Genomic DNA, 51,003 nt, shown 5'->3' with positions numbered 1-51,003 from the left:
CAAGATGTGCAATGTGCACCACCAGGAGAAACACAAGCCTAGCTGTGGGCGCTCTGCTCATCAGCTGAGCTGCATGAGAACCTCTCCCGAGTGGCCACACAAGCTCCGTAACTCTGTCCTTTCCCAGTTCTCAAGTACCAGCCACGTGGCCATTCCTCTCTGGTGTGCCAGCCCTGAAGGCCTGGAACCAGAGCCCCAGATACCAGCTGACTTTGCACACATAGTTTGCACACCAGAGGCCCGTTGGGGAGAAAAATAAGCAAAGTTTATTGAATGGAATAAAACTAGATTCAAAGATGCAATAGTAAGGGCAAGCTAACAGATACCAGCAACACAGAAACCTCAGGTGTTATACAGCCACACTGGATAAAATCCCTCTTCTAACACATTACCTATTCCTCTCGAACAGTTTCCCAGCATATGCCCTAGGATCAGGGAACCAGCAGTCACAGATAGCCTGTTGCCTCCAATCTGTCTGTTAAGTTCTGGCTACAAAGTCTCATTCCCAAGCCTGTTTCAAAAAGGCATTTTCCTTTTTATTTTTTCTCCTCTGTCTGCACAGTGACTCGTGATTTATGTAGAGTGGAGAAATTCCTTCTTGCCCGGGGAGCTGGGATGTCACAGTGTCTTCCCATGAACTCTAATGGTCAGTCATTGTTTTTCCTTGGGTTGGACCATGGGTGGTTTGTAACCCCAATCGGTACACATATCTCATCAGGATCATCTAGTTCTGAACACAGCAAGCTTTCATAGAAAAGTTCTCACTCAATATCTACTGTATTATTGTACTGTAAGAACCTTATCGGTTCAGCAGCTCTTTTGGGGGATTTAAACCTTCTGTTCTCCCCTTCAGGTGTCACATCCTCCTACTAAGATAGGCCAGGCTTCTGCCTTCAAGGAGCTCAGAGAGAGAAAATGAAAACAGGACCCTGGATAGATAGGCACTGAACTTTCATTTGGCGGGGGCTAGAGAAAATACTGAAAAGGGAAACTTGCCGGGGATTCAGCCTTTAGGCAGCTCCATGCTTCTCTTGTGCACTGTATCTAAATAGCAGGCAAACTCACGTGCCATGATTGGGGTTTGGAGCCAGAACAGATCTGTTGACCGGTGAAGCTGAATGTTTGGAGGCAAGTTTTGGAGGCAGTGTTGCCCTTTGGGAGCAAAAGACTAAGAGACAGGAGGCCTGGATTCTTTTCCTGGCTGTTAATGACCTGCTGTGCGACCTTCAGCACACGTCTCTGTCTCTGTGTTCCAATTTGTCCTTTTGTGAAATGAGGATAAAAATACCCATTGTACAGAAGAGGCTGTGAGGGCTGAGTGATCAGCTCTTGCAAGAGGGCTTTGAGATACTGGTATGGAAGGTGCAAAAATGCCATAGACAGTGATGACTGGTGAGGGAGGTGTGGGGGGGGACCCACTGGCCATGTACCTCCTTCCCACCCATGCCCTACCCCTCCCCTGCTCCACCCCCCATCTGCCTCTTCCTCTGGAAGCTATATGCTGCTTCCAGTGAGCATGGGGGCCATCCTGCCCCTCTCCTAGAAAGGCAGGACATTGACAATGAATGGGGAGCACACATACACACTTAGAGATGGTAGGGGTGAATGTGACCTTCTGTGCACCCCACATACCACACTCCTGACCATGTATATGCTAAATTCTATTCCGTAGCAATAACCTGCAGTTTAGAAACTTCTGGGCAAAGAAGAACCACAAAACCCTCATGTCCCAGAAGGAGTTTACTCCTCAGCTATTGCAGTTAACTAGATCCATATCCATGCCAGATTTAAATTCACAGATGTCACTGACCTCCACAAGCCAATGGATCCAGTGGGTCATTGCGGCCTTTCTGCTTGGTTACCAAGACTTAACGTGGTGGGTTCTGTTATCTGAAGAGCAAAAATGACCAATGGATGTTTCTTGGGCAGGGGATAACCCCTTTTCCTGAAGGACCTTGAAGAGGGGTAAATCCGGGAGCGGTGTTGGCTGCAAGAGAGCCAGCTCCTCCTGACGAGGCAAGAAGAGTTGAGTTGGTGTGGGCAGCAGCAAGCCACTGTCTCAGAGTTTGCTCGTTTGGAAACGGTGCTCTTTTCAACGGTTCTGTTATCAGATGGAGCATTTCCTTCATCAGTGTTAATATCCATGTAGTGAAACAATGAAAGGGCTTCCTATCAGTTCCAAATAGGACATGAAAAGCTCTCAGCGTTAAGAGTAGAGGATGCTGGAATAGGGCAATGGGAAACGCCTGAGTCACTGAAATGCCTCTTTGATTCCAGGAGTCTGATATGTTCAAAAGGAAAGAAAAAAAGAGAAAAAGAGAGAGAGCAGCTAATTAATGATCTGAGGGATGCAGGAGAGGAAAACCCAATGCCTGCAAAACAGACTCTGCAAAGAGAGAAAGGCAGAGAGGACCTGCAGGCTGGAGTCTTGAAAAGCAAAGGGAGCAGCTGGGAAGCTATAAAAGCAAGTTGCAGTATCATGCAGCTTGTTTTTGTAGTGTGAAGTGGTACTAGCTGGGTAGGGAACGGAGAAGGTCCAGGGACCAGCCACATCACACCAATACTGCCCCAAATTCAACCTTGTTGGGCAAAAGATGCAACCTCCACTGAAGTCAATTAAAACTGAGCCGCCTGACTACTCAGGGCTGAATTTTTTAATCCATTGACTTCTGTGGAGTTGCAGCGAGGCAGCAGGAACCAAAGTTTAGCTGGCAACTGACAGCAGTTGTTTGCGGGCACAAATCTGCTACCCACATTAATTAATTGGCAGGGTTCCCTTGTGAGGTGTTTACAGTATACCAGTATTAAGGCAGCTATTGGGGCAGGCTGGCTCACAGGGGAGTGTGGTACAGTGCCCTACAGCCCAGCACAGAGCAATACACCAGAGTACAATGTGCTGCTATATCACAAATTGCAATACAGTGCAGTGCCAACTCGGTGCAGTCCAACGCAATATCCGAGACTGCCATGCAGTGCTGGGAACGAATGCAAAATGAGGCAGTATGAGGATTCAGGACTGGACAATGCAGTGGTTCCATGAGCCAATTAGCCAAATTCTGCTTCCATTTAAGCCTGGGAGCTTTGCCATTGACTTCCATATTAGCGGAAGTGGAAACATTAATATTACAGATGGAACTAACCTGTTGGTCACTGAACAAGACATAGAAAAGATGTGAGCCCTGCCCCCCAAGCTCCTGTATGACCATAGGAAAAACTCTGTGCCTTTTATGGAGACCTGCATCATTGCACCTACTTTGTGAGCAGGGATGTCAGAGGTGGAGTGTCCCCAGGATCCCTGCTGTGTGCATTGCCTGTGGCACAAAGCCACCATATAGTTGGGAGGGTCCTAGAGGGCCGTGTTTCTTAAACGATGATCTGTGAAACACTGGTGTTCTATGACCAACTCACAGGCATGCTGCAAGCATGTGACACGTTTTTGATATCATACACTGATGGTGTATATTTTCTGTTATTAAAACCCGATACAGTGTTATTTCTTCATTGATGTGGTACCTGATTACATTGCTTCACTGTGGTTTTGCTGCGGATATTGCTGGGTTTTGTTGTTGTTTGTTGTTGTTGTTGGTTTTATTTTTTGTGGGCTGACAACAAATTTTTTGAAGAAAATTTTCATAGATGTTCTGCATAAAAAATATTATTGTTTGGTGTTCCATGGTCTCAAAATGTTTAAGAAACTGCTCTAGGGAACCCTCCAGGTGAATGGGACCCAGTCATTCCTGGGTAATTCCCCCCTAGTCAGTCAAACTATTCGAGGGATGAATGTGAGACAGTTGATTCAAGTCTCCAAATATGGGCCTGTCACTTCTCTGCACTTTCCTTTGCCTCCATTTTGTTGCCGCACATTTGACCCAGCCAGGGGCATGTGCTGGCTACAGAAGCTGCCATATGAGACAGAACACTGCTCCCTTTATTCTGGTACCATTCATCCAGCCCAGTCCCTGCAGGTTCAGAAAAGGAACCACCCATAATGCTCTTTTGGAGTGCCAGGCATAAGAACCACGTGGTGGTCTCTATAGGTCAGTCTGGTGGCATGATAGGAGGGAACAGTAAGTCAGGGGAAGCGTGCCTGATCACTGGGCTTGCTTCTAGATAAATAGGGGCCTTCAGAGCGGTCGGTCTAGCCCTTCTCTCAGCATGGTTTGTTTTGAACTAAAACTTTGAAATAATAACGATTTAAAAGCCCAGAGAGGCAAAAGTCTCTCTGTGAGTTGCACAGATACAACTGTGCTAGGGGAAAAATGTTCTTTGTATAGCATCCAAGGTCACAAGACCACAGAGTGGAGAGCTGACCCCTTTTATTGTCTATTGTCTTGGCTGGTGGCAGGAAGCACTTTCTGGGCAGTGAGTCCGATAGCTGTGGAGTATTGTTTAATGCCAGGAGTGAACAAATCACCAATGTTCACCAGCACCTGCTGTCCTAGCACAAAACGAGCTGGAGTCTAAAAGCCAGGAGAAATCCTCCTCTTGGATCAGGGCTGAGGGCCTAGAGGTATCTCAGCTGCTGGCTGTCCCTTCCACAGGATTTATAGGTCTCTGGCTCGACTTCTGGAACTTGTGTACTCGCTGCAGTTCCTGAGGCTAATGTACAAATGCCCATGTTCCAGTACGTGGGCTGGAAAGGGACATATTTTTCCCTCTAGTTGTAAATTGTCTGAAAGAAAAAACACAGCAAAACTTTCCACAAATGCTTGTACCTAACCCTTTTTATCTCCTATGCCCTTCCCTCCCCTGACTGAAATGAGACACCTGCGGGCCCCCCCTCCCTTGGTAGGAACAGGGGCTCTTTCACTTTTCCTCTGGGTGAATCCACTTGCTGAGTGGGAGAGTCTCATGTTGCTTGGGACAGGGAGACCAAAAAAAAGAGAGTCGAGAAGCAGCCAGAATTCTCTGCTTGCACTGCTGACAGCGCGAGACGCCTGCTTTGCACAACTGTAAACAACTTTGTGAGGAGCGAGGTAATGGAGAATCCAAGCTTCACTGAGAAATGGTTTGCTCTGGGTCCCAGGGAGAGTGAATGGCAGAGGTAGGGTTAAACTGAACGATTGCCCTGAACTTTGGCTGTACTGTGACCACCATAGCACACCTCCTTCTAAGGCAGAGATGCTGGCTGTCTGCTTGTGCTGGCAGAGGGGCAGAGAATCACCTCTTAACCTTTAAAGAGCAAGGAGGGTCAGTGGTTAAGGCATTGGATCAGGGTTCAGGACATCTAGGTTCCATTCCTGGCTCTGCTGCTTCCCAGCAAGTCAGCAACAGAGCCGGTCAACTTTTGGTTTCCCCTCCCATCTTTTATCTGCCTTGGGAACTCTTTAGGGCAGGAACCACCTCCAACCACGTGTCTGTACAGTGCTACCACGTGTGCCTATGATGTGTGATGAACAGTGACCATATCAACCTGAACAACTTCATAGGAGAGAATCACCTACAGGTGAGACAGTTGTGATGGGCACTTAAATTGTACAGGGAGGGTCCCTGCTGTTGAGGAGTCGTGCTCCCACTCCTGTTATTTCCCTCTTCTTTCTTTCGTTCTTTTTCCTCTTCTTGCTCTTCTGTTCCCTTCCTGGTGGAACATCGCTTGGCTGATGTTTTGGATGCCTGTCCTAACTCTTGGGCACTCTTGAACATCAGGCTGGTTTGTGGTTTAAGTTTATGGTGGCCCATGTGCAATTTCCAAGCAAACCAAAGCAAAAACAAGAACTCTTCCCTCCCCCACCCGACTGCCACACAGTAGTAAAGATACTTGCTATTATCCTTTCAGTCCCTTTTTAAAAAATCACTTTAATCAGACCACTCTCGCTGCTCCTAAAGCGTCCTTGTGAAGCAGCCTCTTGAAGGAATGGGAAGCACATTAGCGTCAGATAAACTTTTAGAATCAGATTTCTTCTCATCTGGCTTATTGCAACCATAGCTGTTAGGCTGTTTCTGGTTCCTCTCTAGACTTTCCCTGGGAGCCAACACAGCAGCGCTCCTTCTGGTATAGTCCCCAGCGGGATCTCCTTTCTTCCCTCTGTTTCTGCAACTGCCTGGAGAGGCTGAACACGCTGGGGTATGGGGCCAACAAGTTTTACTTGAACCTTCCCAGCTGAGCTGATCCCAGTTTAGCTCCTGACCTAGCTGAGAGTTTGCAGGCTCTGGTGACGCCTCTGGTTTGAGTCTGAACCATGGTAATACTCACAGTCTGTTTGTGCCATGTGTTGTGATGGCATGATGCCCAAAATGTCTGATTTGCTTCCTTTCTAGTGAAGTCCTCTCTATCGCCTGGCCGCTGCTGTCTGCCTGACCGATGTAGCGTTTATAAGGTGCCTGTCCCTGCAGTACATAAGCATTGTGTCAATCAAATTTCAGGCAGGAGGTGCCTCTCTAAGGGAGCTTCACTTTCCCCTCTGCCCCCTTCCTCCAACACTGCGTGGCTGCTGCTGGCAAGCGGCGACTACCAGCGGGGGAGAGAAAATGCTGGCAGAGGAGGCCTCAGGGGAGTTTGTCAGGTGAGATCAACACCTTCAAATAATTCCAGAGGAGCAGAGGGGAAAACAAATGCCAAGGAGCGCTGATAGCAAGGCTGTTCTCAAAATGCCACTGGGCGTTTGGCTGGCCTGTTCAGTGCTATTATGGTCTCTGGGCCAGCTGTGGAGGGATGCAGCCCACTAGAAGCCAATGGTGAGGCAAATAGCCAAGGGCCTGACAGGGGAAAGTGACTTTTCCCTGAGGTCACTGATGCTGGCAGGGATGAGGGCAGAGCAATGGGTGGCAGAGGTGGAAAAAGTACCCTGAAAATTACTTGAGTAAAAGTGCAGCTGCTGGGGGGCGGTACTTAAGTACATGTCACTGGTGACCCTCTGGAAAACTACTGGAGTAAAAGTACACACATGCACACAGCACATCTTTCTTGTACTCAAGTACGCTGCACTTTTACTCAAGTAACCTTTTGGGTACTTTCTGCTCCTCCGGTGGGTGGATGTGTTGGGTACTAGCCCCCTGCCTGGCAAAATAATTCCTGTACTTTCAGGAGAAGGCACAGATATAGGGCCGTCTTAATCCCTTACGCTGGCTTTACCCTGCCAATGTGCGGACCTGACACAAGCTGCCAGAGCTGGGAGTCGGAGGGAGAGCCAGGGTCTGAGGCCGTTCTCCCAAGGTGTGAGAGGGAGACTGTCATGTCCCCCACATGATCATCGGCCTTCATGTGATGCAATAGCTGCTGGCGGGAATGTGGCAGCAGGGGAAGGAAAGAGGAAGCTGCAGCACCAGGGCTGGCTGGGGTTCTTTGGGTTCCGATTTTGGGTCGGGTTGGCAGCCCTGGAGACGGCCATCCCGGCTCCTCCCTCAGGGCAGTTACCCAGGAGCCGCCACTCTGCAGACTTCCCAGCAGGTCCAGCGCTGGCCTGGGGGCCCTCCTGCAGGGCTGAGGGGGAATTGAACGTGGCTGGCCCAACCTTTCACTGCTGAGGCGGCCGGGGGTTGAGGGGGCGGGTAGGATTATTGCCAGTTGTAAAGGGAGCTGCTGTGAGGAGATTCACCTACCAAGACCACTGTGCCACCATCAGAAGGGCATAGGTGAGTCACCGCTGTCCAGGTGGGATTCAAAGGGCTGACGTGGGAGTGAAGGACTCTCTGCTCTCCTGATTCTTTGTGCTACCCCTCTACAGATGCCCTCCCGCAGCCCTTTCTCCTTGGTGCTGGTGGCCCCTCGTGCTAATGCGGGGCCTGGGAGAATGGAAGAGCAACTTCCAGCCTTGCCCAGCTATTCTGCAGCTGCTTCCCAGCCTTCATATCCCACTGGCAGGTTTGGGAAAAGCAGGAGCTTTCTCTGAGGATGGCGAGTTGATGCGAAGTTAAAGCAGAGCGCACCAGGCTCCTGCTTGTGCTATCAGCAGGATCCCCCTGGCTGCGACCAGCTTGGCTGTGTTATCAGCCGAGCCCTAAATCCAGGTATGTCTCTAATTCCCCAGAGTGACAGGGATGCCCTTTGTGGAAGGCGAGATTAGAGCAGGCGTGCGGCTGCACAGCCTCAGCCCAGGTGACAGGAGAAGCGAGCCCAGCGCTCTGTTGAAAAACAAGACGGAGGAGAGAGAGAAAAAAAGTGACAGCCCTGGAGGGAGTCCAGAGGGGGGAGGAAAGAGCTTCTGCACAAAGGGCCGGCCTGTCTTCACACCTGCTCGGACATACGGGGAGCATGGAGACCCGGGAGGGGGTGGGGGGGCACTGACAGATAGAAGCAGGGGGAAATAATTCTCACTGAAAGAAGCGTGTCAGCGGAAGATAGCTCAGTGAGACACTTCAAATAAAGGGAAGCAGCCGTGGTGACAGGATACATTCTTTGCCTCAAGCACACGGTAGACCAGGAGTGCCAGAGGCATCGGTGGGGAAGAAAGGCAACTCGAGTCACATCAAAGACAGCCACCCCCCGAGCACAATTGAAATCTGTCCTCGTAGCTGGCCTGAAAGCAGGTTTTGCACAGTCTGCTTTGTTCTCTGATCATCCCCGTCGCTTTGGTACTTCCCACCATCGGCAGGCAGGGCTCAGCTTCTCATCTCTGAGGGAACCACATTGCAGGGGATTCAGGTTTAGGGGGGATCTCTGCGCAAGCCTAGCAGGTGGTTTGGCGTTTGTATGGTATGTACTGGCTAAGCCATTGTCCTTAACCTGCAGCAACCCATCCCCAATTCCCCGCCACACCACCGCTGAATTCTCTGCCATTTCACACACAGCAGGCACAACTCACCTCTAGTATAGGTAAGCAGAGAGGCCCTAATGTAGCCCATAGTGAGCTGTCAGTATTACACAAAGCTCTAGGAGAGGCTTCCTATAAGGCTCGGCAAAGAATAACTTCTGCCCTAACATTCAAAACATTGAAACCTCTGCCAGGGCCAGGGCTCTCAAGGACATAGGACAATCATGAGCCTGAGGACCACCATGTTTCACAATGATACCACTGGCTGCTTTTGCTATTTATCAAGGACGGTTGTGTTTGGACAGGGCTGTCATGCTGTCCTAATACATCTGGTGCTCTACCTCCATCCCTGGCCTGCCAATATTCCTGCTTTAAACCCAGGATCATAGGCTATCCATATCCTTGTTTCCTAGCCTGGGGGCTTGAAAGATGGGGAGTTGGAATTCTCACGCAGGACAAGCGTGGGCACCATTGTCTTTTCTACTGCAGCTAGTTCTACAGCCATGCTGCAGGAGGTGTGTGTCAGGTATTTGGCAGGATCTGTGCCTGATTTGGGGGCCTTGTGGGGTTTCTTGTGCTTGATGTGTGAGAAGAGAAGAAGGGTCTTGGGACTGAACTCTGTAGCTTTCTGTTAGGCCTCACCTTGACTCCTGCAAAGGAGCATCCATGCCTGAATCCAGCAAGAATGAAGAATGTCAAAAGAATGAAGGCAGCATCCAGCTGCAGAGGGTATGGGAAACCAGCTGTCTGTACATGGAGAATTACGAACATCTGTCCAATGTGGGATCCTTAGGGAGCCTTTCTAACATCTCTGGAGGGATCCCACAGACCCTTCCACCACTGTGTTCCTGGTGGATGTTACTTCTGGGACCTCCTTTGCAGGCAGCATTGTGCTGTGGCCCAGGTTATCTTTCAGGTTGGCACCTCTCCCGTTCTCAAAGTTTCCCTTGTTTGGTATCAACCATGTTATTTCATTGCTAAGGTCATAGGGAGAGCAGGCAGCATGTGGACCTTACATTTTCAGTAGCAACTGGCTCCCTCTTGAACCTCACATCAACTTGGGGGATTTTTGGTGGCAAAGTTGGCTGCTTATCTGAATGTTGTGGATTGGCTTCTCGTCCAAGGTGACACCAGTTCTCCTGAATGCTGACTTTTGGAGGCAAGTTTCAAAGAGAATTTGGTCTTGGAAGCCAACAGGAGCTGCCCAGTCGTTTCCTTAGGCACATTAAGGTGGACTTAGGAACCTAACTTTACATGCCCATTGTTGTACTCCTTGGCTATGCTATCTTTTTCTTCCTTGTTCCAGCAAACAAGCAACATATTGGCTGGGAGGTGGTGTCACATGAGCTAGAGCCTGCCTTACCATGGGGGAAAGGGATAATCTTACAGGAAATATAGAAAGCATAGATAGCAAAGCCACATTTAAATATAAATTGCTACCTTGAAATGGACAGCCCCTTGCACAGGCATACACAACTGAAACTGCCCTGCTGCCATTATCAATATATCAGGAATCTTTTCTGACCAGCCAATTACCCAACTTCTTATATGGCTATTGAGTGACTGGTCATTCTGTATCTGTACAGCTCCCAGCACAAGGGAGCCCATGACTGGAATTCTGAGATGCTATATTCATACAATAATAAATAGTACTAGTGCATCGTCTACATGGGCAATTTGCTGCCTCCCCTCTTGAAGCAAAGAGAGCAAATGCTGTTGGCACAGGAACCTGGTTAACTAGGTGAGACTAATAGCTATAATAAATTGGCCAATTGTGCCCCCTTGTGGTATAGCGTGGTGCATGCACTGGTGATCTGAACACATCTGTCCATACTTAAATCCTTCTTTAAGACCTACTTCTGCTAGGGTTCCTACCATGAATCTAAGTCATTGGTATATAAATGTTTGATTTCCGTTGTTTTCCTTCCACTAATCTCTACCTATTTGTCCATCCTTAGGCTGGGTGGTTCTGGGGTAGGGACTGCACCAAGTTCAGTGCCTGCAAAACCCTCTACTACAGATTGAACTTCTCTCGTTTGGGACCTGACCAGAGCTAGACAAGAGAATTTGCTGGACGGGAGGTGAATATTGTCTAGCTGCATTACCACCACTTTCACTGCTTACAGGGCTCTTAGAAGACATTTAGCGGTAAAGTACAATTAAATAACAGCACAGAACGCGGAGAGCCAGGACTGGTGGCTGTAAACAAACTTTATGGGACCACAAGAAATTTGGGCATAGCCATGATAAGTAATCATCTGGCTAACTAAAATCATGCCAGATTAGAGAGATTACTGGATGGCTAGATTAGAGAGGTTCAACATGTACATCGATCATGAGTCTGGCTGTAAATGTTATGATAATAATAGGTATTCATGCAGGCATCTTCTCCTGAGTCCTCACCCTTTGATTCTGTGCTACAGTGACCCTGCTGCATGCTTTGCAGGTAGGCAGGCCTTTGGATCCAGGCTTTAGCATATGTTACATCAAAAAGAAATGCCTGGTGTGGTCTAGGTCTTTGCTGCCATGTGAGGGGGGTTATGCATACTTATTGCCAATGCTAAGAGTACAAAAAGCACAAGTCCAGCCCCACAACAGCCTGAGATTGCCTTAAAGGTCAAGAGAATTTTTTTTTCAAAATAATATTGGTGTCTTTACCTTTGTCTTGGTTTTTGAACTTTCAGAAGATCGCATTGTCAAGCTTTCCTCCTCAACCCTGAGGGCTAGGCACTGACGAGTATTTTACATGAAAGCTGAGATTTTCATGTATTCACATGCCTCCAGAACTTGGTGGGCTTTAGGGTGCACACCAGTATCACAAGACTAGTAATAAAATTGCCAGCATTGGCCACATGTCTCACACTGTCTGATCCTGAATCCATAGCAGTGGATATATCCTGACCTGGCTTGGCAAGGTCCTGGCTGGGATGACTTAGTTGGGGTTGATCCTGCTTGAAGCAGGGTGCTGGATTAGATGACCTCCTGAGGTCCCTTCCAGCCCTAGGATTCTATGATTCTATGACCCCTGGTGCTTGTCTACTCGGTCCCAGTGAGAAAGTGAAAACAATCTGCTATGTTTTTGAGGGTAGTGTGTCTCCCTCATCTCAGCGGGTCCTGAGACGCCCTCATTTTCCCTATCTTCCCACCCCCCCGAAGTCACACATCACAACCAGCTGATTGGATGGCTGTCTTTTTCCAGCTCCTGGATACTGCTCCTTACGTGGCCAGAGGCTTGTATGTTGAGCAGCAAAGCGGTATGCTTGTTGTTTCTGCAGCTTTCTCTGCCTTCATTGGCCAAAGAAGGAAGACGCTGTTTAAGCATAGGCCCTGCAGGCCTTTGTCTGGGGCCCCAGCTCCTGGAGTCAGGGAATTACAGCAGAATCTCAGGGGGTTTTGTTAACATTTGAAAGCCTTGTAGTTGCAAAGCAATGCTTGGAAATGTGAATGATGCCTAACCAGTGCAGGGACGTACCTCTGCTTGTGTCTGCAGAGAGCCTTAAACAGTAGCTGAGAGGGGGCTAATACTCTGTTCACATCCCCAGGGTGTTACTCTGAGACCTGTTGTTCGGGAGGCCTTGTCACTCCCAGTGTAATGGGGGATACTGGCTGCGCAGGAGGAGAGCCTGGCTGTGCCCATGGATACACCCCCTCTGCTGGGATAAGTACCACTCCCCCGTTGCTACTCGGGAGTGAGAGACAAGGTGAGTGGGTGCATGCGTGTGTGCCCCCCGGGCAGTCCTCCTTTGGAGAGGACTGCGAAGCCACGAGACAGGCAGCGCCATGAATTGGCAGTGGACTCACAAGGCTCCATATTGTAGTGTGTGTGTGGCCTCACACTGCCTCAGTCTGGCCTGAGTGGGCTTTCTTCCCCACTCCGCTGCCCCCTCAGCACCTCCATCCCTGTTAGCCTCTCACCCTCCTTCCCCAGCAGCTGGCTTTCTCTCTGTGCAGCCTCCCTAGGCCTAGGAGTGACCAGAGACAGGGGGAGTGCAGGCCGCTAGGCCCCAGAGAGCATGTCGGTGCTGCTTTCAATCCCGCTGAGGCACCTGGCCATGGAGCAGGTCTGCCTTTCTGCTGTCCTTGCTGTGGTTGTTCACAGCTGCAGCCTCAGAAGGGTCTCAGAAGGCACAAGTGCTGTGCTGGTGTTGGGCACCTCATCTCCTGGCCCCTCCCTTCCCCTGGCCCCTCCCCACGAGCCGTCATTCTTCCACTCTATTCTGCACTGGTTAGGCCTCAGCTGGAATGTTGTGTCCAGTTCTGGGCACCGCACTTCAAGAAATATGTGGAGAAATAGGAGAGGGTCCAGAAAAGAGCAACAAGAATGATCAAAGGTCTCGAGAACATGACCCTATGAAGAAAGGCTGAAGGAACTGGGCTTGTTTCGTTTGGAAAAGAGAAGATTGAGGGGGGACACAAAGGCTATTTTCAGGTATCTAAAAAGGTGTCATGAGGAGGAGGGAGAAAACTTGTTCTTTTTGGCCTCTGAGGATAGAACAAGAGGCAACGGGCTTAGACTGCAGCAAGGGAGGTTCAGGTTGGACATTAGGAAAAAGTTCCTAACTGTCAGGGTGGTCAAACAGTGGAATAAATTGCCTGGGGAGGTTGTGGAATCTCCATCTCTGGAGATATTTAAGAACAGGTTTGATAGATGTCAATCAGGGATGGTTTAGACAGTACTTGGTCCTGCCATGAGGGCAGGGGGCTGGACTCGATGACCTCTCGAGGTCCCTTCCAGCCCTAGTGTTCTATGATTCTAGTCTGAGAAGAGGGAGGCTCTCTGATGACTCTGGAAGAAGGCAGCAAAGCCGCAGGTTCACATGGCGCACAGACCGCTGTTGCCTGCCTGCCTCGTGGCTGGGCTCAAGTCCAGCTGGCGTGATTTCTGCCTGCAGGCGGGGCTGTCAGTGAGGCTGCTGGGCTGGGTGCTGCCTTCACTTGTGAGGACAATAGAGGAAGCACTGAGGTCTGTCCACTGGAGATACACATCTTCTAGTTGAGAGTGCTGGGGGAGACCCAGATAAGGAGACTCCCTGCAGGAGGGCGTCGGACTGCACTGGAGAGAGGCGCAGACAGGGAGAGCCCCCCCAAAGAGAGGCAGGAGAGATGGGGCCATGTTCATTCACCCCTGTGGTCACAGTTGGGTCAGCGCAGGGATGGAAGGGTGGGCTTGTGCCTCCCTGATTCTGGGACTGCTGGGGCCTTGGTTCTGCATGGCACCAGGGGATAATCAAGATGCAGGGTCATGCTTCTCCCATCCATGCCCTGTCCTCTGCACTGGAGGGTTCTGGACAGGGATGTCAAATGCTAGGTACAGGGTATTGCTTGGGCTGGGGGATGCTCATGACCCCTCTGCACTGGCACAGCCTGTGCAAAAGGGCTGCAGTGCACAGTGAATTCCTCCAAGAGAGGGAAGATGGGCCAGGTTCTGTGGCCAAGTGCTTTTCTGTGGTGCTTAGTGCTGAATAACGGCAGTGATACCTCAGGCACACGCTGAACACTGCCAGTGGTGGGGAGAAAAGCTGGCCCGTGTGTGGGACTGCATTAGGTCTCAGTAAATCTCCAACTGCAGAAGTCTACCCAGAACCTGGCAGCTCTGCCCCAGAGGGACTTGCACCCTGCCCAACTGTGGGGAAGAGCAGCTGGGTAATGTCCTGGGGATATCCACTCTGTGGTCCTGACCAGGCTGCTGGAGCAACCTGAGAACCAGCCCTGGTTCTGCACCCCAGGGAGGGGGCTGGGACGTTGGAGGTTTAATCAGTGCCCCTTAGCTACCTGTGGCTTGCAGACATCAGCAGTGGAGCTCAGTTAGAAACTCATCAGAGGCTGGAGCCGAGGAGTTCCCCGTAGGTGGGCGGCACAGCAGGAGCCAGACTGCCATTCGGGTACCTCTCTCTCTGCTGGGCCCATGCCTTCGTGTGGGCCTTTCCTCTCACACTCAGTTTGCTGCTGCTGCAGAGGAGGAAACGGGACACTAGCCCAGACATCAGTAGACCTATCCAGGGCCTGGGGTGGAAAGGGAGAGCCCTGAAGTGCAGTGGCAGGTCCAGGGGCCCAAAGGCTCTGGGAGCGTGGTGAGAGCCAGCTCAACACTCACTGTGTTGTCAGGAGCTGACAGCTCCCCCGACTGTGGATGAGCTGAGATAGGGCTGATATCAAAGCAGGGACCTCTCCTCCCGCCCAGGGGGATTAGATGAGTAAGGGCTTTTATTGTTGTTTTTCCAGGTTCCAGCGAAGGAGGATAGTTGGCAGGATTAGGCTGAAGAATATTCCCTGCCCCCATCACAGAGACAACAGTACCTCAGAGAGAAGAAGCTGCCAGATGACAGACAGAGCATGTCCCAGGAGAACCACCATCTCTCAGCAGCCTCTGCTGTCCCCTCCTCCTCCAGATACCACAGTGCACACCAGGACCCTGCATCTTTCTGAGCAGGTATTATTGCTTGGTGGTTCATCCTGCAGACCATCAGACATCAGCACAGCCACAAGGGAAGTCCCAGTCCCGGTCTGTTCTTGGTTGTATTTGTGGGTCCAACCAGGTGATTCCATGTCCGGGCCTGGGTGCAGCCAAGATTGTTCGTCCGTCTGTAGCTGTGCCTCCTGTTAAGACAAAGAAGCAGTTATGTAAACATGGCCTTTTCTTACTCAACACATGGCACAGGCCCCATGCATGGCCCTGAAGGAGGGAGGGAGGAAGGATGGCCTTGTGGTTAAGGCAGAGAGTTGGGTTCAGTTTCTGGCCCTGCCACGGGTTTCCCATGTAACCTTGGGCCAGTCACCTATTCCATAGGAGCTTCTGGTCCTCATGGATAAAGTAGGGATAGTGTTCCCTTCCTCCCACCCCTTGTCTAGTTGGACTATAACCTGGAGTATCTCCTACTGAGTGCAGTGCCCACTAAGTGACTCTTTTGTCCTCCCTTACTCCTGCCCTCTGCTGTATTAGTACAGACCAAGGTGCCATTGCCACTGTGCTCATGAAACACTTGGCACTTCATTATTGCCATTTGCAACAGCTTTGGCCATCCATGGGACAGTGGTACAGCCTGCCTTGCTTCAGCGCCCTCTCCTGGTGAGGGTGCTCAGGGCAGCGGAGACCTTCGGGGGCCATGCCTGGGCCGTGTGTCAGTGTGATCTGCCTTACCATGCCATGGGTCTTGCATGTGGTATTTGCTCTGGAGACAGCTCCTCTCTGGTTGCATCTTGTGAATCTGCCCTGGGCCCTACAGCACAGCAGGCCCAGTACAGCAATGCCCCAGGCAGGCGGTCGCTAGCTTTCCAGGAGTCAGTGGGATACACATGAGTAACCAGACACTGGATGGTGTTCTCACCCCACACAAAATGCCACCCACATGACATTTCACTGGCCTGCAAATGGAGCAGTGCCCTTGAATACACAGGGTGAACAGTGCCAGCAGGGTGACACTGACAGCTGTAGCAGGGCTGCAGTGCCCATTATGGAGAGACTATACCAAGCCTAGTAACAGTGCCAACAATTCAATGGCTACTGTATTCCAGACGGGTGAGGGGATGAACAGTCAGTCAGTCACAGCACCAGCAGGGGAACCATTTCCCAGGCTGGATAAGTTCACTTCCCTGTTTACAGCGCCACCTGTTGGAAAGCAGTACACAGCCAATAGCACTTGCCCTCTACCTGGCAGGCTGCAGCCAAGGATTTATCCACATGCATAAATTGCACAGGTTTAACTTCAATCAGGTTAGTTTGCACTAGCACATTTACTGAGCCACGGACCTGCTGTCAGCCGTGTTTAAACCACTAGGGTGTGTCCATGCACAAGTGTCACTTAATGGGTGCAAAATAATTCCTGTAGTTAAGTGGGCACAGATTTGAACTGGCTTTTACCGGGTTACATACAAACCAGCATCATGCTGAGATTCAAGGTGCTGCAACCCACCCTGAGAACTGGGGAAATTCAGGACATCTCACATTTTCTGGCAGTTCAGCTCCAGTGGCTACTGGCCTGGAAGGGCAGGGCTAGGACTATGTCAAAGCCCTCAAGCTGGATCAGCCTGGCAAGATGGGGGGACTTGTTTGCTTGAATCTAGTCAGTAGTTACTGCTTCTTAGCATCCGTTAAGTGCCAGCACCCAGGCCCCAGCCCTCCCCACACTGTAGTGATGCGTTTGTGAAACACACGGCGCTTGCGGTTGACCAGAGCTCTGAAATAAGTGAGGCCGGAATTCATGCACTGCTCTGTATCCTGATGTGGTAAGGAGCTCAGGCCTGCCTGAGGGAGGGCGGGGGGGATAACGGAGGCTGCTGGTGCTGTGAGGCCACTGCCAAGAGCCTGTGCAGGGGCCCAGCATGGCTCCAGACGGCTCAACCTGGCACCAGCGGAACTGTGATAAAAATGAACCTGTCCAGGACACCAGACGGGGGGAGATTAATGTCTGAATTGTCAAGGAGGAAACAAAGGGCTGACGAGAATCAAACAGATCCTTGGGGGGAGATGCTGCTTCCCCCAATGAGGGCTGTGCTTCATGGCCCCACTGCTCCTTTGCCTCTGAAGCCTGGCCCAGCCCTGCCAGCCATGAGAGGGCTGGAGAGGAGCCTGCAATCTCCCATGGGGTAGCCTTGTGGTGCACATTCAACAGGTCATAAAGGCACCTCTGAGGTTCCCAGGGTAGAGAATGTCCTGGCTCATCCATGGCTCTGTCCATGTGTGAGTGTTAGGAACCCTGACTCCTTGGCATGGTGCTACCATCTCCCAGGGTGGGAATCCAGGCTGACATGGTTCAATGCAAGTCAGATGTTCCCCATGTCAGTTGCCCAGCCGCATCCCTCTCCAGAAATGGCTGCGTTTCAGTGGTGAGTGGAATGCGTTCCTCTTGAAAGCCCTGGGAGTTCCATTCGGGTACCCCAGAGTCCTACTTTGTAATAAAACACTCCTTGCTTTCAGGGTGAAAGGTGTGAGACAGATGGGAAGTTATTACTGTCAGTCCCTCCTGCCTCTTCCGCACTGCCAGGCAGCGGGGTAGATGTGTTCTCCCAGTGAATTCACCCTTTAGCTCTGTCCAGTCAACTTCCAAAACTACTATTTTTAAAGCATTTTCCCCCCATTTCTTTGTCCTTTAACTACAGGGTTCTGGAACAGACACCACAGCTGCTGCTCAGTCTTCAGGCCTCACTTCTTGACTGCATAGTTTTCCTCCAAAGTTGTCTCCTTCCTCCCTTTTCAGTGAACTTTGGTCCAGTTGCAGCAGCTCTCCCTCGCTCCTCTTCCTTCCATGTCTACACTTGGGATGAGATCTGATTCAGAAGTTAGCAGTCAGCAGGTGAAGGAGCTGACCATGACGTGTAGACAGAAGTAAGCAGGGGTTGCACCACCAGAGCCAACTGGGCATTAGGTTTGAATCTTCACCAACTCAATCTGTTCAAGCCCCAGCTTGCCCTTGTCTGCACTTGGGGTACATCTATACTGCAAAGAAAAGCCCCTGGCGCCAAGACTCGGAATCCAGCTCAGTTGCCTGGGGTGGCAAAGCTAACGATTGCAGTGTAGACGATTGGGCTTGGACTGAAACCTGGGGAGGCTCTTGGAGCCCAGACTTTGGCCCAGACCTGAATATCTATGCTGCTGCTTTTAGTCCCACTGCCTCAACCTGCTGGCCTGAGTCAGTGGACTCAGTGCCGAGGATTTTCTTTGCAGTGTGGATGTGCTCATTGGGGTTAGCACTGAAGCTAGCCAGCCAGCAGCTACACCCATTGCTTGAGCTGTTCCCAAGCAGAGGCAAGGCCTTTATAAACAGTTAGGCAGCCAGTTACGTTAGTCTGGGCCCAGAGTGCAGGTTCTGCCAGCCATAAATTCTCCCTTTCCTTCTGTGTGGCAGTAGTGTCCACATGGTAACCTGCCGTAGCTCTGCCAGACACATCCCTGGGCCACGGTGGTCACCTCAGTGTATCTAGAGCTTCTGGGAGTCAGGAACAACCAAGTTGTGATTCTTCCTTTACCTGGTGAACTGTGGGGGACTTGGCACACCAGCTCCAGCCTGTTCTTAGCTCCAAAGCCTGACTTAGGGGGCCATCTAGTGGTTGCTGTGTCTCACTGCATTTATTAGGTGCAAAGAAAGGTGCAATTGTAGAGCTGGAGCAAATCTCATGACTGGGCTGACTGTGAAGGGGAAATGAGTCTGTCTGTTGTTCAGGGGGCAGAGGAGGGTGTGCCTTTCATTCAGAATGAGGCTTTTGGAGAGTTCAAGGAACCCACTTGCTGTCCTCCCCAAAACCTTTAGGCTACGGTCTCTTGCACTAGCATGCTTTTATTTTTTATAGTAGCCCCCAGAGCTGAGATCAGGTCCCATTGTGCTGGAGACTGTACATGCATCTATACACACAGCCCCTTCCCCAAAGTATTAACAGCCTAAGTAGACAGGACAAAGGAAATATTTTAACTCTCTCTTTACACATGGGAAATGGAGGCTGGGAGAGATGCAATGACCTCTAAAGGTCACACAGGAAGGCAGTGACAGAGCTGGGCAGTGACAAGAGAACTCCTGAATCCCGACCTGTGCTAAATCCACAAGACAAGGTGAGGGGACTGTCATAGGCTCCTTTTAATTTTCGTGCCATTCTTGGACTCCTGGCAGCATCCCCCGTTGGGTGCCCCACTCACTATCTTGAGATCACAGCTGTCTGTCTAGAAGAAAAGGCCTCCAGTGCCACTCAGACGAGAAAGCCATTGGTTATCTGACCAGTTTGTGTCCAGGTAACTGTCCCTATCTACTGATGCACAGCCTGAGGGGCTATGGCTGGTCCCTTTTATTCCTATACCACACGCTGCATTGCTGGTGTGCAGTGTTCACTGAAAAGTGACATGGACTCTGTTCTGGGTCTGCTCATGTACTGTGTGGGGGACCTATGAGATTTTTTGCATAGGCTGCATCTGTAGAAAAGGGATAGAGGAGATTAGTGTACATACCACTGTCACCAAGACCCTAAAGCCACTTGTCTGCTGTGCTTATAGAATAATATTGCAGGTGAGATTTAAACCGGAGCCCATCTTAGAACTACAGGCATTGGAGATGGAAAAGACTTATAAGACCCCCCGGAGTTCCTTTCCTGTGGCCTGTGAAGGAGTGTGCCCTACTGAATGCGTTGAGAGTGGTTGTATGTTTGGGAATGGCCAAGCACCTGCCTAGAGTCTGTAACAGAATGGTTATATTAAGCAAGAAAAACAGCTGCTTGTGTGAGCCCTGGCTTACCCCACATCCATGCAGAGTGCTGTAAGCACATCGCAGGAGGGTTGTACTGGTTATCACCTTAGTCGTCGTTTTAGCATATGTGAAAAATGCACATGACCAATATTTATCACTGAATTTGGTGCCAGGGTCGGATCTTTAGCTTCCCTGGCTTGGGCCAGATGCTGACAGGATGCAATATAACAATGGCGAACTGCTAATCCGTGAACTGTTCAGCCTAGCTTTCAGTCCCAATTACTCAGTTTCAAAGTGCTAAATACATGACTGAATCTGCAGTTAGGTTCAGGTATATATCCAAGGATGGCTGCACAAAGAGTTGAATATATTGTAAGGGCAGAGTTGTTGAGAGTAACATGTAGATATTTTGATGCAGGCAAGTTATGTGTCCATAGCTATACAAATCCACTGGGGGCCTGGCATGTGCTATGGGGAAGCAGTTAATGCTAGTGGATAATGCTCTGGACCAGGACTCAGGTGACTGGGTTCTAGTTGTAGCTTTGCCATTGACCCACTGGGTGACCATGGGCAAGTCACTTGGCCACTTGATCCCTTAGTTCCTCCATCTGTAAAATGGGTTTAATGATGCCTCCTTTGTAATGGGCCGTGAGATTTATTGATGAAAACTGCAATTATGTATTAATTATGATTCTGCTTCTCTAATTAGAGCTATTTGGAAAATCTGGGGTTTTATTGAAATGAAAAACAGGGTCACGTTTGTGAGAACGGTCAAAATACAGTTTCCTCCTTTCCACTCAGTCCTTACAGCTGGTCAAATAATCTTGTGTAAAAATGTTTTTGGCCAGGTCTAATCATTCTGTAGAGGAGAATGGTGAGGGTCAGTGGTGTGCATTTAAGCTCAAGGACATACAGAAATGTATGGAGTGTAGTTTCTATATACAAGCCCGGCCCTGGAGGATTGAGTGTTATAGTTTAGGCTCCTCAGGGTTTGCTTGTTTTTTACTCAGGTGCTATAAGGAGATCTGGGTGAACAATGTGGGAAATGAAGGGCAAATATTTACAGGAATTCTGCATTGTTTTTTTCGAGCAGCTGCCTCCATGCCGCTGTTTATTTACTGGTTCCCAGTTCCATCTCAACCTGTCTTTGTTCAAACAGACGTTAGGGGATGGCTCTTCTCTCCCTGAACACCTGGATTCACGTGCAAACAAGGGAACTCCTCACTTCTGAAGGAACTACTCACCTCCTCTTTTTAAAGTTAGAGTCATCCAATCTCAGAGCAGAAACTGAACTGGTCACAGCTCACAGTGAATTATCAAAGGCAGTCAAAAAGCAATGTGCTTGAAAAATACTTAGGTTAAAATCGCTTCCTGACTCTCTGAATTCAAATGTGGTACATCTGTTTGGCTAAAGCTGCTAAAGTATTTATTGAGCAATTAGGAATAAAAAAAATCAAAGCCCATTTGCAAATAATTTGCAAACAGAAGGCAGAGCTCTATTCACTGGCTAAACTGTTGTTACATAGTTTCCCATCCCTGCTTGTAAGGAGTAGGTCTGCAACAACCCAGTTCTCCTTGATTAGTGTGATTTGAACTGAAATTTGTTCCATATCCAGGAAGCATCACCTTCAAGGTATCTAATAGATGGACTAATGCGCCACATTGAAGATCATCATCCATAACTTCACTCCTCTGGCACAATGGAACTTTCCGCAATATGGGTAAAGTTCCTCTAGACAGAGCTTTCCCGGAGCCAGTCCAAGAATGTGGAATGAAGTTCCCCAGGAGCCACAGACCAGCACTACCCATGCTTACCCACAAGACAGGATGAAGGAACAAGCACAAGACAGATGCTGGGCCACATTGCTTAATGCACCAGAGGAAGAAACTCAGATACTATGATAATGAAATCAAAACAAAAAGCAGTCAAGTAGCACTTTAAAGACTAGCAAAATAGTTTATTAGGTGAGCTTTCGTGGGACAGACCCACTTCTTCAGACCTGTCCCATGAAAGCTCACCTAATAAACTATTTTGCTAGTCTTTAAAGTGCTACTTGACTGCTTTTTGTTTTGATAATGTGTAGACTAGCACGGCTTCCTCTCTGTTACTATGATGATGAGTGCAGCATAAGAACCTGTCCAGAATAGAATAGTTCTTGTATTTTAACTACCTGCAGCCAGAGACTAGGCTTTTCTTTCCACAGCAACTCACTTTGTGTGTTGAGGGAGGAGACCGGTATCTCCTGAAATACAGCGAGGTGCTTTTTGGTTACACTGCAGGCTGAAGGGGGTTTTCAGCTACTGTGTACATATCACACGGGATCTACCCTTGCCTCAGTGCATGCACATTTCACTAGTGCTAACACATGCATATCGCTTTCCTTTGGGCTTTGCTGGCTTGTGGAGGGGAGGTGGTGACAGTGATGATGCAAGCTGTGAGGAGTGGGTGCAGTGAGATTTCCCTGTTCTGTGCTGTGGGACCATCCATCTAGTCCAGGGTTTCCCAGCCTATAGGTCGGGACCCAAACATGGGTCATGATTACATTTCAAAAGGGTGGCTGGCTGGGCTGGGCAGCTCTACAGGTGGCTATTAAGAAGCCATTCACACTCTTGAAGTGGTTCTCAACTTCTTAACTAGATTAACAGCCATCAAGCAGTTACGCCAATCAATTAAATTGAGAACCATTTCAGCTGCAAGGCAGAGAACGGCATACCTGAGGAGCAGTGCCCAGCTCAGGTAAGGTGGAGGCCTGGTTCCAAGGCTGTGGGGGAGGGAGGGCAGAGCTGATCAGCTCCGTGGCTTCCAGCCTCTGCAGGCGATGGGGTTCCTGCAGACCCCAACAGGATTCCTGCAACTGACGCAGCCAGCCAGGGCTCTGTGCCCCAGCTGGCTTCCAGCCGCAGGGGTCCCTGTGCCTCCCCTAGTTCCCTCCAGCCTGTGAGTGGTTCCTAGCCCCTGCGTGTGACTCTCCTAGCCCCTGAGTGAGACATTCTTAGCCCCCTTCAGCCCGAGTGACTCCCAGCCTCTGAGTGTGACTCCCCTACCCCCTCTAGCCTCTCAGTGTGACTCCCCTAGCCGCCTCTAGCCCTGAGTGTGACTCCCCAAGTTCCTGACTGTGGGGTTTAAGCTGGGGGGGAGCAGTTTGGAGATGAGTGTCTTTCTACCACCATAGCTCTGCCTAACTATAGTAAATGCAGTGTTATTATTTCATTAATACATTTCCTCTTTTCTGTGAAATAACTACTATGACTATATAAACATGAGGGGGTGCAATTTTATATTCTTGCCTCAGGTGCAAAATTAGCTAGTTACGGCTCTGCTCTCCCCTGCTCCCCCCTGTTTTTGAATTGCCTTGGATCACCAAGTCTTCCTGAATTGTCAGAATGGTCCCCAACTGGAAAAGGTTGGGAACCACTGATCTAGTCAGTGATGAGTCCTTTGGTTCTGCTCAGCTCTGTCCTTTCAGCTCCTTTCTAAATGAACCAAGTTTTTCCAATCTAGTTCTAAACAACCCCAGCAATGCGTCATTGTGGGGGGGTGTTGTCGGGGTGTTTTCCCTGATGGCCAGCCTCAATTTCCCCTCTTTTAGCTTCACCCTCTGACACTCATCTAAATAATTCCCCCTCCTTCCTTAGCCTGGGCTCTCCAGTTAGGCTTGTGGGGGGTTATCGTGCCCCCTAGCTCATGCTATGTACATTTAGTTCTTTTCCATCTTTTCTTATGAATCACATCTTCCAACTCTCCAATCTGTCAGTCCCCCTCTGGTCTGATGCTGCTGTGAATACAGTATGCCAGAGCTGCCACATAGAGGATCTCCGTTCCCTACTCCAGAGGTAGCAGCTCCAGCAGATAAGGGACATGGAAGTCTCTCCGCTGGTCAAACCATGAGTTTCACTCAGCTCAGAGCCCTTTTTTGATCTCAGCTGGTGTGCAGAGGACAACAGTTGAGGGACAAAGGATCAATCAACTCAGACTGAGTGGAGTTTGGAAAAGAGGAATTTCATGTTCGTCAAAAGGAATGTGGGGTCACACGTGAACTCCTCAGTCTTAGCCTTTGCCGTGTACTACCTTCTGTGTAGCAAAGAACTACCACTGTCAGGGGCCCTGCACAGTCAGAACCTCGGTTGGGCAGGTGCATGCAGGTTAAAGGTGAGGAAAGTGTAATGGTCCTAATCTCCCACTGCTCGTGCTAGAGAAACAGGAGAGCTCCCTTGCTCAGGGCAACAGCTCTTCCCCCAAGGGGAGACAGGCCCCCAATACAGCCTGGGTCTGCCTTCTGCAGTGATGTTTATCCCCTCACTGAACTCTCACTGATTCCTGGCATTCCATCAGCTAAACCCATTCATTATTACAGGGCTCTCAGCCACGCTCCAGACAGGGTACCAGACTAGAGTGCCTCTAACCCCTCATGCTGCAGGGTATCAGCCCTGATTGCTGCTTGGGAGATGAGCGGAAGGGGTGTCATTTCCCTGGTGGAATAGGAATGCACATTTCTGGAGCCCGAAGTATATGGGGGAGGGTCACATCTTCCTCTAGAGCACCTGGCTTCAACTCCTCTCAGAGATGCAATGCAACCGCTCACCTCTTCCAGCGCAGTGATGCCCGTGCTGCAGACTTGGCATGGCAATGCAGACAGAGCTGGACCCTGACACCAACATCCTGCCACTGAATTTCCTCCTGATCCCAGTCAATTCCACCCCCTCCCCCACACCCCACTGCTCAATTCTCCAGGACACGACAATGGGGGCTGCATGGTTACAGGCGATGCCCTCTCAGTAATGCATTAAAGAGGGGTGTGTTCAGCCAAGCACCCCAGGGCACAATGAACAGGCAGGGGATAGCCCAGACGTCATCACCAGCGGGTCCACTCTCTGTAAAGTGGCTGTGATGTATCAGGCTGGGTGAGAGCTAACACGCTCTGCAGAATGACTCCTGTAGCAGCCTCTATGGCCCCTGCTCTTCTGCCACTTTCGTCCGCTTTGGGAAGCCCTGGGGCTCACTGCAGTTGAAATGTGCTACCAGAAAGCACATGCTAATCTTGGGTTATTCTTATGTCTGTTGTTTTTTTTCTGCTTCCCACTGCTGCAGCCACGGCCCTGCTAGGGGCTGCCCTGTGAGCCACGCAGCACCCGCTGATGGAGCTCTCTGCCTGGGTGATTCAGCGCCCTCATGCAGTGCTCTGAAGCTAGGGTGACGCAAACATCCCACCAAGCTCTGCTGTGCACACGTTGCAGCTCTCTGCCTTTGGCTGGAGTTTTTCTGTGTTGGTGAATAAGCAGGGGGAGATGTGGAACCAGATGGTCTCACAGGGAAAAGGCATTTTCTAGTCAGATCTGTGTCCTCCGAGGTCCCCTTGAGGTATCCTTCCCCATGGGTTCTAGCAACTCAGCAGCTGTGATTGCAGGAAGGCCTAGAATGTCACAACGCACCGGTGACATTTCACCCAAACTCAGAGGCCTCTTCCTACAGGCCAGTTCCCAGGCACTCAAGGAAAGGGCCATTTAGTCTTCAAAATGTAACCCTGGAGGTACTGAGACCACACACTAGGGAGAGTGAAGTCTCTTCTCTACAGCCTTGGCTGGGAGCCAGCTGACCTATAGCTCATGGGGTGAGCCCAGGGTTTTAGCTCCTCAGGGAGCAGGTTCAGTCCGTTCTGCTGACAACCTTAGTCTGTTGGTGTTACCAGTGGGGGCTTGTCTGAGATTTCAGCGGGGTCCCCAAAGCTCAGGATGTGCTTCCTCAGTAAGGGGAAGTATGTAACCCATGCCGCTAGGCGTGGTTCACTATCCTCGGTAGTGGCACCAAGACCACCTCACAGAGGAAAGAATGAGCGTCCTTGAGAGCCAGCTGGCCTTTAGCTCAAACTGCAGAGGTGCCTGACCAAAGCGCCCCGGGTTCCAGACTGCCTGTGGGCAAATACAAGAGCATGGCAGCAAGTGCCTTAGAGTGACCACAATATCTCAAGTGGCATGCAGGCCCCCTCTGCTGAGGGCCTCATACAAAATGGCACCCGTGCCTTGACGAACGTCACTGGCTGAAAGCCCCAGAGCCATTGGAACTACTGATGCCCCAGCAGGGGGGTTGCGGGCCTGCCCCTCTCTCTCTGCAATGACAGTGGCAGGAGCCCGGGGAACTCTCAGAACCTACAGGAAGTTTCCTGTCTGACATCCTAGCAGAAGCATTGGGTCTTCAACCGCTGCCAGTCCTGAGCTTCCGGTAGGGGCTCCAGCCCGGAGCCCCCCTCCACTATCAGCTCACCAGATGCTTTTGCAGGATACTGTGGTAAAACTGTGCAGGGCACGAGCTGCAATTTGGGGTTTTCTCTGGTGTCAGCCTTGAAGACAAATTGGATGGGAAAAAAAATGATGCCCCGTCAATGCCCATTAGTCACTCTTGTTTTCCTTCTGTGTGTGCACAGGAGAAGCAACGGGTCCCTCAAGCGGCCAAAAGCGGGTGGACAGTGGGAAGTTGAAGGTCTAGAGGAGCTTGGTCAACAGCTGCACTGGCCCAAAAGGGGTAAGATGTTCCCAACCTGCTGTCATTATTAGCTTCTTCAGCCAGATCTATTGTTTTGCCCCCTAGTGGTAAGAGAGGATGTACTGCAGCCTGTGACACCCATCTCGGATGCCGTTCCGAGCGTCTGGGAGATGAGCCGCTGGGCGTACCTTTTAGCACAGCAGGCCGCGATATGCTTCACAGAGGTGGCTCACGGATGTACCGGGAAGTACTCATCGCATTCCTCTGACTCCAGGTGTGCTAGTCCCTGGGGCAGGCCAGGAACCACTGTGACAGCGTGCAGACCTGCTGGGCCCTGGCAGGAATTCAGCGCTCATCCAGTGTTAAGGGCTGCTCACAGCAAAGAGCACTAGTGCTATCGGGAAGGCAAGGGCAGCCAGTGTTTCTATAGCACCTTCCACCAGGGAGCTCCTTACGTGCCCAGGCTATGGCCACACTTCAAGTTTGCAGGGTGATTCCTACTGCGCACAGACACACTTGCGCTAGCACAGGCAGGGAGGAGAGGAGGTATGGGCGAGCCACGCAGAGCACAAGCCCACCTGCACCAGCGCTGCTTGTGCAACCGCAGCTACGCTCCGGTTTCAGTGCTCTCGCTCTCACGGTGTGTGTCTGTGGGAGCTAGGCCTTAGCTCCACCCACCCCCTAGCTCCCAAGCATAGACATAGCCTGAGGTCTGTGGGCTGTGACCACCCCTGACAGCGCAGCTCTCCTGGGGTGGCCGTACTGCAGTGTGGGGTATACCAAGGCAGAACCCGGTACCCATTTGAAACTGGAGGAGCAAGTTAGGGCAGTGGAACAGGATCGCCCTGCAAGGAATGGCTGCTTGCTCTGGAATGGCGCGGTCTCAGAGCTGCCAACCCACCTCAGCCAGCGAGCGACACTGAACAAAGCTGCAAAGTCACAAGGGCTCATTCCCAGTCCTTGCCCCCGCCCAGTCAGCAGAGACGTGGAAGGGTCTCTTGTCTTGCCCACATGCTGAATCCTGCTCACACCAGCGGGGGCTTTGTGCCTACTAGTGGGGATGGGCCTAGAGCCCTGCAAATGCCTCATCCTGTTCACTGAGCCACAGGAGGGATCTGCTAACCGGCAGGGGCTGCAGCATTGCCCTGTGTCAGCTAGCTGAAGCCCAAGGCATTTGAATGATTTCTGGGGAGGCTGTGCAAGCATGCAGCTCATTGGCTGGCTGTTTCTCTGGGGGGGTGGGAGGTGGAGCCAGTGTGGGAGGCAATCCATGGCCCGCTCCACAACTTAACTCCACCAGCTGGGACCCTACACAGCACAAGGCTGGCCCTGAGGTCATGCATGCTGCAGAATGGCCGGGGGGGGGCGGGTAGAAAAGCTCCTTCTGTCACAGACCAGTGAGGAATGGAATAGGGTGGGGAGCAGAGAGAGGTGGGAACCGACCCCAACACCCATCAGACACTGTCCAAAATACAAACAAAGGCAAAGTCTGAATAGCAGGAGAACCTGTCAGAGCTGGTGGCCCCCGACCCACATTGCAGCTTTTGCTCTGCGCTGGGGCTTTCTGCAGTCTGGAATCTAATTGGTGTTTGCTATTTAACTCCCTGTTAGTTGGGATGAGCAGTCTCTCAGGGGGAGCTCCTGGTTTCATTTGAAAGGGGAGAGGAACTGACGTGGTAAATGCAACGGGGCAAAAATAACTCAGCAGTGGCCCATGCCTTTCTCTGAATCACCTGGCTAAAGTGGGGTTACTTGTGGAGTCTCCGCATGCAGAGCCGTGCACTTCACGCAACATTCACATATGGGGTGAGTGACCCCTGCCTGCCCAGGGGTCTGGTGTGTGCACCCAGCATTGCTCTGCCTGGACTGGGGCATCTCCTTCAGCAGCTATAGCTCTGAAATCCGATTGCTTGGTGGAAGGTCAGAGTGAGTGACAAGCTCAGGTGGGACTGCCAAGATCCGAAAATACTTGCCGACATCTCCCCCACTCTCTCCCTTCCCAGCCATTCTGTCTTGCACTGGGAACCTGTCGGATCTGACCAGAGTAGGTCTGAGTCACCACGTAGATGAGAGACCACCAGGGATCCTGCTGTTTCACAGGGTGGTGGTCTTGAGTCTCCAGCAGTGCCCTGGGGCTAAGGGGCAGTACTTCCTTTCAGAGCTGTAAGCTCTCCTACCATTGGTGGTCTTTAAAGATCCTGTGGCACATTTCCCAAAAATGACAATCATAACCTGACTGTCCTGTTCCAAGTGCTACCTGGGCTAAACACCTGATGCCCCTTGCAATTCCCAGGGGAAAATGGTGGTTTTCATTTCCTTGTCCATATCCTAATGTTCCTTTCTGGTGTCAGACGGCTGCTGTGGTTGGCCTTGGGGTGGCTGCATGAGTTGGGTGAATGATCCCGCTGCATAGTTTAGTGTCAAGGGAAGTTTGGATTGAAATGGTTCAACACGTGTCAAATGTGTGATGAAAGTTAGACTGTCTCACCAGCTCTGGAAAGGCAATCACAAGGATTACTGCTCCCCTATCTTCTAACAGGCAGCACTGTCATACCGTGTGCAAATTTGGCTTCTACAAGCCAATGTTTCTACCCAATGGATTCCTCTCCGTGTCACTGCTAAGGCTGCATTTGCTGGCGTTGTGTTAAGAGCAGCACTTATTAATGTTACTAACATTTCTCTCTCTGTATCCACACTACATACAAGAATCCCCTGAGTCCTGGAGAATAACCTAAAGGGAACCCAAAGGATTAGCCATCACCCAATGCGTTTACTCAGTGCAAATCAGTCATTTTCTGCCCACTAGATGGTGCCATGCAACTGTTCTTTGCAATTCACAGCTGGAAAGGGAGCTCAGTGGGAGGAGCTGGGTAGTGTCAAACTGCAAAGACACTTGGGCTCTGCATAGCCATCATGCACATGCTAAGATCCTCTTACGTGAGAGGGAGGGAAACCTTTCTTGCCTGTGCAAGGTGGAGAGACACACAAGCCAGAGATGTGATAGGAAGGTGTTGGGCTCCTCTGCTGTGTAGCCTGCCATCCTCTCAGCACTCTGTACCTTGGTGACCAATGAAGATGGCTAGATTTGTTTCAGTGCTGCCAGGAGGGCTCCCCGCATTTTACCTGCAACTGGCTAGAGGACAGGCTGGGATTCAGTAGCCTACGGGGGGAGTCCTGACTGGCCAACAAGCATTTGCACAAACTGACCCAGCTGGATCGATCTGCCCTGTGCATGGAGCTGAAGGGCTGGTACGCCACCCAGTGCCACACCACCTGCCACAAGTTCAGGGGCACTAACGAGGCAAATGAGTACCTGCTGATGGTCTGGGAATGCCAAGGCAAGGCTGGCAACACCCTGAGCTACAGTCACAGCTACAACCATAACCACTACCTGGAACAGCAACAAGGACAACTATAGGCCACTGCAGCACCTAGTGTGGGGCCTGCTGGTGGGTTGACGCCTGTCTAACAACCAGTCTTAATGGGAAGTACCACTGGGGATGGTGCAGCGGGGTGACCAGAGGCATCTACAAGGGCACATAGTATACTCTGACCAACAAGAGGGCCAATCAGCAATACTGGCTGTAGAAGGCAGAGATGAAGACATGGCCAGTCCACTTTTAAATGGCACCTACAGCCAAAGCAGGTGAACTCCTGGAGGAAGCAGTTGCTGAGCTGGGAGAGGCAGGAAACTAAGAGAATGGGATCAAACAGGGTAAAGAGCAATGTCAGAGCTATCAGGGAAAGTTCATGCTGCTGAGACGCGCTGACTCCATGACCCAGGAAAATGGTAGAAATCCTGCGGCTTAAATTGTTTCAAGGAGAAGCAGTCTTGGAGAACACAACTTTGGGAACTGTCCCACATGCTGTCTCTCAGGGCATTTCCAGCTCTGAGAGACAGCATACACAGCCCTTCTGCAAGGCTGGCTTCCTCAGTGCTTACCCAGTTCTTACTACCCTTCTCCCAGGCCAGAGCTGCTTTCTTATACAAACTTTCCCACAGCATTCCTTCCTGCGGCTGGCCCTTTAAATCTGGCAGTAAGCGAGAGCTGCAGCCCCAAAGGAGCCATTTTGCAACTTCTAGTTGGTGAGGCTCCAGAACTCCTGGTAGGCTTGTTTTCCTCTCCTCATTTCTGGCTAGTTCTTACGTTTACATGGTTTTGGTGGGAGCCAGGTGCTGTGCTGGACTCTAATGTGTAAGGGGTCTTTAAAGTTTTGTGAAGTCTTTATAGTCATGAGCTATTGTCAAAAGTCCAAGGAACCCAGTCATGGCCTTTCCCTAGGACTTAGCAGAGAGGGTATTCTGCCTTGGGGATTGTTCAAGACCCTTATGTTTTGCTTATCATAGCCTCTCTGAGACTCACAGGCCTAGAGTGCTCAGCTCTGTTTTCCTTGGGACTGGCTAGGAAGCCATTTTTATTACTCCACTCTGGATAAGACACTCTGGGAGGATATGAATCAAGGTGTATGTAGAGTCTATTTCAGTAGTTGTCAATCAGTGTGCTGTGAAAACTGTCCAAGCTTGCTATGAAATTTTGTCAATTTCCCCTTGCTGTGGCTGTTTGCACAGGCCCCATGGGTGGAGGGGAGAGAAATTGATGACCCTGTGCCAGATGGGGGCTAAAGTAGTCCCAGTTGGCATGGGATTTGCCAATTTCCCCTCCCGTGCTGTGGCTTTGTGCTGAGCCACCATGAGGGGTAATGCTGATACCACAGGACCCCATTCATGCTGTGAAGCAGCTGAAATGCTGCTTCCTAGACTGAACAAGGTGTGCAAAAATACTTTGGCCTTCACAAAAGGGAAGGGAGGGAGGGTGGTAGCCTGCTGGAGCTGTGATGGGGTTTAAATGCCGTGTCCTGGCTCCAGTGGGCTGGCAGGGAGGGGACCGGCTTTCAGTGGTTATTTGTTTACTCAACATGTCGAGCATGGCCTTACGCAGATTTTGAAAATGTGTCTGTGCTCACTGTCTAAGATGGAGTATTCTGTGATGGATTTCAAACATTAATACATTTGGTCCTTGTTTAGTTTGTTGTATGCACTGCTATGTTGCAAACTGCTCTAGTAAGACTGTCACTGTAATCAGTGTAAGTAAATGTGATGCTTCTGAGCATTCGATTCAGCTGAAGAAAGTGGGCGTGTTGTGGAACTGTTTGTCTCATGGAACTGTGCTGTGTTACTGAAAAGGTTGGAAACCACTGGTCTATTTTATAGATGAATTTAAACCTTTGTTTACTTCAATAACAGTACTTGCAGGAGTACCAGATGGAGCTACCAAGCTTCCTTTCTGCTCTGTATGGGCAATCAGAGGGTCCAAAAGCACTTTTCTTAAGAGTTAGGATTTCCATGACCTGCTCAGCCAAAGTTTTCCCCTCTCCCCACTAACTTGACGTGCTCCATTCTGCGGATGGCTTCATTTTATGTGGATGATGTAACTCTTGAATGTGCTTAGTTTATAAAGTGCATTGTATTTTAACACCCTGATTGGGGTGTGATTTGGGTAGTAGGAAGAGAAAGAGGTTCCTGTTGTAGTCACTAATCACCACTCTGTGTTAAAAGGTCGGCTTCCCCCAGGGGATTGTTACTTACTGCTACCACCCTGCAATCAGCTTGATATTCTGCTGCAGAAGCCCAAGAGACAGGGGAACATCTCCAAGGAGCAGTATTACAAACCCTTCACCTGGGGGGCAGGGCTGGGGGGAAGCTTTCTCCATTGCAAAATCTGCCTGCCTTGTATTCCTGGTGACATGCCTGTCAGATTCAGTTCCTACCTTGTGCCCCTCCAGATCTGGTATCTAGAGTATCCTGAACCATGGCACTGAAAATGCCCTGTCACCTGCTTTCCTTCCAACGCTGGTTGCCTGGGGGATGTGAGTACAGAATTCTTTACAGTACATGTGATTTTTTTTTTTTAAATTTTTACTCTTTGTAACAGTCCAGTGTGGCATTATTCAACAGTGTCTTAAAAATAGTATCTAAACTTGACTTATTAGGGCCAGGAACTTATATGGGAGCAGGGAGTATGGGAGAGAGTTGCTCATTCTTCCATTCATGGACTAGCTGATATAGGAAGGAAGTCAGTCCTTCTGAGATCATGTGAACTAACTGGTTTTGTACTGGCCTGGGAACCAGGCAAGTCCTGGGTGACAAGCCCATCTGCCCCATTCGGTGCCTGTCCCCTCTGCAAGAGGAGAAAAGCTGCCTGCCTTCCAGGTTTGTGAGGAATTTTTGTGACAACCAAAGTAATAATGTATTTTTGCACAGACAAAGCAGTATGAGGCCATCACACTCTATGGGGTCTCCAGCTTCTGTTGTGCTGTAAACAGATGCTTGATTGTCTCAAATATCTTTCCTTCCCCTGGGAGATCTGCATTCTGCAGTGGTGGTTGAAACCTAAGAGCTCCCCTATTTCTCAGAGGCCGTGTCTACACTAGCCCCAAACTTCGAAATGGCCATTTTGAAGTTTACTAATGAAGTGCTAAAATACATATTCAGCACCTCATTAGCATGCAGGCGGCCACGGCACTTTGAAATTGACGTGGCTCGCAGCCGTGCGGCTCGTCCCGACGGGGCTCCTTTTCGAAAGGACCCCGCCTACTTCGAAGTCCCCTTATTCCCATCTGCTCATAGGAATAAGGGGACTTCGAAGTAGCCAGGGTCCTTTAGAAAAGGAGCCCCGACGGGATGAGCTGCGCAGCGGCGAGCCGCGTCAATTTCGAAGTGCTGTGGCTGCCCACTTGCTAATGAGGCACTGAATATGTATTTCAGCGCTTCATTAGTAAACTTCAAAATGGCCATTTCAAAGTTTGGGCCTAGTGTAGACATGGCCAGACAGAGCCCAGCTAACAGTGGAGGTAAGAGCAAGGGCTTCTCAGGGAGACCCTTCTTTCTGTCATGTTCACTGGCTTGATCCTCTCTAGTGGGGGCCAGAAATAAACCCTCCCCATGGCACCCGTGCACATATACACTGTATTGCTGATGGGTGGCCTGCCAGAAGGTTCAATGCTGAGCACGGGGGTGGTTTCACACCCTTGTGTGGAGGTTGGACTAGGAGGGATGACACTGCAGATCCTTCCGATAAATGAGTCTGGGAGTTGGCCTAAACCAGCAACCCATCTTCCCTTTCCCCTCTCAAGGACTGTGGCTCTGAGGAGGCTGACCTGTGAGTCTATTTCCCCATTCCCTTTTACCTGTCTGGGAAGGGCCGTGCTTTGTCCATCACTGCTAGCCAGGCAATCTGAAGAGCACTCCACATGGGGCAAAGTGAGTGGGGCCCTGCTCAGAATCAAAGAATCCGAGAATAGGGCTGTGGTGTTGGGTTCTAGAACTGGAACAGCTGGTGGCCTTCAGAGTAGAGGGACTGCAGCTCACCTTTGTGCAGGCTGGGATCAAGCGCCACAGAAGAGATCTGACAATCTGTGAGCAGGCTGCTGTGTAGTCTGTTTGTCCAGAAGATTTTTGGATACAGACCGTTTGGGAAGACCCCAGGCTATGGCTGCATGAGGGAATGCGGGGCATTATTTGTCAGATTAGGCTCCATGAGATAATGCGGGGCATTATTTGTCAGATTAGGCTCCATGAGATGTCAAACTGCATGGAGATGATGATTTATAAATACAGTTTCTATTTCCCTGATGCTAATAAATGGACAAATGACTGCACAGAAACATATCCAATCACCCTGTGTTGTGAATGAATAGCACTCTACCCTCTGGGGTTTTCCTGAGGTGCATGCAGACAAGGGGGCACCAGCTTGAAGCACTTTGGTATGGCACTGACCCAGCATATTGTTTGCAGTCAACAGTTTTGTGCCTTCCAATGCTGGCTTGTTGCATGGAGCAGAGGAAAATGTGCACAGAGGAGGGTCTCAAAGTGCAACATAAGAGAAGTGCCTGCAGAAAGGAGAGACCTAGGAATGGGGACCAGAGCTGTAACACAGACAAAGTGCACAGGAAATGCTTTGCATCTACCAAAGCAGGCTGGTGTGGGGAAGGTGTATGTGTAAGGGGGGACACCTCAGGCAATTCAAACACACACAGGGCGTGTATTCCTTTATTAAGGAAAAGCCTGTGACCGGTGGGAGAATCAGAAAGCTGACCAAAACCAATGTGCTTTTATAGAGCATCTTTGCAGACCATCTGAGTGCTGGTGCTAAGTGAGGCAGTTGATATGGCAATGGACATGTGGGAGGGAAGTTCCAGAGCAGGGTTAGGAACCTATGACCCAGGGGCCCAATTCAATCTGCAGCTTGCTTGATCAGGTCTTGCCCCTTTCGCTACCTCACCCCTGAGCCCCAGCAACCCCCTCCCACACAGAAGCCCTCATTTTTGGTCCCACCCCAGACCTGGGGGGAGCTACAAAATCCACTAGCTCAGGGCCCCCAGAAGAGTTAATGTGGCCCTTGGGGATAAACCCTGAGCCCAAAACAATGGCACCATCATATAGAACCAAACCAGCGTGTTAGGCTGCCCCATCCATTTGCACCCCAACCTCCCAGCCCAGCCGTTCCTGGGGCTCAGCCTCCCCCAACCCCTTGCAGCAGGCACAGTAGTGAGCCACAGCTGATGGGGTGTCAGGGGAAGCAGAAAGTTTAGGGATGCCAGGGTAGGAGCTGGACTGTCCCTAGCAGGGGGGAGGGCCCCGCCCCCACCCCTCAAAGGCACCTCCTTTCCCTCCAGAGCACAGCTAAGTAGTTCCAGCTACTGTACCGTTGGTCAGCACTGTTATGAACAGCTGTACTAAGTCAGACCAAAGGTCCATCTAGCACTGTATCCTGTCTTCCAACAGCAGCCAATGCAAGATGCCCCAGAGAGAACAAACAAGGGTGAATTACCAAGCGATCCACCCCCTGCCACCAACACCCAGGCCCTGGAGGAAAGGGACATCATACCTGCCCATTCTGGCTAATAATCATCAATGGGCATATCCTCTGTAAATGCATCTAGGTTTTTTGTATCCCTGTTAATCTTAGCCTTCAGAACACCCTATCTCAAGAGGTTCTACTGCTTGACTGTGCATTATGTGAAGAAATACAGCCTTTTGTTTGTTTGAAGCCTGTCTATTAATGTCATTTGGTTCCCAATAGTTTGTGTTATGGAGAGTAAATAACTCTCTTCCTTATTTACTTTTTCTGCACCACATGTGGTTTTACAGACCCTCAATCATATCTCCCCCCCTTAGCCATTTCTTTTCCCAGTGGAAGACTTAGTCTTATTCCTTCCTTCCCCTATCTGCCTCTCTTCCACAGTATGGCTCTTCTTGAGCCTGCCTCACTTAATCACTGTGAGGCAGGGGGCGCAAGAAAAGGGAGCAGGGGAGAACACTTCCAATCTGCATGTTAACTGGGCAGTCCCCTAGGTTAGCACAGGAGCCAGCAAAGACCTTCGGAAATAGAGAAACCACTGAACATCCACCCTCCCTTGTTTATTGCAATGGTGTCTTCTCTGCACATTAAAAAAAAACAAACCAAAACAGAACAAAAAAAACGAAACAAAACAAAACAAAAAAAAACACAACATAACAAGAACAAGTACAGGCTTTGAGGGGATGAAATCCTCTCAGTTGCACTGGATTCCAGCCACTGCTTTATTTTAAACAGGCTCAGAACATTGCCAGCTAAAAAACCTCATTTTTGGGACTAAAAACAGTACAAAACTCCTTTGCTCAAGCTCCTTATTCTCCAAAATACAAAAGTATAAATTCAAGGGGAAAGTGGATTTATTTTAAAGCCTTCAGAAGAACAAAAGTTGCTTTTATTCTCTTTGTCTTCAACATTCAGATCTGCCATGAGCACAGCTACACCCAGACTGTCTGGCTACTTGTACAGGGACAGTTAAGGGCCCTATTACACAGCAAAATACAGAGTTTGAGACTGTTTTATAATCTGGTTTTGCCTTGCCTGTGTGGAAGGAACCCTGTTACAACCAAACCCAAATCTTATTATACCATGATCCCTTCCACAGCTGATGCTACTAGGCAAAGAGGCCCTTAAAAAGACTAACACACAAAAAAATATTTCCAGACAGTTCCATTTCAAATTTTCTCCCTTCCCCGATTTTGCTGATCAAAAAGCATCACTGGTTTGGCTCACAGTATGTCCACTGAACAGCCTTTAATCTCAACTCACTTTTCTCCTCCCTCCCACTCCTTTAATTCTGAAGTTATAGCGCATCAAGGATGTTGTCAATTTTGGCAACCAGCTCCTGGCGCTTGTTGGAATGCAGCTTCTCATTCTCAATGTACGTGTCCTTCTTAAGTTTGCCGGCCACCAGCCGCTCTGCCTCAACAGATGATTTGAGAACCAGCTCCTTCACTTGGCTGTCAAGCTTCTGAATCTCGCTCACCTGGTAGGAGTTCAGAATAAAGCAATATTAGAGGACAGAACACAAATGGCTCTATGACACAGTTGCACAGAAAAGCTGGTGGAGCTGGGACCAAGGAAGGCACAGCACAGGGCATGGCATTTGGAGAATTCCTCAGGGGGGTGAGACAGGGAAGGGAAGGGGCAAAGAGGATCTCAGAAGACAGATACTAGCATTGAGATGATATAAATTCTTACTTTCAGTAATAATGTTTAATGATATGTTAGAGACTTTCACATAGAGGTCACCAGTACAAGTCCAACTCAGGAGCAAGGGAACCAAAAGTAGTAGTTTTCCGATAATTACTGTGGTTGCTAGTGCAAAATGAATTTGGTGGGTCTCGGTCCAGTTTGCATGGGATCAATACTGACAGCACAAAAACCATTACTGTGGTTGGTACCAATTGGGCCCCTTCTCTGCAGGCCAAGTGCTGAAAGAGCGCTGGATGCTCAGCTGAGTACCCCCCACATCAAGGTTTAGAACATCCAAGTTTTCATTCCATTTGCCATTAGTAGGAACGTAATAGTAAAACACAAGCAGGATTGTATGTTATAACGGCATTAAATAATATGCACCCAGGCAGGTATTCTAGGGCTTCTTTCTGAGACAGGCAGTAATAGTGGCAAGAAGCTTTTCACCTCACATTGTTTACAGCAATAAAAACAGCAGCAGAGTTCCACCATTTTCACCCCCCCCACCCACCCAAATAAAAACATCCCCTACATCTTTCTGACAAGAAGCAATTACTTTGGAACAGATGAAAGAGAACAGGAGGCAGCAGTTAGCTAAGCATCAGAGGACATCTAGAATGTAAGAAGAGGGGTTTTTGAGGCCAGGAACAGAGCACAGCTAAGACAGGAGAGAGATCTTACCTTATCACACAGGTCAGAGCCTTCTGTCTTCAGCTTGGACTGCAGAGAGGCTACTTCATTGGTCAGGGCCTTGTGCTCTGTCTCCAAGGTCTTCTTGCCACTGTTCAGAGTGGAGATGTCTCGTGACTGTTTGTACTTATTCACCGCCTCGTCAAAGTGGCGGTACAGCCCCAGTCTCTTGTTCACCAAGGTGAGAACTTGCTCAGTTATACAGGCCACCTTCATCCTAGCTTCAGCAGCTGGATCCTACAAGTAGTGATAAAGTACATAGAAAGCACATGCAATAACCCTTACCTGAGGCAATATCTTTCTAGCCACATGTGCTATGCAAAAACATCACACATCTTAAATGTCACAATTTAAAGCCAACAGCTGTGAAAAGAATGCCAAAAATAGCTTGACTCAAGCATAGAGCCTCTGGCTGCCTCTAATCAGCCAGGCTACCTCTGGGCCAAACAAAAAAAAATCAAGGGAAAATTTGGAGGAAAGGACTTCCACAGGAAAGAAACAAACCAATTAGATTTCAATGGACTTCTTGTCCCATGGCTGGAATGTCACACATGGAAGCTAAACATGGAGTATTCATCACATACCAAAACAAAACATAGGTCTTGAGGTTTTCAGACGCTATGGTGAGGAGAGACCATGTAAGTACCCAAACAGGAATTTTCCACTAGAAAGAAGATTGAAGGACGGGAACTATTTATACAGGCAATTTCCAACTATCAGGGGAATAAAATTTCCCTTTCAGTCCCAAGGCTGCACCTTGTCATATAGTACCTTGGTGATGGAGAAGTCAAGCCTCACATAGATGATCACTGTGAAGAACAAGATGTAAAAGGCTCCAACCACCAACAGTGGTTCCTGCAGCATCAGGATCTTGTTGAAGGTGTAGTGTACCTGCAAACCAGAATTCAGAGACTGAGCAAAGACTTGCTGTTCATCAAGGGAGAAACTTCTAGTTCTTTAATGTTCCTAAAATCCAAGAAAGCACATGACTGATCCAGCTCATATAATCAGCAATGTTACACGGTTCTTGTCTACACAGTTTACATTTTCTAGATCTCTTGAGCAGCAGCTGCCCCAAGCTGGCTGGGTCTGTGATATGCTGGCTTTCTTTTAGGGACTGCAAGCCACTGTCTGCATTACAGTTTCTCATATCTTCTAGCAGAGAGAACTTCACATAGCAAAAAGAAAAATGTAAAGCTACAGAATTTTCATATAATTTTTCAGGAACACCTCAGCTCCAGACCTGATATTGTTATGATTGCAAAAGTGAGTGTGGAGGAGGCTTGGCTGCTCATTTAAATTATTCAAAGGAACCAAGCCTACCACAATGTCCTGGATGTGCTGCTCTACAAGATTGTTCTTGTGTGCCACAATAACCGGGCGTCCAAATGTGTCCAGGTAGGTGTAGTGAAGCTCATCAGTAGCTCGGTTGATTTCATAGGGGCTGTCCACATGAATATTCCTGTAGAAATAAAAAGATGTTCCCACATGATTCCATCACGTCTGAGATGGTATGATTTAAGATTTGGTTGGCCAGTTGTGACCCAATGCAAACTACTCATTTGCACATTGAAAACAAGTTCTCTGCTGTTTAAGCAGCAATTTATAATGTGAGACAGATTGTGTTCTCTGCTCACGTCCGCTGTTTTCATCGCATGATACTCTAACCCCAAGAGCAGACAGAAGCCTAGGCCATAAATGCACAGGTGAAGCATTTTCAGCAGCAACAGCGTAAGGGCAGTGTCACTTACTTGGCACCTTCTGGAAGGATTATCTTTACAGTCACAGAGTCCGCAACTTGCTCATCAAACACATGGTCAATGAATCTCATCTTAAGTGCATACTGGTCACCTGGAGAGGGCAGAAAAGACTGAAATCAAACAGGTTTCCATGGGAAGGCTTTCCCACAATCTGTGAATCTCAGCCTGCTCAAGGACTGGGCCTTCATGCCCCCCTCAGAAGAGGATCATTTGGCTCCCTGAAAATGAGTTATTAACAAGAGGCCTAAGGATACGGGAAGAGGAGCAGACAATCAGAGGAATGGATTGAAAGTTAGAAAAGTAATAGCTAGCAACAAATAGATAGGTAAAAGTCTACCATGGCCCCATACTGTAAAAATGTCATTTTCAACATAGTAAGCCTGGACTTTTGCTACCTCAACTCTGTGACACGCACCAAGGTTATAAAGGTATTCATAGCTCGGCAGGTTGTAGCCAATGATGTAATGGGTCTTCCAGCCTCCAAAGAGAGGGAAGCGGGGGCGGATCTCCATCTCCACAGAGTCATCCAGGACGAGAAGGTGGCTGGTAGAAATGTTTCCAATTTCATCCCGGTAATATACGTCCTGAGCCGCGGCAGGAAGAATCGTCTGCGTGGGGGAGAGAAGCAGCACTCTGTACATGTGCTAAAGAGACAATTTCCACTAAAATAGGCAAAGCAGCCATGGATGACACTTGGCTCAGCTTCCATCAGGCACAGAACTAAGTCTTGCGGGAAGCAACAAAATGACTATGTGGAAGCAGCATGTGGCAAAATGGCATTAATGTACGTGATCGGTCACAACGTGCTCAGCCAAAGTTACTGCACATATTCAGAGGAGTTATGGATTACAAAGATCTATTGGATCTTTCAGGCTACAGCCTTGAAGTCAATGTAGAATTGTTTCCTACAGAACAGTCTGACTCAGTACTTTGTACAGTTCAGCTTCACATGTCCCAAGCTATGAGGGACACACCTAACAAAACGGCCAGGGCACACTACTCTACTGCTTCCTTCAGGGTTCTATTTTACATCCTATCTGATCTGCCTAAATTCCCATTTTATTCTATCCCATTGCTCCTCATGGGCTGAGCTTGCAAGTTCATACTCAGTAGCTTCTCTCTGTCGGTCTTGAGGTAACATGACAATTTTTGAACATGGCATGCAATCAATCCCAATATTTCAGGGAATACGCTTGGCATCAGTGCACAGAACCCCACAGATTCTGGTGAAAAAATCAGAAAGCCAGAGGAGGAAATGGAGGACAAGTAGGTAATTAAGGAAGTAAAGAAACAGATTCACAGAGCCAGAGGAGTACCCAGAAGACAGGCCCAACAAGGCAAATAAGACCACCACATGTCATCACCTACAGCCCCCAGCTTAAACCCCTACTGCGCATCATTCACAATCTACAACCTAACATGGAAAATGATCCCTCACTCTCACAGACCTTGGGTGACATGCCAGTCCTTGCCCAACCTCAAGAAAATATCACCACCAGCCACACATCACACCACAGGAACACTAACTCAGGAGCCTATACCTGCAACAAACCCTACTGCCAACTCTGTCCACATATTTGTACAAGTAACAGAAAGCCATGCTAGTCTATATACTATCAAAACAAAAAAGCAGTAAAGTAGCACTTTAAAGGCTAACAAAGCTCACCTAATAAATTATTTTGTTAGTCTTTAAAGTGCTACTTTACTGCTTTTTTGTTTTGATATTTCTACAAGGGACACCACTACAGGACCTAACAATATCAGACGTGATCGGGGCTCTGACACCTGCACATCCAGTAATGTGATATATGCCATCACGAGCCTGCAATGCTCCTCTGCCATGTACACTGGAAAAACGGGACGGTCCCTGTGCCAAAGATATATGGACATAAATCTGACACCAGGAATGGCTACACGCAGAGACCTGTAAGTGATCATTTTAACCTCCCTGGACATTTAATAATGAATTTAAAAGTAGCTATTCTTCTATAAAAGAATTTTATCACAAAGATTACAAAGGGAGACATCTAAATTGAAATTCATTTACAAGTTTCACACATTTAATCTGGGCCCAAATAGAGATCTTAACTGTTATGCATTACAAGGGCAATTTCCCCATCTTTGCAGGAATGAAACACATCCAACTTAATTTGCTTCATTAACTGGTCATAATAGTGACAGGTACCTTCCTCTGCTCCCCCACCTCCACCCCCGCCTCCTTGCTATATAAACCCTGGATTCCTTTTTCCCTTCCATTTTCATCTGAAGAAGTGGGTCATGCTCATGACCTAATAAATTTGTCACTCTCTAAGGTGCCACAGGACTTATTTGTGAAGCTACAGACTAACATGGCTACCCCTCAGACTTTGCACTACAGGTTGAACCTCTCTAATCTGGAATTCTCTTGGCTGGTAAACTTTAATCCAGCATGAGTTTAGTTTAGTTAGCTGGATGACCACTTCTCATGGGTATGGCTGAGGTCCCTGTTGTCCCATAACGTTTGTCTACAATCACCAGTCCTGGCTCTCTGTCTTCTATGCTGTTATTTAGCTGTAATCTACCCCTAAGTGTCTTCAAGAGACCAGTGAGCAGTGGAAGTGTTGGTAATGTGCTAGACAATAATATTGACCTCCCATTGTCCAGCAAATTCTCTTGTCTGGCACTGGTACCTGACAAGAGAGGTTTAGCTTGTACCGTGAGTAATTCCTCTTTTCTAATAACATCTTGTAAATATTTGAAAACTTTTTATGTTTCCTCCTTATCCCTTGTGTGCTCTTGCCAATAAGAGACAAAAGAAAGGGCAACAGGATTTTCAATAGAAAGGTGGTAAAAAAGAGGGCACAAAATGCAAACCTTAAAAGACTTGACAGATGATATTCCGCTGTCTGGCTGCCTTTGGTAGTCATATCTGGAGAAAGGTCCTTTGAGCATAGCTCCTGTGTGTTTTAAGTCAACAGTCTCTTCTACAGCAATATTTCCCCAGTGAGACACTTCAATGACCCTTGTCATACTGGTAATGGTCAGGAACGGGTTGTTATTTTCATAGTGTATCTTAAGAGTATCCTGAAAATGAAAGAAAATAAGATACAAATCCCAGGCAAGGAAATAACTGAAACCCAGAGGGAAGGATTCCACCTCCATCAAATCCCAGAGTAAATCATTCCACTGTAATGCAGCCCATTAGCAAAGGCCATCTCTGGACCCCCTTTTTTGATTTATAACAGCTGGTCACACAGTACAAGGTGAAAAATGCACACCACTGGAAACTAAAACTCCTAAGGCCAAGTCCACATTAGCCTAGAAGATCAACCCCGTCTGGTAGGGATGAGCAAAATCAAACTCTCAAGGGTTGCAGTCAACCCCTCTACTCCTCACGAGTTTCTCCCATCAACCTTCTTCAGCAGGGAAAGCCAAGGAAGCCAAGTACAGATACACAGTTGCCATAGCTAGAACTGCCTATTTGCAGTCAACTTGCTTTGCCTAGCGTATACACAGCCTTAGTTGAAGCTCAGCACTGACACTCTGGAGACATCACTGAAGGCACTTCAGCACAATTTCAACTTCGGTCTGGCTGTTTCAACTGATCGAGTGGAAGGCGTTTCATGGATTTGCTAGGTTTGACAAGTGAGTACATGGAACAAAGGAAGTTGGCGTGGGCCAATTGGAAGCCCCTAAATACTGAGATTCCCTCTGCCATTAATACAACTGACTTTGGGTAACAGAATTCACTGAGCTCACTGATGGACGTTGTTTGGACTGGAGGGAATCACAGCTCCGGGGCACAGAAGTCACCTAAGAGGCAAGCAGTGTTCCCTCTAATTTTTATGTCCATGTGGTGAATGAATTTTATTATGTGCACCACTATGGAGATGACGAGACACATTGGCTGCATGTTGGTGGACATAAAATTAGTTGTGCACATGGACTATCTGTTACAGGGGTGTGGCCAAGGGGCTTGGATTGTGGGAGGGGGCTCAGGGCTGGGGGGTACGAGGGCTTTGGCTAGGGTACGGGTTATGGAGTGGGGCTGGGAATGAGGTGTTTGGGATGCAGGCTGAGGCCAAGGGGTTTGGAGTACAGAAACGGGCTCAAGGCAGGAGGCTGAGGTGGGAAGGTGGGGTCTGGGCAGGAGGCTGTGGAGGAAGATGGGGTTTAGAGCCAGTGTTCCCTCATTGTTTCCACCCCTGGGCGGGATAAATTTTGTTATGTGCACTAATATAAGTATGGATGTGTACCGCCAACAGGAACACATGCTGTCCACTGGGGGTGGTTGTAGGTACTCTGCGAATCAGCAGGGCGGCATCTGGATCTCTCTTGGATGGCTACTCAACACTCAGCTTACAGGGAACACTCCTCAGGGTTGGTGACTGGTTTGTGGGGCATTTACCTGGAGCAGCTTCCATTGGGGGTAGAGATAGCGCTGTACTGCCCATGCTTACCTGCAGGCACTACCTCCTGCTGCTGCAATTCCCAAGGAACTGCAGGGACTGGGCTTCCAAGCATGGTGATGCAGTTCCAGCTGGGAAAGGAATGGCAGCACAGAGCTGTTTACCCACTCCACAGCCAGGAAGGGCTGGCCCACATCACAGGGAGTTTAGGGGCTGTAGCCCCTACAGCCCCCTTTTTATCCCAGCCCTTCTGCTTGGGCTAGAAAAGCACATCTCTCTCCCCATCACAGCCTAGGGAGAGAAATGCTCCTCCAGCTCCATCAGGGAGCTGCCACAGTGGCCAAGGGAAAGGCACATTCCTCCAACTACCAGTGGCTGTGGAACTCCCTCCCAGCTGCAGCAGCCCTGAGCCCCTGCACACAGATAATAAGGCAGCTGCACAGCCTTAGAGGGAACCTTGGAGACTAGTAATAATTACATCCCCTACATTACAGTGACAATTGAACAACGTGATTTTTGTTGTTCAGAGGTGCCAACGTCCCTCCCATTCAAGGACAAAAGCTTAGCTGCAGCAAGTGCTAATGTAAACAGCACACGGCAGGCAGGGCTCCTCTCCTGTCAACGTGAACCCCACTTGTTGAGAGTGCAAGTATTTTGCTGGCAAAAGTGCTATCATGGGAGTAGCTGAGTTTCTGACGTAAATACTGCTGGAACAACTAGTCACAGGTAGGTGAAACTTGAGAGGAAAAACAGCCAAATAGTCAAGTGCTTGACTGAACACTTGAGTGGTGCTAAATCAAACTTTGAATCATGCAGCGAGAATACTGATGCTGCAATATTTATTAAGAATAATATGTACAAAGCAACTATGTTATAGATCAACAGGAAGTCTCTTCTCTATACTAGCCCATGAGCTGCCTAAAGTATTAGAAGGCCCCTCAGCCTGCTACAACTATTTCCTTTAAAAATTTTTGAGTGAATTTAGTGCTGCTGAATTGACACCCTCAGATGGAAGTCCTCTCTGTGTACTCAGAACAGCAACGGCAGCTGCAGGTCAAGTTCTTCCCATATCATCCCAGGAGATCTGTGCCCTGGCAGCCTTAGCAGAGAGGCCAAGTCCACAGACAGTTAATGCTAACTGTGGTCTGTTTGTGCTCAGACACTTACCCATTAGGAAGTGGACTGAGAAATATTAGCTCTATTCATGTAGAACACGTGTTTTCAGATGCTTGCCACCATCCGAATTCAGGGTGAATCTGTGACCTAGAAGCAAATCTCTCTATGGTTCGTTCTCAACTCCGAGAGCCATAGACACATTTATGTAGTGCACTTTGCAAGCCAACAATTGGCTACAATTTATTTTCAAGAACCTTTCACTACCCACAAGCGTTTACCTGGCTGTATGGTGGGATGTCCTTGAAGGGCCCATATTCAATCATGTCCTCTGACCGGGTGGGATTGCCCAGCTTGGTGTAGCTCTCTACATTCCTGGAGGCCAGTTTCACACGCGTGGTTTGGGTCTTGGTTGGGTACGGCGAGTAGAAATAATGATTTCCTTCAAAGACCACAAACTGTTTCTCTGCCTGTGAGATATGCGTGGGGTACGGCTGCAGGACATGTGTGAAAACTGTTTCGATGGATAAACGGATCTTGGCACCTGGCGCTAGAGGAGATGGCAACTTCACAGTGAAGAATTTGCCACTGAAAGGGAGAACAGCAGGAAAGCCATAAATACGAAGACTACTGCTGGCCTGACCTGCATTTGTAAGTCCCTGCAACATACACTGGTGTAGGGAGGACCTTGTAAGTTTTCTATTTGCTTTTAAAAGGCTCCTTCTTGCACAAATGGCAGTACTGTATTAAGAGCCTTGCAGGATCTGGCCCAAAATATATTTCTGCCAGTTGCCTGGTGTGTTCCTCAGGAGATTTCTGTTTCACTGTGTGGGCACATTTACATATAAATGGTGATGGGGTAGTCAATAACTGGTTATCATTTGGCACAGGCATGAATGACTGCTCAAAGGGAATCTTGCCATCAGGACTGAAATATCATCTGTGTATTGTTTCTGAGGTGGAGATCCTGGTGTGTTTTTCTCCATTTCTCTATCTTAAGTACCAGGAGATTGGTGCACTTCACTGTGGATTCTCCTTTATTGTCTAAGTGGAGGGAATAATGTAACACAGAGGGAGCGTGGGCAATGGTCTGAAAGGAAAACAAACATTTTAAGTCCCTGCTCCTAGGCGTCTGTTGTATTTCAGTATCTATCGCCAATATAACTGCTCCTTAGTATGTGGCACTGCAGGTTAAGACTTACCTTTTACCTTTCACCTTAGTCTCCCGCACCTCTAAGGTGTTCTCCTCTTCTTCCTCAGCTTTCACCTATTCCAGAACAAAGCATTTCAGACTGATGACCATTCAGGCTTCCCAGGTGAGGCAGCTGCACTTACTGGATCAAATACTACACAATTCCTATTAATTTCTTAATGGAGGGGCACACATTAGTTGATACACATTTATTAAAAAACCCAATATCTATTAGGGTCAGTCGTTAACACTGACCAACTCAACGAACTGGGGTCTATATCCAGGAATAGAAACTAGAGGCTCCTTTTGAACTTTCTGAAGCTCCTATCAGTGTTGTAAGCTGATTCCCAAACTAGCAAAGGTACAGAACTGAGTCTGTCTTTCACTGGTCGACCTACCCATCCAGCAGACCCTCCTACCAAGCTTCTCTCACTGGAGCACCCAAGAGAGTGGTCACCAAGTGAAAAAGCAAAGCCTGGTACAACAGTCTCATTCATTTTCCAGAAAACAGCCCATGTACAGCTACTTTCTCAACCTCCTGAGAAAGAGTGTACCTGGAGTGATAGCACAAGAATTGGGAACTTAGATCTTGTAAACATCTACAAGACAAATACAGCAGCGAAGATGTAAGCTTCTGCCATACTCCAATATCTATCCATACTGTTCTTGAAGGACCACATTTAGATGTGGTAGATGAAATAGACTGATTACCATCAGTCTCCATGTCTCCTTCCCTTTTCAGACTCTGCAAAGTTCCAGTCTCCTTGTTTCATGGGGTGTGTCAACCTAATTATTTGTAGAGCGCTAACAGTATGCTAGGATTCACAGAGACCTGACAATGACAACCCTCAGTCACTACCAACCTGAGCTGGCCTTGTAAAGGGAACTTAGAAATCTCTGTATCCTACCACAAAAGCTACTTGAGTTCTATAAAAAGGAGCACACACAATGTCTGTGCAAAAAGCCTTTATATAAATACCACATTAACACACTATGAACCAAATCTACTGTTTCACCAGAATAAGCCTGACGTAACCTGAGTTTAATGAAGTTGCTGTGTATTGATCCTGGCATAGAATAACAATTTATACTTTGTGCTGCAGTGATAACTAAAGTGTGTTATGATCTACTGACAGAAACACAGCTACTGTCCAGGTGTGTACAACAAGAACCTGAAAGGAAAATTTAGATAAAAGAAAAATACGGCCCTTTGTGCTTCAGTGGAGTTCTACTGATGATCTCTACTATTCCTTTAAATCCCAACTGCATCTTTGAAGCATTGGACTGTTAGTCTAATACTTTGCCCTTTTATAGCATAAGCCAGGGAATTTCAAATGCTTAACTCTTACATCTCAAGTTCTGAGGCAGAGAAGCATTATTTATCGTTTATGGTATGGCAAAAAAGGAGGCCCAGAGTGGTGAAGTGACTTGGCCCAGGGTGACAAAGTAACTCAGTTGCACAGCTGGAATGGAAGCTGAAGCATCCTGGCTGCCAGCTCCTTGCGCCAACAGCTGTTTTTCAGAATCACTTCCTACTTTATATAGTAGACCCCTGACTTACATGGGGGGTTGTGTTCTCACAACCCCCACCTAAGTCCCGCACAACACGGGGGAGCCAGGAAACTTCGGAGGGCACCACCTCTGGTCAGTTAGCTATGCCTGCCGGGCTGGGGGTGACAGGTGGGCAGCCAGCCATAGAGCAGCTTTGAGTTGTGCTTCACTTGCGTTCAGGCAAGTTATGTGCAACTAGAACTGGCGAATGTGGGGGGATTTAGGTCTTGTGAGTGAGTGAAGCCTTGATGGGCGACTGGAAGGGGATGAAAGGTTTAGGCAGCACTTCGTTGACAGTTGTCCGTCCAGGCTCGGGCTCAGCCTGGATTTCCCTTTGGCTCTCCCGTTGACAGGGCTCGTCCTCTAAACGCCCACCCCCCAAAGACGGCTCCCAACACGTGCAGTGAGACGGATGTTCACTGGCCCGTCGCTCACCCACCGCACCCCGCCCCCGCCAGAAGGAAACCCGGCTCCCCTGCAAGAGTCGCCAGGTCCCGGCCGGGACGTGCAGGGCGAAGCAGCGGCGCGGCTCTCACGCCAGTGGCCGCACGGCCATGCCCTAGGGGACGGCCAGAGCCGCCTCGTGGCTGTCCCCACCTCGCCCGCGGCGCGGTGAGCGGCCGCACTGCAAGGCCGGCCGCGCCGCGGCACTTGTGCTTACGTGTCAGTCCCGGCCAGGCTGCGCCGCGCCAGCCGCTCAGAGAAAAGCCGCCGGCCGGCCGCGCGGAAGGGCCCAGGGCTGGCGAGGCGCTGCCCTCGCCGAGCCGGGCCGCCCGCCCGCCCCGGAGGTCTCCATCGTGCATCGCGGAGCGCGCCTCGCCGCCCGCCCGCGGGAGCACCGGGCACGGCCGAGCGGTCCAGGCTGGGGACGGGCAGCGCACTCACCTGCACCCCCAGGTAGGCCAGGTGGCTCTCCAGGCCGGGGTCCAGCGCCAGTAGGAAGGAGCTGGCTCCCCCCGCGCTCCCTGCCGGGTTGGCCAGGCTCAGCTCGGCCGTCACCTTGGCCAGGTGGGTGCTGAGATCCACAGTCCGCTTCACCTCCTCATTGAGCAGCTCCGGGGCCGCCAGGGCGCAGCCCAGGCAGAGGAGCAGGCGCCAGGCGAGGCCCTCCATGGCCGCCCAGGCAGCGGATGAGACCGGATGGACTCAGCGGCGGGGGCTCTCAGCCCTCGGGGAGGGCACAAGATGGCAGCGCCCAGGCCGAGGGAGGGACAAGATGGCGGCGCCCAGTAAGGTACCGGGGCACAAGATGGCGGCGCCCATCATAGCAAGGACCCTGTCAGCCTTAGGCGAGGGGGCTGCGCGGATGCCTAATCAAAAATGCTCTGGCCAAGGGCAGTGCTGGGAATACCCGTCCTCTAGAATCCTGAGTTAGAGCAGGGAGAGCTCATCGGAATAGGCTGTCCATGGGCAGGGGGTGGATAGTGAGTTCACAGTTACAGCCTCCTGCTGGATAAATCTGGCCAGACAGACCCTGGCCAGGAAACTAAACAATAAAGCCAACCCCAAGTGTTCAGAAACCCAGGACAGACTCCCCAGGCTCAGCACAGTTCACTGGAACAACATATGTAGGTATTTTCCCCTTTATTGTCAAGTTTCTGAGATGCCTTTAAGGTGCACTGCAATGGTCCCTGGAGGTCTTTTTTCCACGTGTGGAATAAATTTGATGTGCCTCGAGGCATGTGTGGGTGTTTACCACCAGTAGACAGATGCACGTGCAGCCAGCTGGTGGCCCTGTGGGTGCTGTGCTGATCAGCTGTGTGGTATTTGAATCTCTCCTGAGTGGCTATCCAAGCCGTCAACTTACAGGGAGCACTGGTGTACTGGGGTCATGTGTTCAAGCTTTTCAACTATGAGGGCTGGAGACATGTTAAAAACTGAAAGTTGAGCCCTTTGTGTCTCCAAGATGTGGGGCTTTAAGAACATCCCATAATATCATACGAAGTATGATAAAAATCATGAGAACAGACAGCATTGTATTGCTAACTCTGAGCTCCAAATTAGTTAGTTAGGCCCCAAAATAAGATTAGTGTTAAAAAAAAGGAGATAATTAATCATTTGGCATTCCTGTCTTTTGCTTTCAGAGCTCTTCTGGATGCAGTTGGGTCATGTTTTCAAGCTTTTTTTCCTGTCTGTGGGCATGGGAGCTAGAAACTTCAAAGACAAGAAGAAAAAGAAAGATGAAATTGTCATAGAATACTAGAACTAAAAGGGACCGCAGGGCAGGGCCAAGCACTATATCATCCCAGCTGGACATTTTCCAAGCTGTTCTTAAATATCTCCAGTGAGGAGATTCTTCAATGACCCATGGCAATTTATTTCAGTACTTAACCAGTCTGACAAGTAGGACATTTTTCCTAATGTCCAACCTAAACCTCCATGAAGACTGAAACATAGAAATAATTAAGTACTTCTGCTATTTCCATGTTTTCTGTTATGTTTCTCTCTCTTCATTGAACAGTAGACCTACCCTGTCCTTGGTCTTCCTCTTGATTCTAATATACTTCAAGAATATTTTCTTGTTTCCCTTTATATCTCAAGCTAGACTGAGTTCATTTTGTGTTTTCACTTTTCTAATTTTGTCCCTTTGAAAACTTGCCAACAGTCTGACTGTTTTTTCTCATAGTCTTGCTTTCCATGGGACTGTAGCTACTAGTCTCTCTGATTTTACCAAAATCTCCCTTCTTGAAATCCATCATCTTTATTTTCCTGTTGTCCCTTCTACCACTCCTTAGAATCACGAGCTCCATCATTTCATGATCGCTTTCACCCAAGCTGCTGGCCGCTTTCGAATAGTCAACTAATTCCTCCCTATTTGTTAAAATCAAACCTAAAATAGCTTTCCCCCAGTAGCTTTCTCCACCTTCTGAAATAGAAAATTGTCTCCAACACATTTCAAGAACTTGAATAATCTGTACCCTGCTGTGTTCTTTTCACAACAGATGTCTGGATAGTTGAATTCCCTCATCAACACAAAGTTCTGTGCTGTGGATGATTGTTTTAAAAAAGACCCATCCACCACTTCTTCCTGGTTAGGTGGTCTGTAGTAAACCCCCCTACGATGACATCACTCCTGCTTTTTACCTCTTTTAACCTTACTCAGAGATGCTCAAAAAGTCTTTCTCCTATGTCCTTCTCAACCCCACTCCAAGTACACATTTTAACATATAATCCTTCCTGACTGAATTGTACCCTTCTATGCCAGCATTCCAATTATCTCACCAAGTCTCTGTGATACTAGTTATGTCATACTAGTGTTTGTTTACTAGCATTTCAAGTTCTTTCTGCTTATTCCCCATACTTTTTGCATTTGTATACAGACAACTTAGATACTGATTTGATTTTACTCTCCAGATCTACCTTGTCCCTCCTTTATCTCTGCTGTTATAGCTCAAGCTCCATGCAATTTCTGACCTATCTCCCAGA

At 49.1% G+C, this 51,003-nt stretch overlaps 1 protein-coding gene and 1 long non-coding RNA gene across 3 annotated transcripts; one reads left to right on the top strand and one right to left on the bottom strand.

The window, feature by feature from the left end:
* Positions 1-7,880: 7,880 nt before the first annotated feature.
* On the top strand, positions 7,881-35,284 carry LOC142018804 (uncharacterized). 2 transcript variants are annotated; one of them, XR_012646937.1, is made up of 7 exons: positions 7,881-7,947; positions 10,649-10,771; positions 12,233-12,391; positions 14,913-15,120; positions 26,275-26,372; positions 32,118-32,201; positions 35,119-35,284. It is a non-coding gene; the product is annotated as an uncharacterized LOC142018804 (long non-coding RNA). The 2 variants fall into 2 exon arrangements; XR_012646938.1 differs by having other exon boundaries at positions 32,118-32,222.
* Positions 35,285-35,861: 577 nt separating this feature from the next.
* Positions 35,862-48,734, bottom strand: RPN1 (ribophorin I). Its single transcript, XM_075005453.1, has 10 exons — positions 48,463-48,734; positions 46,037-46,101; positions 45,116-45,422; positions 42,187-42,396; positions 39,749-39,941; positions 39,325-39,424; positions 38,897-39,035; positions 38,345-38,464; positions 37,565-37,810; positions 35,862-36,674 (listed from the first exon to the last, which is right to left on the bottom strand). Exons 1-10 carry the CDS (start codon positions 48,688-48,690, stop codon positions 36,492-36,494), a joined length of 1,791 nt encoding a protein of 596 aa, XP_074861554.1. The 5' UTR covers positions 48,691-48,734; the 3' UTR covers positions 35,862-36,491.
* Between the last annotated feature and the right edge of the window lie 2,269 nt (positions 48,735-51,003).

The sequence above is a fragment of the Carettochelys insculpta genome, chromosome 11 (genome assembly GCF_033958435.1).
Source record: "Carettochelys insculpta isolate YL-2023 chromosome 11, ASM3395843v1, whole genome shotgun sequence".
NCBI classification, from domain to species: Eukaryota; Metazoa; Chordata; order Testudines; family Carettochelyidae; genus Carettochelys; species Carettochelys insculpta.
This window is presented reverse-complemented; position numbering and strand designations above follow the sequence as displayed.

What these genes read in the sequence shown, in the direction of transcription:
- RPN1 (XM_075005453.1), bottom strand. Translation starts at nt 48,690, where the DNA reads ATGGAGGGCCTCGCCTGGCGCCTGCTCCTCTGCCTGGGCTGCGCCCTG. An exon ending in ACATCCCACCATACAGCCAG is followed by an intron (nt 42,397 to 45,115) that starts GTAAACGCTTGT and finishes TTTCATTTTCAG; the next exon opens with GATACTCTTAAGATACACTA. An exon ending in CATCTGTCAAGTCTTTTAAG is followed by an intron (nt 39,942 to 42,186) that starts GTTTGCATTTTG and finishes TCCCCCACGCAG; the next exon opens with ACGATTCTTCCTGCCGCGGC.